This window comes from Phyllopteryx taeniolatus, chromosome 13 (assembly GCF_024500385.1).
Source record: "Phyllopteryx taeniolatus isolate TA_2022b chromosome 13, UOR_Ptae_1.2, whole genome shotgun sequence".
Taxonomy (NCBI): Eukaryota; Metazoa; Chordata; class Actinopteri; order Syngnathiformes; family Syngnathidae; genus Phyllopteryx; species Phyllopteryx taeniolatus.
The window spans coordinates 6,979,792-7,051,880 of record NC_084514.1 but is presented as its reverse complement, the minus strand read 5'-3'; the positions used below and the strand labels follow the sequence as shown (position 1 = coordinate 7,051,880).

The window sequence follows — 72,089 nt, the reverse complement described above, 5'->3', positions numbered from 1 at the left end:
GTTACAGCGCAATATAAACCGTTTTATGGGGGCTTCAATTTCTTGCTGATTTTCTCAATTCGCGGCAGGGCTCATTCCATATCCCCTGCGAATAGCACAATGATGATAATAGAATAACATAGCAACTAATAAATAAAAGAATAAGAGAAATAAAAAGTAACGAGTTGTTTCATAAAGTGTAATTACTATATGTACTGTAGTATCCGTGTGTCAGATGTGTGGCTTTGTAGGGTTCAATAAATGGGTGAAAGTGCATCGATGACTGTAGCTCCCCTTGCCCACATGTAAGGCCATGACAGTACCTTAAATGCTCCGTTTTTTTGTTTTGTAGCATATGTGGAGCTCGCTTCTACCTCAAATTTGTGCTTCCAACACAGAGCAAAGAAATTACCTTGTAATGGCTCATAACTTGGAAACTCATAAATTGGTGCACTCTTAAGTCAAGGTACCACTGTATAATAACCTGTTATGTTTTGCTTTTAGGATGTGGTGCAAATGCCATGCTAATTGCTAAGTACAGTATTAACCTAATTTCTACAGTCACTACCTTGGTCATCTTTGGCATGTGTCAAGCAGCGCTGCATATCAGACCATCAGGCTTGATAGTAGGCAACAATACTGAGTTGTTCTATCATGGCCCCAGTAGTAATCTGATAGCAACGCCACTCGACTGACTTGTTGAACAGCAATGACCGGGGTAGGCAGTGTCAATGGCTGTCACTCACTCTCTCTTGGTTGTTAGTCCTCTCCCACCTGCCCCCTTTCTACCTCCACTTTCTGTTCAAATGGAGCGGATATCAGACGAACGCTAGAGCGACATGTCACAAGCGCAAACGCTGCCAAGGTACTGTAAAAAAAAAAAAAGACCAGTTTTCTTTTCAGTCTCTTTATATCAACCCACAAGCTTCTATCCTCTCAAACCCCGTAGAGCCTTGGACTTTGTGAGACTAGATTCCTCTTTATTGAGCTAATATTTAGATCTAGTCCTAGGCTCAGTTATCCAGTGTAGCCATAACTGGGCCTAGTTGCTAGAACTTCCCCTTTTGTGCTGTGACCTAAAGTATGGTGCTCCTGCTCTTTCTGTCGCTTTCCTAGGTTTGATAGGTTTGCATAAATCATGGTGATACTGACTATCCCTCGTCTACATGACATGTAATATTTGCTTACATATCCTGTACATGACCTGTAGAACATACGCATAGGTACGGTAGAATTTGATGTTGAATTTGAATGTATAAGATAACAGTGTATGTATATCATATTCAGTAGAACACACATATGTGACATTTATAGCACGCTTGGATAAAACATGTCGTGTTTGAGACCACATTTACATGACATTTCATATAACACGCTTACTTAGACGTGACATATAGAACACTCAGACGTTTTACTAAACGTTCAATATACACTGTATTGCCAAAGGTATTAGCTCACCCATCCAGCTTCCATATATCACCAAGTGCAATGCAAAGAGTCTGCTGCAGTGGTGTAAAGCATGCCGCCACTGGACTCTAGAGCATTGGTGAGTGACGAATTACGCTTCTCCATCTGGCAATCTGATGGACGAGTCTGAATTTGGTGGTTGCCAGGAGAACGGTACTTGTCTGACTGCATAGTGCCAAGTGTAAAGTTTGGCTGAGGGGGGAATTATGGTGTGGTGTTGTATTTCAAGAGCTGGGATTGGCCCCTTAGTTCCAGTGAAAGCAACCCTGAATGTTTCAGCATACCAAGAAATTTTGGACAATTCCATGCTCCCAACTTTGTGGGAACAGTTTGAAGCTGGCCCCTTCCTCTTCCAACATGACTGTGAACCAGTGCACAAAGCAACGTCCATAAAGACATCGATGACAGAGTCTGGTGTGGACGAACTTGACTGGCTTGAACAGAGTCCTGACGTCAACCTGATAGAACACTTTTGGGATGAATTAGAGCTGAGTTTGAGAGCCAGGCCTTCTCGTCCTACATCAGCATGTGACCTCACAAATGTGCTTATGGAAGAATGATAAAAAATTCCCATAAACACACTCCTAAACCTTGTGGACAGCCTTACCCGAAGAGTTGAAGCTGTTATAGCTGCAAAGGGTGGACCGACATCATATTGAACCCTATGGATTAGGAATGGGATGTAACTTAAATTAATATGTGAGTCAAGCCAGGTGAGCAAATACTTTTGGCAATATAGTGTATATCTGACGTCAGGTAGAACACACACTTACATGAAACATGACATGTAGAACACATGCTTACAACACATGTTTACATATGTGACATCTAGTAGTACATGCTTACATGGAATGTGCCTGGTTTTGTCTAGCCAAATCAAATCTATTCAATCTCATTGCTACCTATACTTGCTCTCATCCATCCTACATTTAATGAACTGCTGTCACCAGCTCCCCTTCCACAGTAAAAGTGATGAACAAAGCTCTTGGTAGAGATCCAAATACATGGGATGAACTGAAGAGGGAAGCCATTGTGGCCCTTGATTACAGAGCCCCCCAATGTGTTGTACAGCCTACTGGGCTACTTCTGGACCACCTGACCCTCAACGAAAATGAGAGGTCTCTGGGCTATGTCCTCCTATCGGACTAATTCTTTAGGTTACTTGCATAACTCCAATTACACTGGTAGTTTAGTACTGCCTTTTATGGAACTGCCATGGGTTGGATTCCTGACTAGTGCCCCAACATCCATCCATGGAGGTCTCATATTCCAGTCCCAAGCCGAGAGGACGGAGTAGCTGCTGCTATCCGAGTCACCCAGAGAGTAGGATTCCTGCTTTCTTTCTACCGCTGGGATACCGAGGTCTTCCCAGGTCAGCGTCGAGGCATTGTCCCTCTTTTGTGTTCCAGGTCTGCCTCAAGGTCTCCTCTTGACTGGATCTGGCTCAACCGGGAGACATTCAGTGCAACACGAAATACAAGAGGTCCTCGGTTTCCAATCTATTGGTCACTATCCAAACTTTGTGACCATAGGTGAGGCTGGGACTGTCATAGAATAGTTAACAGTCTCTCACAGCCTATCTAACGTACACCCTGGCTACTTCTGAGGCGATTTTATTCCTCTGTTTGGAGCCATCAGTATGACCTCCTTGTTACTATTTAGCCTTTGAGAGCAGCAGGCTGGAATCTACTTCTTCTTCCACAAAGGACTTCCTCTCATTCACGGTCCTGCAATTTCACCAATGCCTTTATAATGCTGAGAGAATGTGAAAGTTACTCCTATGACCGTGGTGCTTCGACATCTGGTTCTCTTGTTCACACTTCCCCTTTTCTGCATGCCTATTCTTCAAAGAAAAGATAGCGGCATTTTTAACAAATTAAGTTTGAATGGTTTATGGTTGGTTGCCAGTCCAGTCAACACTTTTGTCTTCCCCTTTCCTTTTACACTCTATAACAAGGAAGTGCAAAACTCTATAGCAAACCATCAGTTTGTTGATTATGTCATCAATTGCATGTCAAATCAGCGTCTGACTGGGGAATTTTTGTCTTCCTTACTTCTGTCATCGCATTACAAGCACGTAAATACGGGACAGAAAAGCAAGAATTGACTGTCTTGTTCCTAATTTTCTTCCAAATACAAATCAGTCCCTCGGACTGCATTTGTCCTGTCAATACAATCACAACTCTTGTGTTTACCTCTCCTGTATTCACCTGTGTCTTTTCAGAATAAACCATGTTGATCCCGTTCTTAACATGCCTTCACTCCGCTGTCTCCCACCACCCCGATTCTGCAGCAATCCACAGCCTGAAGTTGAGTCGGACCCATGTGGACTGGCACAGTGTGGACGAGGTCTACCTCTACAGTGATGCCACCACGTCCAAAATCGCTCGCACTGTCACGCAGAAACTGGGCTTCTCCAAAGGTCTGTCTCTCTCGGGAAGTAGTTTCCGTAGTTAGGATGTCTTGATTTGTTTAATGGTTGTAATCTTGAGTCCTCAAACTCCTCCTTGAAATCCTTCCTAATGCAATCCAACCAACAGAAATTTTCACTGCCGCTTATCACCTTGTTCATAGCACATGACTGTAGATTAAATAGAGACTCCAGTGCGTCACTGTGTGAATTGCTGCCAAACAACAGGTCCACGGTCATAGCATAACAATGTAAATGTGAAAACACAACCCCAACCCTGCCGTATTCTCTCCCAGCCTCCAGCAGCGGAACCCGGCTGCACCGCGGTTACGTGGAGGAGGCCTCTCCAGAGGACAGACCCCCACAGACCACACACATTGTCTTTGTGGTACATGGGATCGGGCAGAAGATGGACCAGGGACGTATTATCAAAAACACTGCAATGTGAGTTTTAGTCCTCTTTTGCACTGCATGTAAAGCAGATATTTTTCTGCCTTGTTTCCGTGCCGGTGTTCTTTCATGGAATGTAGGGGAAGTCAACCTGGCAATATTTCACTATCAGAGCCGTAACAGAAGCCGGACAGCGTCATTTTGCTGGGACAGGGGTGTGAAGTTTCACACACTGTCACTTCCACTATTTTATCCATCGCCACACATCTACTTATCTGACTTCGGGATGCACTTAATTTAATTACACTAAATTTAATTACACTAAATTCCCAAATTTCTTCAAATGAAGATCCAAAATAAGGATCTAATTTAATTCCAGTTTGGATGCATATTTGGTTTCTATTTGGGTGCAAAATTGGTTCTTATTTCTACGCAAATGTAGTTCTAATTTGAACCGAAATTTAGTTCCAATTTGTATCAAATTTGGATACGTTTGGTTCCAATTTGGACCCTAATGTACAAATCTAACATGTATTACCACAGCATGTATATACGGTACATGATAACGAAATCCAACAGGCATTGCATTTATAACAAGAAAACCTGAAATCATGAGTCTGCGACCCTATTAAAATATTACGGGAGAACCATTTTGGCTCCTGTCCTATAGGAAACCCTGCTGTAGCCAAACCAAGACGTGTGTCTGTGTGTCACAAAGATAGTCAGGCCGTCGCCTGAGGCTTAGGCCGGCTAAGCAGGTAAAGTAGACCAAGTCGAGCCGCAGAGCACTTTAAGCCTTACTAGTGGTTACATCGGGATTATTCTCCAACACCTTCCTCAGCAAAGAGGAAACGTCGACGTGGCGGGTCAAACCACTTCCTGTTGTTTTCATACAGCCAAACCTCCAAAATAAAATGCAGTCTGTTCTGTGACACCCTACATCCCATTTGCTGTTGTTCAGGTTGAGGGAAGGTGTGAGGAAGATGGAGGAGAAGCACTTTTCAGAGCACAATGATGAGCATGTGGAGTTCCTTCCTGTGGAGTGGCGCTCCAAACTGGCTCTGGATGGAGGTTTGTCATTTCATTGTGCATTCAGAAGGTTAATATTAAACTAGCAATACTGAGTAAATGTTGCCCCTACCTTGCTTATACACGGTGGGTTGTCTCTATAGATACCGTGGACTCCATTACACCAGACAAGTTGAGAGGCCTGAGAGACCTTCTCAACAGCAGTGCCATGGACATTATGTACTACAACAGTCCTCTTTACCGTGATGAGGTAAGTGAAAGTCACATACATGCTTATAGACCAATTGAAAAAAGTCAAGAAAAGAGAAAAGTCAAGGAAATGGACTGACACACACAATACCAGCCAATCAAATGGTTTATTGGGAGCAACTTTTTATGCGAGTCGGTGTGTGCAAGGGAAACAAGCGGTGAAGAACCAAGTCCCGGAAATCCATATACCCATCGTGCAAGCACAGTAAGTCAAGTCTCAGGCAATATAATAGTTCATAGAGAGCAACGTTTTGCGAGTGGGTGTGTTCTCGGTGAGCAAGCAGTGAGGATAGAAGCCAAGGAAATATACAGACCAATTGCATGCATTCTAACTCCTCCCTCATGACACTACTCCAGCCAATCGAATCATTTATTCAAACTTGCGAGTGGGTCTCTGCAAGGCGAACAAGTGGTGGTCAAGGAAACACACCGATCCATTACGAGCACTGCAACCTATTGCATGTGGTACAGCTTCAGACAAAGGAATTGTTTATTCAGAGCAGCTTTTTGCAAGTGGGTGCATGTGAGGGGGGCAAACGGTGAGAAGTCCAAGGAAATAATCCAGTCGCGTGCATCACACCACTTCCATGTGAGCCAAGTACAGCCATTCAAATTGTTTATTCAGAGGAAGTTTTTAGCAAGTGGTTGTGCACAAGGCAGGAAAGCCGTGAGGCAAGAAGTCACGTGACTTTTTTGATCCTTTCCTTCAGATCACTAAGGGACTGACACAGGAGCTGAACAGACTGTACAGCCTGTTTTGCTCGCGCAACCCCGACTTTGAGGAGAGGGGAGGCAAAGTGTCCATCGTGTCGCACTCGCTGGGCTGCGTGATCACGTACGACATCATGACAGGCTGGGACCCCGTGCGCTTCTGCCTTCAGGAGCACCACGCCGTGGAGGAGGAGCTGCGCATGCACTGGATGTCGTACGAGGAGAGGCATCTGCTGGAACAACTGCGGCACACCAGGAACAGGTATGACTCACTTTCTAACGCTATGTATACGGGTTTATTATTATTATTATTATTATTATTATTATTATTATTATTATTATTAACAACCATCCATCCATTTTTTTAAAAAAATACTCAAAAATGAAAAGAAATGCACAAAATATTAAATGGAATATTCTACAAAAACAGACCCGAAAAATTGGACAAATATATTGGATGGAAAATGTAGTTTAAAAAACAAAAATTGATGGAACAATACACAATTAGAAAATGTTAGCCAGAAAAAAACTATTAGGAAAATCATTATAATTAAAAATTGAACAAAGTAATACAAAATATTAAACCCCAAAATACCACATTTATATGAAAAATACAAAAATACTACAATTAAATTAAAATGTTTTTACATAGAAATATAAAAATATTGAGAAAAATTTGTAAAAATATTACTAATACATACGAGACGAAAATACAATGAGAACTGTATATCAAATCTCAGTCTTGACGCTGGGCTGCGCATTTGCACATTGTAGCTGACTTGCACCACCACTTGTCCACTCTGTGTAATAACAGACTTCCTGTGACTCAGCAAGTCGGTGTATTTTATATTCCTTTACAGATTACAAGAGTTGGAGAATCAACTTTTAACACTGGAAGCCTCCAAACCGTCAGCGCCTCCTGCACTCAAATTTAAGGTTTGCACACGTCAATGATGTTACAGCTAAAATGTATTTTGTTAATTAAGTTATATCTCTTTCTTATTTTTTTTTAGGTGGAAAACTTCTTCTGCATGGGTTCTCCTCTGGCCGTCTTTCTGGCACTGAGGGGCATCCGGCCCGGTACCAGCTGCCACCAAGACCACATTCTTCCCACGTCCATCTGCAGTCACCTCTTCAATGTCTTCCACCCGACGGACCCTGTGGTCAGTTGGCTCAAATACTATAAATTAGCGCCTACTTTAAATAGGACATTAGAAAGAAAGAAGAAAAAAACGGGTAGTAGCTGTTATCACCGCTTATCATAGACGCTATCGTCACACATGGATTTGTGTTAAGAAACATAAGTGCAGAACCCATAATCTTGGATGCAAAACAATAAATACAAAAAAAATAAAAAATAAAAACTGGTATGACAAAATTTTAGACAAAAATAATAAAATATTATAAAGTAATTTTTAATTTTAAACAACTAGACCAAAGCATGTTGAAATAAAAACTACACAAATAAAAGAAATAATTAGGAAATTAAAAAAATATTATAAAAATAAATACATAAAATAAGGAAAAAAATAAATTTTTTACAAATATACAAAATATTTGGCAAAAATACAAAATAAAAAAAAATACACATTTTTTAAAAAATTGAGAAAAAATTCTAAACAATGAGATAAAAAACACTGAACTATGTATATACATTTTTTAAACATTGTAGTTGTGTAAATATACACTATAGCTTTCATCGATGATCATCAAAATGTCATAATTCTGTTCCAGAATTTCTTATGGTGGGATATTAACTCAAGTTTTCTGGTCTTTTTCAGGCCTACAGACTGGAGCCCCTCATCCTCAAACACTACAGCAACATTGCGCCAGTGCAAATACACTGGTAAGACTTATGTGGCAATAACACGAGATCAAGCCATTTCCGGGGGATATAAATAGTCTTCACACCCCTGTTCAAATGTCAAGTTTTTGTGAAATAAGAAAAATTAGTTAAATCATTTAAAAACTTATTCCACCATTAATCTGACCCGTCACCAGTAGAACTCAGTTGAAAAAAATAAAATATTTTAGAACAGGTAAGTAAAAATAAACAACTGAGATAATGTGGTTGCACAAGTGTGCACACGTTCTTATCACTGGCGATATGGCTGGCTGTGTTCAAAATGAATCAGTCACATTCAAACTCTTTTAGTATGCTTTTCCAAACATTTTTTGTAGTCGCATCTTACAGTGCCATTGTCCAGAGCCTTAGAGGCGACGGTGGATGCGTTTTGATTGGTCACTGCTCAAGTAGCACACACAGGGAGTTTTTTTTTTTTTTTTTTTACCTTACAGGGCGAAAACTATCAAACATGCTAGATATTCGCCTCAAGGCCTGGTAAGACACTGCCACATCCCAAGCAACATACCACATAATCTGGTATTTTTACTTCCCCTCTTTAAAAAAAAATGTTTTTTTTCCAATTAAGTTGCACATGTTATATGTCATATTCATTGTGGAAAAAGGTTTGAAATTATTTTGGTCCCCCCCTTTTTTATATCACAAAAACCTTGCATTTGAACAGGGGCTTGTAGACTTTTTAGATCCACTGTATAGTTGATGAAACCTTTGCAGGTGTAGTGCCACCAACCCGGCACCTTACGATGAGGTGCGGCCCACATTCCTCAACCTCACTAAGGAGCCGACGTCGGACACAGAGAGCATCCCCAGTCCGAGCACTTCTCCCGTCCTCCCCCGGAGACACTACGGAGAGTCTATTACCAATTTAGGCAAGGCCAGCATCCTGGGTAAATTATCAGCACCTAATCATCCGCTGCTATCCTGCGTATGAAGAACTAAGGCTAACTTTCCCCTCTTTCTCTCCTTTCCTCTTTAGGAGCAGCGAGTATCGGGAAGGGCATCGGTGGCATTCTCTTCTCCCGCTTCTCGCGCTCCAACAGCCAACCCTCTGTCTCTGTGGGACTGGAGGGTGGGTCCAACCCCGAAGACGACGAGCAACAGAAACGCACCGAGAGCCAGTCGGCATATGGCCTCTCCACCTTGGCCCGGCCCACCTCGCCCACCGCAGATGTCTCATGTGAGTATTTAGCATACGCCCCCATTCACTGTGCTACTGCCAAGGTCCATCACAGGCTCTTCTTCTTTCATGGCATTCGTTCATTCCATTTTCATTTGGCACTCGAAAATGAAAAAAAGACAGATTATATTGTTTTTTAATCTAAAATTTAAACAAAGAAGGATTTTTCATAATCCCAATTTTAGGATCGCATCAAAAATAGGGAATTAAAAACAAAAAAAAATGGATTCAATGTTTAATTTAATTTTAGTAACAACGGCCGTTTGGTGACGAGCATTAATAAAGATAGTTTGGCTTATTGTATTTTAAAAATACAGTAAAATGTATTTTACTCTTAAAAAAAGAAAACAAAATTTGTTTTAGATTAAAAGAATTAAAAAGCATTTCAAGTATTATGTAAAATTTTAATATAAAACGCATAGTGTGTGTGCGTGTATGTGTGTATTATATATATATATATATATATATATATATATATATATGTTTGAGTTTTCAATAAAATTCAAAAATTTAGTTAATCAAAAACAAAATAATAAACATGAATTGAGCACTATTATATACTATATACTATTATTGCTATGATTTCTATATAATTGAAATATAAAATTACATTTTAGTCCCAAAAAGTAAAAAAAAAAAACCTTTTAAAAAAATGTTTTAAAAAGCAATTCATAACAAATTAATACATTTAGTAAATCAAACATACAGTATAATAAATGGCAGATTGGTGGAATAGTGATTAACGTATCTGTGTCTGATAAATCCGTAAAACAAAAACATTTGTATTTTAGATAAAGATTTAAAAAAAATAAAAAGCAATGCCACTATAGTGTCAAATTTTAATTTAAATATGAATTAAATAATGCATATCATTGCTACTGATTTTACCCTCATAAATATTACAGATATCAATTTAGTTTTCATAAGAAATAAAAAAAAATTGTTTTGTATTTTTTTAAGTAAGGAATTGATTTTAAAAAGTTTTTAAAAATGTTATTAAATTAAAACATAATAAATTATATTAATGGCAACATCGTGGAATAGTGGTTAGCACGTCTGGTAGGTAGGTCGGTAGGCAGGTGCTTTATTTCACGTATACATAAAAAGACATTTCGCATACCTTAAAAACAACAAACAAAAACTTAACGCCATTTATGTTTGTGTACTTCCCCAGTGCAGCTGGAGCGCCGCATAGACTTTGAGCTGCGCGAGGGCCTGGTGGAAAGTCGCTACTGGTCAGCCGTCACGTCACACACGGGCTACTGGTGCTCGCACGACATCGCCCTCTTCCTGCTCACCTTCATATACGAGCACAGGAAGACCCCCTCCGTCCCAGGTGGAGACACCCCCGAACCTGACTGAACACGCCTCCCCCCACTCCCCTCACCTTCTCTATTGCTTTGTTGTTGTTGTTGTTGATTTTTAGACTGAAAAACTATTCTCTTGTTTTTTATGCACACAGATATTTTTCCTATGATCCAGTTCTGTGAACTAATAAGCTGATTTAGTTTCATTCCAGTACAGTGGAACTTCCAAAGTGGAACAGAACAATTTTTTCACCATGGGAAATCATATACAGTGTTCCAAACCCACCCGGGATAGGTGACAATCTGGGTTATAGAGAGATCATATATAATTTTGTTTTATATATAGTTTTACTGCTCTCACATACTTAAGACACATTTAAACTTAACAAATTTATTAAAACACACTCTTATGTATTCCTTAGCACCTGTTCTTAAATGGGAGACTACACATCACTTTGAGGAAACTAAATGAAGACACCCTCCAAATAAGATGCCAAGCGTGCTTGCGTCAAGATTTTTATTTGTCACGCCCACTTGGTTTCCTGTAAAACTGACACATAAAACAACATTGTATATTTAAACACCAAGGTGTTCGAATCATACAAATCATATAATTTCGTCTGACGAAAGCCTGCTAGCTCAATGCCAACGTAATGTGCAATGCCATAAATGGGCTAACGGAAATTCGAAAAGGAGGTTCACTGTAAAGAAAATTTGCAATATTTGATGTAACAGTTTACATTTTTCATTGTAATCACTAGAATGCAACAAAATAGAATTACAATAAAGTAAAACTAATTGCCTTGGAAGATAGGACATTTAAAGCTGGTGTATCGTAAACGCTAATGCTACCGTACACTGTAATATTGAATAGGTAATTGATTAAATGTTTTGCTTATGCAACTATTCCCCTCTATTTGTGGAGGATATCGACCGAGCCCTTCAATCAATAGCGAAAAAATTTGAATAATTGACACCCCCCCTAAAACATTTTGTAATTGCCTATATTTCACAAACCATTACGATAGGTCAGTCCCTACAGGGTCTGTTATTTAATAGTTAAAACTGTAAATATAACACAAACTCTGTTCACAAAACAGTTTAATACCGATCAACCTCATCTTACAACATTACACTTGGAGATAAATTGCTTCCAGATGAATTGATTAAAAATGCACCAGAAGTGCCGCGCAAACTACTAACTTCCGCTAAGAACCCAGGCTAAACTCTGCTCCTCCCCAAATTGTCACTCAGTTAAGATCACTTCAACTTACATCCTTGAGACCAGTTCTTATTTAGAAAGGGCTTTGGTGCCATCATGTGGCATCTTACAGTGTTATAAAGAGCACAAAAAAATGCGAATTGGTGGGTTTTTCAGTAAATAATGGAGGATAGGGTACCAAAAAAAAAACAATAATGAATAGGTGAGGGATTACTGTATTGTACTTAACAGCCAGGCCTCCATTTCCCTATGGTCCTATTTTTATCATCACTTTTTCATGATGAAACAGTCCACTTGAGAGGTTCCACTGTAAACGCATTTTTAGTGTAATAGCCAGTATGACCTGGGAACTACTGTAGCTAATTAGCATAGCACCAGTGCTTCAGTACATATCGCCCCGTACAAGCCGGTCTGGAGCCTTTGCAACACAGCTGCCTGTTGGAATACACTGGTTTGCCTTTTGAAACCAGCCAAACATGTTATATATTTCAAAGGACGTTACATACAATTGGGGCTTTATATGATTTTTAATCATGTAAAAGTACTAAGTATTACATTTCTGCCAATAGGGGCTCCGTATGAGTCATCAAGGGATGTTTGATCACGATCTTGTGGAGTTATTATAATTTCGTGTTTTATGGCGAGTCATCAAACCTCGCCGGCATGCTCCACCCACACGCAATGACAAAAACTCAAAACCCTAGCAATTTAGTGTCGCCCGGGTTTCAGTATGTGAAGTTCAAATTTAACCATTGGACTAAAGCTTGAGGATGGGGCCGTCTATAAAAGTGACTTTCAAAAATGATTGATGAACATTTCTAAACCAAAATGGCAGACTTCCTGTGTCTTTTGGGGCATAGCTTCTTGAGACTTTTTTGGGGTTTTACTCACCATAGACATATCTACTGAATTTCAGTGAGGAGGCTGAATTTGGCAATTTGAAAGTGACCGCTCCAAGCTAAAATAGGAGACTTTTTGTGAGTCCACTCCTGATAGACATGGCTACCAAATTTCATGAGGCTCAACTACACTGGGTTTGGGGGCTGGATTTTCAAAATATCTATGACAGGTCCGTCTTTTAAGGACCTTTGAAAATAGCCCATAGGACCCTAAAATGACAGTCTTGTGTCTGTTCAGGCACGAGTTCTTGAGGCTTTTTTTGAGAGTTTGGGGCTTTGTTGTGAGTACTACTGATAGAAATGTCGACCGAATTTCATGTTGCTAAACAAAAACTAATACAAGTCTGTCTTAAAAGGACAGCATAGATTCTGTGCTGTTTCTGCACAATCAAGGGCTGATGCACTATTGTCTACTAGTGTCATAGATCAGTCGTGTGTGTCCTGTTGACTGAAAGCCACACTGCCTTTCTTGATGTTAAATCAATGCACACCACTGGACTTTATTTTGACAATGATAGTGTATTTTTATTAACAAAGGCACATTAAACTATTATGTTCAGTATCGCGCAATAGGTGTCATTGGATGAGCTGGAAAGAAGGATGTGCATTAAAAGAGTGATTTATGACCTCTCCCTGCCCTGCTTTTTTGCAATAACAACAACAAATGTCTTGTCAATGGATCCTAACCTCCATCCAAACACTGTTACTATTTATCCCCTGTCATTAAAAGGGTGTTCCTTATTTTGGAACAAAGCCATTAACCTGTCATTTGGTCCTGTCAATGATGTGGTATGCTTTGGATGATGGATTGAAGGAAAAGTACTCCTTTCAGGCTTTCAACGTGGTTAAAAATGTGCCGTTGGCGTCACATTTCCCCAAACGTGCGTTTAGGTAATGTTCCATTCCCTGTTCTACTTTCCATGCTTTCTCCCTTCGGCCTTTCTTGTGTTCTTTCCAACCTTCCATCCTTCCTTCATTCCTTTGTTATTCCCACCTTCCACCCTCCCTTCCTTCATCCTTCCTTGCTACCTTACATTATCCCTCCTTCTTTCCTCTTCTGTCATTCTTTCCTTCCTTCCATCCATCCTCCCTCCCTCCCTGCCTACTTTCCATTCTTCCTTCCTTTCAACCTGCCTCCCTTTATTCCTTCCATCCATCCTTCTGGTCTACCCTCTTTGATTCCTCCCTTTATTCCTTAGTCCTTCATTCTTTCCTACTGTCTATCCTTCCTCCCTACCTTAATTTATTTCTTCCTTGGCTCCTTTTATACTATTCTTGTCTCCTTCTGTCCTTCTTTGAATTATTCCTTCATCCTTTCCTACTGTCACATGTCCTTGTGTCCTTCCTTCCAGCCTTCTACCTTCCTTCCCTTTGCCTGCCTACATTCCCTTTTCCCTTCCTTTTCATACCATCCTTTTTTCCATCCTTCTGTCACTCCCTTACCTTCATTCCTCCACATTCCCTTCCTTCCAACCTTCCATTATTTCTTCCTTCCATTCTTCCTGCTCCCTTATACCATCCTTCTCTACTTCCTTCCATCACTCTCCTCTCCCAACCTACCTACCTTCCATTCTTCCATCCTTCATTCCTTGCATCCTGTTTGATACTTCCTCCCTCCCTGCATCCAGTCGTCCTTTCTTTCCTCTTGCTAAAATGGTGTCAAATATACGGCCCGCGGGCCAGACCCGGCCGTCAGGGGATCCAATCCGGCCCATGGGGATGGAGAACACCTTCACTGCTATTTTTCAATAAAAGTACATTTTGTTGCTAATTTTGTCTTCTGGAGGGTGCACTGACAACACTTAAATGACGTTGATGCACTTGTGAAGGCCAAACGATGCCAAGTTTCAGGAGCACACTAATATAAATTGGTGTGCCATGTTCACACTACAATTCTGCGAAAATAAATACCTCCTGTAGAAATGTTCAAAGACATTGAATATTACAAAATTTCGGTCAAAATCTTCACTTCAAAAAAGGTTGGTTTGTTGGAACCTTTTTGTTTTCCATGCACTGCCACAACTTCAATTTCTATGTATACATTTACAAAGGATGCACAACTGAATGGTGCACGCTCACTGATTCATAATACTGTTGACTGCTCATATGATTTGCAACGACATTTGCAACAAGATAATAATGAATAAATGGGAATATGTTCTGAAAGTACTTGTAATTATTTGCGCCAAAACAATGGGGAAAATTTTGAATAGTTATTTCTGGATTTTTAAGCCACAAATATTGTGGTCCGGCCCGCTTGAGATCTAATTGGAGTGAATGTGGCCCATGAACAAAAATTAGTTTGACACCCCTGTTTTAGACCCTCTTTTTGCATTCTGATGTTGCGATGAATTTTCTGCACTATGGTTAACATCACACATTCCCAACACATGCCAGACCCTTGAAACCCGTGTGTGTGTGTGTGTGTGTTACCAGTTAGGGAAAAGAGATAAAGCGTGATTGATGATGGCAAAAAAACAACAAATAGAACTTTAGTTGCTCACTGAGTAGAAATCTCACACGATTTGTTTTGAAATTGTAATAGTTAAACTTCACCGAGGTGTAAAGTGACAAAAAAAGCTTGCCATTGTCCAAATGAAATACTGTCTTTGAAAGGCTTCATGCAAATGCGTAGGAAGTCTTGACTTTTTGAGGACAAAGGATGTGTTTGTGGGCTACTGTGATATTATGAGATTCTTTCCGAGCCCCAACCGCTCTCACCATGAGGGAAACAACAAAGCGGTGTTCTAAATGGTCAATGGGCTTCCTTGTGACTTTGAACGCAGGCTGTGAAACATCTGCACGGCACGGGCCCCGGAGGAAACTCATAAAACATTGAAACCGGGACTAGCTGTTCTGCGACGGGCCAGGAGAGGACGGTGAAGTATAATTAATACGGAGGGGGTGGGGAATGTTCTCCTATTGAGCCATCTGCTCAGGCTGCTTTCCCTGCTGTTTCCATTTATGGCCGCTGTGCTCACTCACATGAATTGTTGGTGAACCAAAAACGGTCAACGCAGCAGGAAACGAGTGACGATATCCATCTGTTTTCTACAGGCTATCAAACTTTTTACACCAAGTACAAAGAATACTGAGCTCTCTTAAGTGCCACCATCATGACCGACATTAAAATGCAGTGGCGTAGCGAAGTCAAAAGTTAAATACAACTGAACTGTATTAGGCGCTGATTCTTTCGTGTACCAATAGAGGGAGCCCACATACCACCGGTTGTTTTCGTTTGTCCCCATTAGGGTGGCGGGTGAGCTGGAGTTGATACCAGCTGACTTTGGGGCGAGAGGCGTGGCACACCCCGGACGGGTCGCCAACCAATTTATTTTTTTAAATGTAACATTCAGAGAAGGAAAATTGAACAGAATACATACTTACTGTCTACCTTCCTTTTCCCTTCCTTCCTAATCCATCCTTCTTCTGTTACTCTCCTTCCTTTTTAACTGCCATCCTTTCTTCCTCTTCTCTTTCATTCCCTTCCTTCCAACCTTCCATTATTTCTCCCTTCCTTTCTCTTTCCCCCTGCTACCTTCTGCACACCCTCCTCCTTCACATCCTTCCATCCCTCCTTCCTCTCTCCCTTCCTTCCTTCCCATCTTCCATTCTTCCTTCATTGACCTTCCTTCCATCACCCTTCCTTCTTTTTATAACATCCTTAGTTCCCAGACTCTGACCACTCTTCCTTCCTTCTTCCTCTCTCCCAAGTTTACCTCTTCCTAACTTTCTTCATACCTTCCATTATTTCTTCCTTCCCCTCCTCCCTCTCTTACTATAACCTTCTTTGGTTCCATACTTCCTCCCTCCCTTTCATACTTCCTCTCTTGCTTGCTACCTAGCTCTTCCTCCCTGCGTTCCTTCATTTCTCCGTCCTTTCTTGCGTACTTCCTCCCCTTTTCCATTCCCTTTTCATTGTCATTCCTTCCATTCTTCCCCTCCCTTCCTTCTTATAGCCCCTTCTCTGCTTCTAGTCTTCATTTCTCCCTCACTTCCTTCCATGCTTCCTTTCACCCTCCCTACATTCCTCTGTCCTCCTTTGCTTCCTTCCCTCTTCTTTTCACCATCCTCCTTCCACTTTTCCTTCCTTCCTATCGTCCATGTCCCTTCCTTCCTCATCCCTTCCTCCTACCCCCTTCTGTACTTTAATCTTTCCTCTCTCCCTTCCACCCTTTCTCCCTTGTTTCCCACCTTCCACTCTTCCCTCATTCTTCCTTTCACACATCTAAGATTCCCAACCTCCTCCTCCCTTCCTTCTTTTATCACGGTCTTCATTTCTACCTTCCTTTCTTCATCCTCTCTCCATTCCATCCTTTTATCATTCCTACCTGTCATCTTTCCTCCTTCCCCTCCCTACTTCTTTACTTTCTTCTGTCCATCACTTCATCCTACCTCCCATCCTCCCTCCCTCCATTCGTCTTTCCTTCCTTGTCTCTTCCCTCATACTTCCTTTCGTACCATCCTTGCCTTCCATCTTCCTTCCTTCAATTTAGAAAGTGTCTCGCTACTTTTATACTTTCTTATATTAAACCCGGTGGCAGTGATGGAGCGGAAAAGTGGGATTGGAGCAGTGACGTGATTTCATGCTGGAAAGAGGAGGAGGGGGGGTTAGAGGAGGGGGAAGAGGAGGAGGAAGAGGAGGAGGAAGAGGAGGAGGAGGAAGAGTGGACGGCTGGACTCCATTAAGACGAAGCCTGCTGGAAAAGTGCTTGGGAATACTCCACTTCTTCTAGGGCGACTCGTCGGGAATTTTTTCCTCTATTTTTGGACCGTCTTCCCCTCCCCAAAACCCATCCTATATGTTATAAAGCAGGACAAAGCAGTTGTGTATCGTGTCGTCGAGCGTTTGAGTGCCTTTATCGTGAAGGTGAGTGTTTTTCTTTTCTTTTTTTTTTTTTAATCTCGTTTACTTTAACCGTACAATGCCGCTTTTTAAACCCTAGCTTGTAGCCGTTAGCATCCAACTTTCCGACCCGTTCATTACAGCCATTTCGCTGCCGTTTTTGAATACTTATTGCGCGCTTGAGGTGCAGTACCAAGCTTACATAATGAAGCATACGTACGTGGAAGTGTGGTGTACAGCGTGAAACCGTTACTTTCCAACAGGTGAATCACTTCCCCAGGTAACAAGCTCCGGTCGGCAAAGGGGTCCGAGGTTCCACCCCCTCGACCCGGGCGAGAGGCTCCTTTTTCGGACACGTTTACCCCGGCGAAGCCCCCCTTCGCTCTCCTGGACCGGCTCGCTTTTAAGAGTGACAGATTGGCTCGTTTACTTTTTTTTCCCTCTATTTTCCCCACCACACTAGGGTGCGTCTTGCACCGCGATAAGTACGAAAAATAATCTTTTAAATCCGTATTAGTTCATTTTATGGTTTATTTTTTTGTTCGTTTAACTTTGTTTCGCGGCGACCTAGCATGGAGGCATTCGCAGCTGCTAATTAAAACAAACATTAACCGTGAAAAATGACATCCTATCAATCAAATTTGTACTCTAAATATATAAAAAACATGTTTGTTATCAAATTTCAGTTCTCTGCCGATGTTAGTAAGGGAACAATGCTAAATGTCATACTTTACCATTTCAAATATAAAAAGTATATTTAAAGGGCCATATTCCAACTGCCCCCATTCTAATGACGAGTAGAGTTTATATATATATATATATATATATATATATATATATATGGACTTTTTAAGCCTTACATACTGTTCATTTTCCATGTGCACATAGTACAGTATGTTCGTGGTCAATTTTGACCCAGGCCAAGAATTTCTTCATAATCATGGAAAGTATTTTTTGCAGGGACAGGAAAGGTGGTTAGGCACCGAATCCTGCCGCAAATTGCAAAAATCCATGAGAAACTGACACCCTCCTAAAAAGTTTTGTAACTACCTATGGATGCAAAAAAATAATGGCGGCAAACTTTTACGATTTATGGCTGAATGAAACGCCTCAACTCACTTCAACATACATCCTTGAAACCAAGATGCCACTAGATAGTATGAATAACGGAGGGTAGGTTCTCCTGAAAATCTATGAATGCCAACAGAATGTTAGAAGGTTCACTGTATTTGTTTTGGCGGGTTTAGGTCTCAGTCCGTGACTGCACGCCTGGGTCAGTTACTTCTGTTACTTACGATGATCATTCTTACGCTGTGTCGCGATTCCCCCATGACCCTCCAAAGAATAACAGGTGCAGGTTTCTGTGGGAAATGTGCAAATGTGGTGGAACACAGACAGTTTTCGGGACTGTTTCAAGCTACCTCTTGAACATTGATACCACTGTCCCATAAAAAATACACACATCACCACCATTTTCCTTCAGTTAAGACACACTGGTAAAGCTAAAACCCACTTTAGTTGATGCGAGTCAAATTTTACCTGGAACACCCTCAGTGTACACAAACTTTGTAGTATCTATAGAAAACAATGACCTTATTAAATATTTTCTTTTTTGTGTGTGTATTTTGGGTCACTTTAGGGACAGTCATCAATTTCAAGGTGAAATAATGACATTTACCGTATTTTTATTGCTGTACAATGTCAAACCGGGTCAACTTTGACTCATGCAATGTGTAAGGGTTAAAATGTTACTATTACATAAAGGTGATAATTTCACGATGTCTATTAGTGTTGTCTGTGGAGATTCTCAGTCATCCACGTTGTAGGAATCTGCAAAATTTGAATCAAAGCAACTGGACTTCTCTTGTTTGTTGGAGATGTTTAACCTTTAATCCAAACCAGTTCTTGAGTTCAAAATCTGAAGTCTCTTACTGTAGTTTGTGTGTTTCTTTTTTCGGGGGGTGTTGACAGGAATGGCGCTGGACGGGATCCGGATGCCTGATGGCTGCTATGCCGACGGGACGTGGGAGCTGAAGATGCACGTCACTGACCTCCACCGTGACGTGTCGCTGCGGGTCACCGGCGAGATCCACATAGGTGGTGTCATGCTAAAGCTGGTGGAGAAATTAGGTGAGCTACGTCTAAGTGTCATAAAAAAAAACTCAAGCAGTCTTGTGCTATACTATTTTTACGCCATTCAAACTTGCTTGGACCTAACTGACACCTTCAATTGGGTGAGTTTGTGCTGTGACGCGTTATCAAGTTTTGTACAGGTTCCCCCTTGCCAGTTATTCATGATCATCACCACCTTGCACAATAAAAATAAACAGAATGACTAGAAATGATCCAATCAAGAGTTTAAAATAAAAACAGTCAAACAGAGGCACAAACAGTGTACTATCATGTGATTAATGCATGGCTTCTCTGCCTGTTATTCATGATAACCGTCATCTTGCAGAATAGTAATGAACAAAATGATTAAAAAATAAATGTCAAAAAGTAGTCCACAGACTGCTCAGTCCTGCGTGCTCAGTGTATTATCACATAACATAGCTCCTCTCGCCAATAATTTATAAAATGAAACATGCACTGTAGAAATAAACATGCGGTATGCAACTTGAAATAATCCACAAAAAAGACCAATAATGATTCAGTCCCAAAAATTGTTCTGTGCACTTGAAATGTACATGATCTATAATTATGTGGTGACTCCTCATGCCAGTAATTCATGATAACCACCAACATGCACAATAGAAATAAACACAAGGACTAGAAATTGTCCAAAACGTCCATGGCACGTGGTCACGCATGTGCACATGTGCACGCTCAATGTAACTGCTACACAGTAATCCCGCATCCTCCATCGCTGGGGTTAAGATTCCAGACCCACATAATACCTGCCACCTTACACAATAGAAATAAATAACGATAAAGTAATAAGAAATAATCCACAAAAGTCATTGGCTCAAGCTCTAAAGAAAGGATGCAGTTGTGCAACTGCAGTCTTAACAAATGATGCTAGCAACGAGAATTAAGTGTGGTTCTGTGTTGCAGCCACTTGAACAGTGCCTTGTTTCACAGAGGCCACGGAGAAAGGAGCTGTGATATATTTTTATTTTTTTTGGGTTGGGGGTGACAGTGTGTTGTGTGTGGAAGGCTGCCTGTCCGAATGCCCGACATTCCTGCAGTGCTGCACAAGGCTTTTATTTCCAGCCCACGCTCCCTTTTTTAGCTCTCCTGTCCACCTCATGATTGAGGCCTTTGTCCACTGTGCTCGTCTTTAGCCAATGAATTGTGTTGTTGAGCTTGTTTGTTTTCCACTCACCATTTAGCCTGTGCTAACGCCCTTAGCATTCAAGCACTCATGAAACAAAAGCTAACATGTCTTCGGTTTAGCATGCGTGAAGTAGTATTATATTCCACAGATAACTTGAGTCTCCTTATGTGGAGAATTAATAACAGAAAACCTTCGTTCTCCTCCATTGTTGTTGGAGTATTATACTCTTCAGTCTCCACTTTTCTGCGACACGCCATTTTCTCCCTGCCCTTAATCTCCTCTCGGATACCATTAGCCTCCTTATGCAGAGAAGGCAAACCCCATTCATTGGGCATGTATATTTTTAAAACTAATCTCCCGATACTCTGTCCATGCTGTGAACATTCCCATCCATGTGTCGTACATGTTCACCACATCCACGCGGCAATGTGTTGACAATGGCAGCTGTCCATATAAAATGCATTTCTCGCCACTACTCGTGCACGTGTTAGCGCACGTGAGCACGGCCACGCGATTGGACAGATGCTCGCCTGCTTCAGTCAGTCAACTCATCTTCTCCAGCCGTCCCGCGCGCACTATCCCAGGCTCAGATGGCCTTCGATAATGGATTAAATAGACAAATGCCAGGAAGGCACTCAGCTATTGATCACAGCAGTACTTCAGCCCCCACTGTAACCCTTATTTAAAGCCACCCTCTCGTAATGCTTTCACCTTTCTGTCAGTTCACTTGTTCTCTGACCAGGTGCTGCCCGTGCCTGGAAAAGATAATACAAATATTGCACAAACAAACAACACCTGTGGGCGGGAGGTTCTAGTAAAGTTACTGCTATTGTCATTAAAGGGCCAGGTTCAGGCGTCAAGACCGGGGATATTGGCTCGTATCAAGTGCGTTTAGTCGGCAAAATTACAGTACAAACCAAGTGATTACCGAGTATATAAAATGTCTACACACCCCTGTTCAAATGCCAGGTTTTTGTGATGTAAACAAAATGTAACCAAGATAATTTCAAACCTTTTTCTGCATTTACTGTGGCTTAAAAGGTGTACAACTTAATTGAAAAAAAATCTTTACGAGAGGGGAAGTAAAAATAAACAGCTGAGGTCATGTGGTTCCACAAGTGTGCCCACACTCTTATAGTTGGGGATGTGGCTGTGTTGAGAATTATCACATTCAAACTCATGTCGATTGGGAGTCAGCACACGCCTGCCACCATTTAAAGTGCCTCTGATCAACCCCATGATGTTCTAGTATGCTTTTCCTGACATTTTTTGTTGTTACATCTTACAGCACATTACAACATAAGTTTGAATGTCATTTTTTTGTATCACAAAAAAAACCCAACTAGCATTTGAACAGGGGTGTGTAGACTTTTTATATCCAATGTACATAAGGTCCCATATATGGCCAGTCAATAAATACTTTGTGACCTGTCATTTTCGCTGTAGCGAGGATAACCATTGATTTTTCGGGGTCAAGACCAAGTTTATTGGTTAGTATCACAAACCGCAAAGAGAAGTAAACGAAGCCCTATTTGCTAATGAATGCCCAGTGGGATACATCGGCATCATCTATGACCATCTACGATATTTGGTTTGAGACTCCGTAGTTTTGTAAACGAAGCAAGACAAGCTTACGCTATTGAAAACGCCTTGCTTGAATCAGCTGTGTATGCAAATGTTGCAGCTGAGTGTAGGGTGGTGGTGGTGGGCTGTGACGCATGAAGTAACAATGGGGAGGGGTCAGAGAGAGGAACTTGTCAGCCACACTACTACTAGAATTCCATAAAAGTCTTGGATGCAGCAGGAAATGACTTCCAGGGTCTGGCATGTTGTTTCCCCCCTGTTACTGCCGTCACTGCTGCATTTTCAGCCCCCTCCCTCTGTAGACTTCTCCCCTCCTTATACTACTTTTTCTAACTCTATTTACTGTCTTGTGTGGATGGAATAAGTAGTTGGGATCAGAATTCCAAAGAATCACCCATATACACACTAAGCTTTTTGTTATTATAGACTTTATCATCACTGTCCCCCCCCCCCAAAAAAAAGCATGCGTCTCAAAATTGTGTTTTTGTTTTTCTTTCTTTTTTTGGGGGGGGTGTGAGGAGGGGGACATTACAAATAGGATGCATTTTGGCGTTACAGTACAAAAAAACAAAAAGAAATGCAAAATTTGGGCCTACATGCTTTTTAATGGACAGCAACAAAAGTGTCCATTGTGGAAAAAAATAAATAAAATAGCACTGTAAAATATTGTACTTTATGAAAATGTACAGAAATAACAAACAGAATGTAAACAATTAAAACAGTTTGTATATAATAATTTCATGTAGGAATTCAATACGCATTGATTCTGGTGTGTGTGCCTTGGCGAGCAGGAGGCAGTATAGTACATAGACATAGTACACGTGCATTTGACGATGAAACGGAAGAAGACGGTTGCAATTAAGCTGCAGTAATAGTAGTCTGCGAGTATTGTTGTATGCACTGCCTGCATGTCTTGCTACCCTTTATGTTCAAATATAGGTTGCTGAAACGCTCAAGGCAATAAAATTGTATCGCGAAAAAAAACTTGTCACAAGTCGAGGTATATAATTCTCTAAAGTACCTTTACCTGCAATGAAGGATCAGTTTTGGCGTGTTCAATGAATTAAAGGTGGATCCTTCGATTATTTAAAAAAATTTTTTTTTTAAATTAATGTATTTATTTATTTTCAGGTGTGGTCCTTTTTAGAAGAAAAAGTTTAAACACCCCTGTACTAGATGGTTGTTGCAGAAATAGACCATCAGTATTCTGTCTGCTTACTCTTGGCATACTTACGGGTTCTTTGCGAGAGTGACGACCAACCATCCATCTGTCCATTTCCCGTGCCGCTTATCCTCACTAGGGTCGCAGGCATGCTGGAGGCTATCCCAGCTATGTTTGGGCAAGAGGCGGGATACACCTTGAACTGGTCTCCAGCCAATCACAGGGCACATATAACTACTTCGCACTCACATTCACACCTCTGGGCAATTTAGAGTCTTCGATCAACCTACTATGCGTGTTTTTGGAATGTGGGAGGAAACCGGCGTAGTCGGAGAAAATCCACTCGGGCACGGGGAGAACATGGCGAGGCCGGATTTGAACCCAGGTCCTCAGAACTGTGAGGCAGATGTGCTAACCAGTCGTCACCCGTGCCGCCCCAGGACCAACCATGTCAGTGATTAAAAAAATAATGACAAATTCATAGAGCGTTAGACTCCATTTTGAGGCGATATCTAGGTTGCGGTGCTGGCTTCTCAGCTCTTCCATAAATAGAAATTGAGCAAACATAAAATGTTGTACTGTGACTGATCCTTAGTGTAGTACTTTCCAGTGGTGGGTGGTCCTTGAAAATTAGCCGACCGGTCAACCACCGAGACCTTTCCTCACATATCAAGGGTGGGTTCAAACATATAGATTAGTCGTCAGTCTTCTCTGTTTCTTTTCAAACACAAGTATGAAAAAATGCCATGTGCGCTCCAAAGTGTCAGCAACCTAAAAACGGCAAGCATCTCCTGAATCAGGTCCCGACTTCCCAAAAAGGCAACGTAGCTGGTTCAGTTAGGTGCTTGTTTATTTTGCTCATCCACACATCTCATAATGTTCTTGTGGACTCGCTCAGAAGGAGACTTTCCTCAATTCTCTGTCCTGCTAGGAACTTTAAATTTTTTTCTTTTACCAACAATTGGAGCACAAGTTTTGCGAGGAAACAGATGTGACATACAACAGGAAGCCTAACTTCCTCTGGGCTTATACGCACCTTCTTCTCGCCCTCTGCAGCTTGGTCAATTCCCACTATTCTGTTTTTTATTTTTATTTTTATTTATTTTTTTAAATGACAATCCTTTACATTTGAATACCTCTTGGGGAAACATAACCTTGACCACTTTTTAAACTATGTTGCCGTTCTCAAATTGTCAAGTCATGTCGATGGGAGATAGCAAGGATCTGGCTTTTATGAATCAAAAAGCAGCCCTCGGGATCATCCTGCTCCCTAATCTCCTTGACAGGAAGTAGTTAGCCTAAATAGCAGTCCTGCCCAGGCCAGCGCTTTCCTGTTTCACTTGCAAGATGTTGCAGGGCAGTGATTGTGCTGTTCTCTGCTCATATGCTGACTAGGGACAACTTTCAGCATACAATAAATCTGCCTGGAGGTGCGGCAAAATATCGATACCTTGACGTATAGTTTTCACTTGTAATATAGTACTGTATCAGTACTTCATGACAAATTTAACCTGTCATTTTATGTGAATCTCTGCATTCCCCTCATTGCGGAGCTAAACGACCCATAGAGACATAATGCATACAGTATTTGATATCGTGAGGTATTATAGATGGTTGTCTTCCAATATATCAGTGACTGCCCAGTCACTGATATTACTGGTATTATTGCAAAAGTATAATTTAAATATACTGTGGCGTTGTGCATTTCGATTAGCCACGTTGCTATAGTGATGTTTTACATGTTTTCTACCAATATGTAATGGTTATCGCTGTATCGCGATATTATTTGTATTGTTGGCTAAATATTGGGATGTGATATACAGTATTGTGAGTTTTTTATTAGTTGTATATATATTGTGATGTATCGTACATGGTACACGCACTGTATGTAAATTACTGGCATCCTTAATTGCCTTGGAGGGATACATAGTTTTGTGAATCTGAATTGTTGCCAAAGTATTGTGATATCATATTGTGTTCATTAGTTGCATACTAGATATTGTAACGTATCGTAGGTTTTCCTCTGTACTGTATATAATGATTAGCGTACGAATTCTGTATCTTAATATTGGATAAATTGGAAAACTTTGATTTATTGGATGCATAGGTATTGCGATGTATCCTAAATGTTTTTCTTCCAATATATAACAATTATCACACAGTTGCTGTATCTGTATATTAGTGGCATAGTTTGCCAAATATCACAATATCAAATCGTGAGTTTTCACTAGTGACTTGGATTGAGTGAGTCATTTATCGAATATGGTTTTCTCTTTATTGTGATATTATTGGTATCCTTGGCAAAATATCATGTTATCGTATAGTCCAATTCCCACCCCTAATATTAACTCTTCCAATCATTCTCTTCCATAGAACTTTAGCCTCCTGTGCTTTTTTCCCCTTCCCTTTTCCTTCAGTGGTTTATGCGACACAAGGACATTTTAGAGCCTCTGGCATTGTTGTCGCAGCACCGCACACCTGCGTCTCAATGCGTAAACCAATACGCCGCTTTTTTGTTAAGGTTCTATAGTCATTTCACAATGAAGGCCCAAATGGAAGGTGTTGTTTTTCCACAGCCGAGGCGTAACCTTTAACCAGAGAGTGATTTAATGTGTCGTTTATAGTCGCAGAGTGTACGGAGAGTAGTTTCATTTAAACCCTGAAATTCTTTATGTACTTTTGCTCCCCAATTCCAATAAAAAACATGAAAGGTGTTCTCGTTCTTCGATGATGAGTCACTGATGAAATGTTGCTATTCTTAAGTGTCATATTAGTAAAAAAAAATAAAAGAATAAAAAGTAGAGACAAAAAAATACATTCTCACACTTAAATGACATAGTCTTAAATCTCATACAAGAGGTAAAAAAAAAAAAAAAGACACTAAAAACAAAACGTGATCTCAATCTTTGAGTCGAGTATGGGCAGTTGGCATTCTAAAGTGTCATCCAAGTGTAAAAAGAAGTTGGCCACTGTTCACACGAAGATTTCATGTAATGGTAGTTCGATCTCTGAATAGAGATAATTAATAAATAAAGATAAAGATTAATAGGGGAAGATAAATAAATTGTAATACGGTTTAAAATAAGAAAAATGGCACTGTACATTATTGTATGAAAAATGTATGGTCATAACATGATCAACTAGAATCGAAAGAAATAGTTTTTCCTTTATTGCTGCATTTTATTAATTTCACGTTCACAGTACTTAATCTTTCTAACAATGTCTAACATCTTGCACATTGCATATCTTCTATATTGATCTGAGTCCCCTCTCAGCTTTCTTGGTAATGTTGTTATTCCACAACGTCTCTAATTTTATCAAACTGCGTCAGGGTGATGTGAAGCACTAGACTGTACCACTTTCTTGCCCCTGTTTGGATGATGACACAAAATACCTGTCTCTCAGGTTTACGCTAATAGCCATCTGGCTGCTAATGCTGCAATGCAAGCATACTCATGTGCCTGTACTTATCTTGAACTCCAAACTTGCATTCTGCCTACGCCTTCTAAAGTGTTCCATGCTCGGATAGGTCTAGTATTTACAATAGCCCCAGTTAGTTCAGATACTGTAGCTACTCTGTGTGTCGTTAATTTAGACTGGCTAGTGTCCCTGAGGGTGTAACTGCTATTGGCAGTACAATCAATATCAAACCGTTGTGATGTCCCCTGACACTTTCTCGTCCAGTCGTGACCTTCTGAGATCATTGACTTGAGTATGAAGTTATTGTCAAAGATCACAAGCCTAATTGTCCCTTTTGAATATATTTTAGGCTGGCTAAAAAGCCTTAATTATAGGTGGATTTTGCCCAGTAATGTTTGTGCTGTGTGCTATAATTAATTCTTGAGCAAACATAAAAATGCTACTCATTCTACTATACTATTAAAAACCTCCAATTTAATTTATTCACTGTAAAATTTATAAAAAATAGTCAAGACTTTACCCTGACCATTGTTTTCAGCCACCCCATTTCATGAGAATTTTGTAGAAAATTGTACAGAAAAAAACTATCAAGCATACCTACTTGCTGTTTAGTACTACAGATACAGTCGGAGACGTCACGACACGGCAATCTTGTGATCATCAATATATTGGAAGAAAACAATCTACGAAACATGGTCTCTATCAATGCTAATGTTAACAGACTCAAGCGACAGCCTTGTAACGTGGAATATTGTGTGAATTTTGCCCTGAAATTTGTGGTCAAATTCCAAATTGTTGGACTCAAGGGGCATTAAATTTTAGAGCTATCACAAAGTTTAAGCAACAATTGCACTTTACTACAATGTATTCATTTAGATTTATGGAAAATGTGGACAACTCTAAATTGTAAGACCCAACCAGCACTTATTTTGTGAACAACCATCTGATCTTGAAAGAATGTAGCCCTAAATTGTACAAAAAGGCAATGGTAAATCACAATTCGATACGAACACACAATTTTTAATATCACTTTGTGATATATTGGCATTCGGATGTCTAGATCTTATTTTTATGATCCTTTTGGTCTAATTTTGAATTGTACAACTCTAGGGACATTAAGTCCATGATAACTTAATGCTCAAGCACACCTAGAACCAAGGACACAGCTAAAAAGTCATTTTTATTCATTTAGATTGATTGCAAATAGCCACAGCTCGACCACCCCTCAGCATTTATTTTGTGTGTAGTCACACTTACGAAATGGTACCAAAAAAAAAAAAAAAGCCAAGCATGGATGCTGGTTAATACTAGGGACACAAATCGGAGTAACTCATGATACAATGCTATTGAGATATATTTATTTGAATGTCTCGCATAAGGATGGTTCTACCTCTGGATTTTTGTGAGACTTGAGCGCTGTACTTTCCGCAGAAATCGTGGTCAAAAATTGCTCTACAGCTGAACACGTAAACATGGTTTGGTAACTTTAATTGCTTGAGTACCGAGTAGAAGCAGGGACACAGGTTAAAAATCAACAGATTTGATCTGGTATGAATACATGACTAAAATGTTCTCAACTAGCCTTGTCAATGGCAAACACTTTATAGATATAGGTTAGGTTGTACTATACCTCGGAGACATTGAATTTTTGCTGTAAAAATGATGAGTCAGGTGAACCAGTTTCGCTGCTTTTGTCATGAGCTCGTGTTTTGTATCACATCAATCAGCCACACTAATCCTCTGTGTTTGTATGTGTTGTACAGATATTGTCATCACCTGGCTTTATCGCGGCTGTTGTATTCATGCTGACTGTCTGGTGTTGATGGTATCTCGCTTGACTGTGTGAAATGGAGACCTAGAACATTGGCATTATATTTTAAATGTTAACCAACACTGCCTTTTTACAAACTGGATGCTTGATTTAGACAAACAAACCTGCAGATGTCTGTTGTGTATGGAAACGAAGTTGTCGTCTAGCGGCTTCAAACTGGAGTCACCATAAAAACGACAGGGCGAGCCTCTTCCCCTTGTTGTGGTATTATCATCTGAAAATGCTTAACTTTGCCATCATGCCCTTCCAAAACCCCTGCCGCCATAACCAGCGTACCTTTGGAAAAACAGACCAAAAGATTACACTGTGTGTGCGTGTGTGTGTGTGTGTGTGTGTGTGTGTGTGCACACGCATGGAATCACACTGACTGGCAACGTCTGTCTTGTTTTAACTCTTATCTGTCAATGTCATGAGTCTTGTGTTTTGCTTGTGGACTCAGCTGATTGTCACTGCTGTTTCTTTATTCTCTCAGTTGAATTACACTAGGCATTTATTATCAACAATATATGTATTATGTTGTTGCAAGACAGTTTAGATGGGAGAAATTACCCAATAATATCATTTTTCTTTTTTAAAAATAGTTCAACCAAGGAATTTTTCCCCATAGGAAATGATACGAAACATAAATAATCCACGGTCAAATGACTGAATCCTTTCATATTCGTGTTTCGGCATTTGCCTGTTTGTTTTGTTTATTTATTTATTTATTTATTTTATTTATTTATTTTACCTGTCCTCAGTTATTTTAAAAACTTACCCATTTGCAGTTTTGTGGTCCGGTTAAAACACACAGTATTGGTTTGGTGCCATCTGGTGGTACCTTGCTAAGGAACTGTTGAAGTGAGTTGAGGAGCTTCATTTTGACAAAGGTAGTCTTTTGCTGCCATCTTGTGGGATCTATAGGCAATTACAAACCCTTTTAGGGGGGTATCAGTCACTTAACACCCCGTTGTAGAAGAACAAGCATAACCTACATTCAGAATTGATCGTTTCTAGATATGAGCCACTAAATCGACGCGTTTTTAGAACCTTAGTAATGATTTAATACCTGTTTTTCCCAAGAAAATTGAAAATTGTTAGTTTTTGTTTTGGCCTGCTCAGTCACTTATCACAGTGACTCCTTATTGAGCTTCCTCCATTTTCCAAGTCCTTTTCATTTTCTTCTCCATCCATCTCCAGTGTCCCCTCCCCCAAGGCTTACATTAGCAACAGTGCGAACATGAACATGCGTATGAAGAATGCTCAAAGGAAACAATGTTTTATGCATTATTTTTATGAACAAAGTATGCCTTTACTGGTTTGATGCCCTTGAATCTTCTTGATAAATGGTGTAAAGCAGTGTTGCTGACTGTGGTAGCAAGGAAAGCGGTCCTGGTTGGAGAGTGTTGAATAAAAACGAATCACTTAAACAGAATTTATGGATTAATTTAGTTCGTTAAAGCATACCCACGTAGAAACACACACGCGTCTCATGCCGTTAATGGCCAAATAAGAACACGGCACACACACATTCAATCTTTGGATCATCTTTCCCGTCCTTTAGAGGTCATAAAACAGTGCCTGTGCTTTCCCTATCCTTGTCTTTCAAGACACACACGCATCACGGCGAGGGGCTCGCGGGACCACGTTTCATGCACCCAATTACTTAAGCAAACCCCCCCCCCCCCCCCCACCCTCACCATTCCTCCACCCCCACCAGCCCTCTCCTGCTTCTTCTCCGGTCTGCCGCATTACGTCAGGTTTGGGAGGCTGTATTTTTAGTCGGGACATGCCGTTTGCCCTCCCTGTTCACTGCGTGTGGATTAAGTTACCTCTTCGTTGGCGAAAGAACCCATCCAACGTCCACCCCCAAGCCCCACGTGGAATTGCAGACAGGAAGGTATTTGTCCTGTTGGCGGTGAGTTAGGACAGACGGGAGCTAAAAGGAACATTGAACTGAAACCTCTTTCACACAGAGAGCCTGCAAAAGTGGTTGCATCAGACGCAAGTGAAGCTTTCACACAGTATGACGCAGCATCACTTAATCGGGAGGAAAATGTCTTTCGGGCAGAGAGATCCACAACAGCCAACATTGTCACATTGGAGCCGTAACAGATCGAAAATACATAAAGTGATCCCCCACATATTTGCGATTCTGCATTAACCAATTTTCAGTTTTGTTTTTGTTTTTTTGGGAACCTATGCTCCGTTATTTGCTGAAAACTTTGCCTGTTTGCTCTTCTTGTGCTCAAGCAATAACAGTATTGCTTTGGCGCCAACTGATGGCATCTTGGTACTAGAGTTGAGGAGCTTCATTTAGACAATAGTTCTTCGCCGTCATCTTGTTGCATCTAATGGCAATTTCAGTACATTCAAAAGTTTTTGAGGGGTAGGCAACAATTACAAAATTGTTGTTAGTTTCAGACTGGCTTGGCCTCAATCCCCCGTGAACCAGCTTCTCGTCATTTGAACATGACATGGACGAGAGACTGGAATCAGGACTGGAAATCATATGGTTGTTAGGGGTGAGATGGAACAGACTGGAATTATGATTGTTGAGGTAAAGCAACCCCCTTTCACACAGAGATCATCAAAATTGCATCCCGCGATCAGGTAATTTCATGGTGTAACATAAAAAAAAAAAAAAAAAAAAAACAGGAAGGTTTTGTCCCGTTAGGTTCAGCGGGTGAGTTGGAACAGGCAGGAGTCAAGAAGAGCGGTGCGTGAAGCCTCTTTCACACAGAGATCCCGCAAAATTGTTTGCTCAAAGTTCAGCAGATATTTCCCCAAATGTGTGCAGTTTCACAACACGACACTGCTGCATCCCAAAATCAGATAATTAGATGATGCCTGGTATGTAGAAAATAGTTTATTTCGACACAAAAGGGCCAGCGAAGTGAACCTTGCAGATGGGAAGGATTGTCCCTTTCGGCTCTGGGTGTGCGTTGGGACAGGTGGGAGGTCGTGTCCTACCTCTGTTACAGATCTGATTCTACTTCAGATGGTAGAAACGTCCTTGGTGGACTTCAGTAAACGGCACGGACAAAAAGAGCAATTTAACATGCAGTGTGAAAGGGGCTTAATGTGCATTCATAGCGCCCTACAGTCACTGTGGTGGTTTAGGTAGGCTGACTATATGAGGGCTGAGATTTCCTGATTTCTATAGAATTTGGTTTGTGGTGCAGAGTGAGTGGATAAGTGCTAGCGTTGCTGTCAGACATGAGAAATTACATGCTTGTGACAGAAAAAAATCTTATGAAAATACATTTGACTATTTTTCGAACCTTCATCCTAATTTGTCTTTTTTGCCTTTTTTATATCGGCTCTAGTGTTAAGACAGCTGTTGTAAAGCTGTAATTTTTCCATGTTAGTCCCGTTTATACAGAAAAGCAACGTGGAATTGAGGTACAAAGTTGACCCTGCAATTTTCCACCTGTCAGATTCCTAATAGAGGCAGGTTGCTCCCTGTGTGTAAGGATATTCTGCTGGGACAGGAGTGTTAAATTTAATACTCTGCATTCATGTCTCCCAGCATGTTGTGCTGAAATCATAATGCCTCTTTCCTATGTATTGTTTGTCTTCAAGTCCTCATAGTCAGGACATGAACCCACATCTTAAGCCCCTTTTACGCTGCTGGCATTTTTCCTGTGAAAGAGGCTTCCGTTAACTGGTTCCTTCTGGTTCCCATAAGTCCCAATTCACCCCAGGAAGTTGACAAAACCTTCCTGTCTCGGTAGATTTACTGTTATGGCTCCATTGCAACAATTTAGCTGGATCTCTGTGTGAAAGCAACTCATTATGATAGCAATGAAGAGGTGTTGCACAGCTGAGGCATCAGGAAGTGGTGATGACAGCTAGACCCAATGCCGCTAGTAATGCACGCAATGTCCCCCCTCAAAGAAAACTTTGGAATGTTTTCACTCTGCTACGAAGTGTTTGCAGCGTAAACGGTGTGGAAGCGGCAAACTGCTTCACCCCCTTGCGTCCCTCCCTCAGTTGGGCCCCACAATAATGACATCTGCATTGAGAGGCTGCTGGTCACTCTTGTTGAACTTTCTTCCCAGTTCTAATCACCTTTGTAATCTCTTCCTAGACCCGGTTTGCTGTGCTTGGCATCACAGCAGTCTTGTTTCCTGATTCTAAGCAGCCAATGTGTTGATTTACGTCAAATCCCTTTCATTCAGCTCTTTTAGATGGGATCTGCAGGGGGGTGTCAACACTTCTTACGGATGCCCCTTTCAAGGGTTGAGGTTTCCATGGCATCCAGTCACTTTCGAGATCAGCGTAATATTTTCCTTTTTAGACAAGACGGAAGCAATGAGTCAGTCATTGCTATTTATGATGAAAAAACAACTTACTGTCAATGAGAGCTCTCCATTTTGTCCTTATTCTGCAGTCATGTTGACTTTCGGTTCCACATTTGGCTAATGTGTTGAATGATAATGAGTAACTCTTGTCTGGTTCTCATCGAGCTGGCGCGCCAAGCCACTCTGCATAAATAGTTGCTTTGGTGTCGTTTTTTTAAGCCATCATTGATGAATTACATATTTTGGTCCTGGAGGCTTTTTTAAATGCGTCGTCCCGTCATTTTATAATGACAGACAGACTGGCACATTGTTTTTATATAAACCCTAGTACATTGACCCCTTTTGTGCGATTCATCTGGTCAGACATGAACACTGTAATTAAACTCTGATGCAGAACAAATCGAGTGGTTTCCGTTCCAAACAAACTCTGGCCCATTTCATTGTTGTACTTACAATATGATTCAACCTTAATTTAACATAATGGTGACTTAACTGTCGGTAAACATAGATAGCCTTACCAAAATTGTCTTCTGGTTATCATGTATACGGTTCTCTAAGAGCAGCTTTTTGGCCAGGAGGTTGGGAAAACCTTCCACACCCACAACAGGGTCCCGGCCGGACCCAGAAGTGGCACAAAAAAACGGCGGCTCGATTTATGTCCATTTTGGTAGGGACCTGACCCACCTTTTGTTCTACGAGCTCCGGGAAATGTTCCACGACCACATCACTAGCTCAAGCTGGCCACATCCAAAAATTAAGATGTCATTATTGGCAATTTCGTCAAATCTGGAACTGTCACAAAATCACGTTTTTCAATTCAATGGACTTATGGGTTTACGCATTACTTTAGCTACTGTACATCACCATTACGTGGTTAAGGATCTTACACGGTTTGATTGTTTTCTTACCATAATTAAATCATGCTGTAGTTCATACCGCGACTGTTTGGTTTGGTCTGTAGAGTTCAATTACCTGGCAAAACAAGGTTGTTTGAAGCCGACTATTGTGTTGAAAAAAAAATAATTAAATGAAAAAGGAATTAAGCTGTGCTTTCTGTTAAAACCAGTGACACATTTTGGGTACAAACCAATCAACTGGAAACATCAGTAACATTTTGTGGGGCACTGTGATCTGACCAATTAAGTAATTTATTTCAGTAATGGTGACCCTGAAATCACAGTAATTTAGTTTTTTGGTGTCTGTAAAAGTGTCATTGCCTCAAATAGTCATTTTCCTTGTTTTCTGTATGGGTGTATTATTTTGCCATTACCACGTCTCCGTTCGGAGCCTCTTAAGACACATGCGCTGTCTCAATATAGTATGTCGACTGAACTGATAAAAGGAAGATTTAATAAACGGATGTCTGCATCTGAGCAGTGACTCAGCGAGCAAAGGGAAAGACCCGCGGGGAGACTGTATGGGCTGGACAGTGTCTCAAGAGTACGAGGGCGTAGGAAATTAGGCACCACTCCTTGAATAAGGCTAGAGTAATGACATCACCACTCCAAGGGAGATCTGAAAGTATAATTATGAAACAATTCTTTTGCCAATGTGTGTTTAAAGTAGGGGTGTTAAAGCAATTCTCCGTGCAATAGTGTGGAGTTTAAATCTGAAACTGAATCTCGAGCGTGGTGAGCCAGCAAAACAGCTGCTTTGAATTTCCTCCAATCCCTGGGGTCCTTACCTTCCATAGCATCGTACACAATGAGAGCAGGGCTACGTTGTCGTCATGTTGAGTGGCTCTCGAGCAACAGCCTGGAAGCAATGCAGGGTTTTGGGTGGCTTGTCTCTGCTTTCCAGCGATCACAGCGTGACTTTGCAACAAAGCGGCAGGTATGAATCCCGATATCTTTCACACAGTCGACGCCCTCACACTTTGTCTTCATAAATACTCTTCGGAAGACCCCACATATGATCTTCTGCCCAAAAGGGACATTAGGTTGACATGTTGGACCAATGCCAGCTGTGTCCTTGATTTATGCATCCAATTGGATGTAAGGAATTACAATGGAACCTTCAAAGGCCAACACAATTCATTCCGTGATGCTGGGCCACCCCTTATTTGTTTGTAATTCACAGCAAAATTTCATATTTTAAAATGTTTGCATTAATTAGTTCTTAAGTCTAAACCTGTTTTAACTGCACAGGCCATGTTTTAGGTTATATTTTAAAGTGGCTCTATACAGACCCCCCAAAAATGGCATGTAAATTCAGAACACCACAGAGAAGAATAATGTTAACAAGCCTAGCAAGTTTGAATGACTTAAAAAAAAAAAAAAAAAAAAAAAAAAAAAAAAAAAACTTGAATAAGGGCTACCTCTCAGCTCTCAGACACTGTAGGCGTGTCGGATGAATGTGGCAAAAGGAATCAACCATACTGTGAGGGTGATAGCTTATATGACGTAACATATAGCAGGCTCAACTTAAAAATTGAATGGCTATTGTGGTTTATAATCATAAAAATAAGCACACAAGTCAACTTACTCTTGTTGTTGCTGACAATGTCACACGGCACCTGACAACAGTGGGATGGTAAGCGGAAGCCCAGGTAGTTAGGCAGTCGGCACTGCCCCATTCACTAGTATCAAGTTACCCACGAAGCCATGTTGTCGCTGGCGAAAGTTTACAAAACTTAGTTGTAAAATGTGCACTGCAGAGTAGGCTGGTGGTGTTGATGTTCAGCTCGCCATCTTGCGTGTCTTTAAAAAGTCAATCCATCGCTTTTTTATTTCCTTGTTTTTTGGGAGCTTAAAAAACGTCACCGAGCTATTCTGTAATTTGAGGAATCCAGCGAAGACCCATTTTTGGGGTGTAGCCATCGTTAGCTTGCTAACTGAACGCGGGAGTGGTAAACGGGCCTTGTTGCACAGCTTCCTCTCATAACTGAGGTATATAACAAATGAAATGATGTCACTTCGTACTTATATAGTGGGGGAGGGAACTCTCACTACAAAGTATACGCCCCAGTGATGTCACCACAAAATCAGAAAAATTTAAACGGTGAAAAAGATGCTTCAGCTATAGCGCAACAATTCAGCACTGTATTGTTATGTCTTCGCATATGTTTTCAGCACTTATCCTCACAAGGGTCGTGGGAGTGCTGAAGCCTATCCCAGCTATCAACATGCAGGAGGCGGGGTACACCCTGAACTGGTTGCCAGCCAATCGCAGGGCACATTTAAACAAACAACCATTCGCGCTCACATTCACACCTTCGGCCAATTTAGAGTCTTCAATCAACCTATCACGCATGTTTTTGGGATGTGGGAGGAAACCGGAGTGCCCGGAGAAAACCCACGCAGGTACGGGGAGAACATGCGAACTCCACACAGGCGGGGCCGGGGATTGAACCCCGGTCCTCAGAACTGTGAGGCAGACGCTCTAACCAGTCGCTCACCGTGCCGTATACATATTTAATGTATTTACAAACAAAACAGATATCTGCGTTGAGCCTCTTACACATCGCTAAGTGTCAGACAAGTAAAAAGAGATGTTTACCACTGTAATGACTGTTCAAAACAACAGAACGTTCTTTAAACACTCTTAACTGATGCAACTCGCACCTCATTTCTTACATTAACAAGAACACAAGTATCACCTGAAATTAACCGCTACTGTAAAACGTTCAATTCTCATTCTTGTCAAAAATCACAAACGGACTCAAATGAGAGTCATGCAAGTCCTTTGTTTTCTCAAAGTTGGACAGGAATGGTCATAAAAGCAACCAGTAAAAAACATGCAAATTAAAAGCAGTGCTAGTGATTAAGCTTCAGGCCTTGTTCAATTTTACTACTTTTCAGCTTATTTGTCTATTTATGATTTTTAATCTTAAAGATTTATTTTTTGCTTGGCACGGTTACTAACTAATTAGCACATCCACCTCACTGTAGCAGTGTGACAAGTGACTGCAATTTTTGTGGAATTAAAAAAAAGAAAAAATGGAATGAGCACTTCATGTGCCTCCAAAATCCTCCATGACAAATAATAACAAAAACCTATTGATTACTAAAGTACATGGCCATCTTGAATGAGTCTTCCATTTATATATTAGTATGTTTTCATGTTAACATCTCTCTTTCGCCACCAGATGTGAAGAAGGACTGGTCAGACCACGCGCTATGGTGGGAGAAGAAGAAGACGTGGCTGCTGAAGACCCACTGGACGCTCGACAAGTACGGCATCCAGGCCGACGCCCGGCTGCTGTTCACGCCGCAGCACAAGCTCCTGCGTCTGCAGCTGCCCAACATGAAGCACATGAAAGTAAAAGTCAACTTTTCCGACCGTGTCTTCAAAGCAGTCTCCGACATCTGCAAGACCTTCAGTAAGTGGAGCGGTATTATTATTATTTTTTTTAGGGCTGAATCTAATGACTATTTTAATAATCAAAGAATGGGAAGAAATATATTTTTTAATTCCCATCCCGTTATTCAAAAACAGGACATTATTTCAAATTGGCAGTGCAGAAAATTGCATGAAGAAGTTGCTGCAAGACCATCATAGCGCTCTTAAAGTAATAAATCAGTTGTCCCCAACCAAAGGCCCCACTACCGGCGAGCCATTTGGTACCGGACAACTCAACACATTGTCTAGCATTGTGTAGCATGAAAAATGCTAAAACACGTTAGATGACTTTCTCTGCCTCAGCTATATTTAAAAAAAGATTAAAAGACCAGCTAGATTTTTAAATCAATATCGATTCGCTGTTGCAGTCCTAATTTTTCTCCAATACAGTATATTCATATAGTATATAGTATAGTGTTTACTCAACATGCTCAGTCAGCTCTGCCAACTGGTAGGTAGTGCACTGTTTGCTCTGGTCTCATGTTCTTGGGACCCGGGCTCCATCTTGTCTTGTGCTTATGTTTGGTAAACAGACATTATCATTTTTGGCTTGGAACACAGCAAAGTACGAATCATTCATAAATATCAAACGGCTGCTCACTGGATTACTCCCAAAGACAAGGGAGATAAGAGGGTGGATGATATCAAGGTTGTATGTCTGGGTAGCTTCCCTTGGACAAACATGTCGCTTTTGACACAAAAGGGCGAGAGAAGTGACTGTCTGGTGTTAAACTTCACACCCTGATCATGTTATTGCGGAATACCCTTACGCACGACTCTGTCACAACTGATACTTCCTTGGAAGCCACAGAATTCACAGGTTGACCTCGACCCCCCCCCCCCCCCCCCCCACCTTTCATATAAATACGTTTCAAACAGAACAGTTCTTGTAGCAGCATGAAATGGGCTGACATACCTGGCACCACCTGACTTAGCTAAATGGCAGCTAGCCTGGGTGAACATCCGCCAAATAGATAAACCGCAGTCTCCAGCCTCCAGTGGCCCTTATGGATCTGTCCATCATGGAGGGTCATGGCACACCCTTTGCGTCCTTCTTACTGGATGGCGTTCAGGAGTCAGACAAGATGTCGCAGCGTTCCCGTTTTTCCTGGCCTTTTCCATGTATTTTTGAAATTTGCGGGAATGGAGCATTTTTATATAACCGGAGAGTTTCTCTAGGTTATGGCACAAAAAGATTACAACTTTTATGGAGTGTAGTGATACAAAGACGTTGTTTTGGAAGGCAAGGAAGGGTAGAGAAACACGCCAGTAACTTTGGCTGGGGCCGTCCCGGTCGGGAATGCATCTGTAATGTTATCTATTCTAGCCGCTAGAAATTCAGGACAAATTGTCTTTGGCAGACTTGGTGCATGCCGAGTCACTGCAAGTTTTGGCTGTTAAGGCGGCACTTGATTGTTTGTTGCAAAACGCAGAGTCAAATGTGCTCTTTATAAGAGTGGAAGTAAAAAATAGTAAACACACTGGCAAAAAGTTGCGAGCTAGACCTTATTCCTTTTAACTTTTACTTGAAGGTGCTCACAAACCTGTTCCCGTTGAGTTTAATCCTGGAGTTTTTTTTTGTTTTTTTTAACTGACTTCAAATTGGCACCAATCTACAAACCCTAACTAACTGTAATTTGCCTTCCAGCTGGGTTATCATCAGCCAAGACTCCTTAACATGGAGACTCCCATTCATAAGCACGGTGTCGGAAGTCCAAAAAACACTCCCATCATAAAACCAGCTTCTCCCACGTTCATGGGCAGTCTGACAAGGACGGGTTCGATCAGGCTTGGACGAGGGCGCCACGCTTTTAATACGCACTGTAAAAAATGTGTTGGTTCTGCCCCCGTTTTGACCTTTTTGCATTTGGCACGTGAATGTCAAGTCACAAGACAATAACACTTGTAACACTTAACATTTTTGCAGCCTTTTGCGTAAATTGGGGACAGATAGCTCGATCGATAGTCACAGTATGCGCACCTGTTCCAGTCTTAACAGTATCTCAACAACAGTGTTTTTATGTAAAAGTGTCAGTTTAAGTGCTGTTAAAGGGCCCAGCCATCCATCCTATGTGAACCACTACACTACCAATGACAAACGTGGGTTATAACGTTTTATGATACCGTTCCTCAACACTGTTTGTTTTCCACATAAACCACCCATCTGACACTAATTAAAACCAGCTCCTCGTCCGTTTGTCCAGTCAGACATGGGCTCGTCTTGTTTAGACATCCCAAGTGATGTCGCATCGCCAGCTAGTGCTAGGGGTTTATTTGAGGTGGGGCGTTTTCTCAAGTTTTGGTAATCTTGTGTCGGACTGAAAAAAAACACCACCAATGACGTCTACCCTATACATGGTAATATCAGATTATCTTCCCTACTGAGCGGAATAAAGAGCAGTTTATTTGCGGTGTGGCATTCATTAGTTTTGGTTATCATGAATCTGACTGAATGAAGCAACACCATCTACTGCACACGTGGTGATATCAGATTTGGGTGACATGACATGTTCCTAATAAATGTGGTCAGTTGCTGAATCATTTAATCATTTAATTTAGTCATATTGTAATGAAAGTGTAGTCTCCACCTATTTCATAACCTCTAGGTGGCATACTAGAATGAAAGTGTACAACTTTTTCATGACCTCTAGGGGGCGGTGGAATAGTAGTAGTATAATGCGCACTATTGACTTTTGACCATTTTTGGCGGTAATAAATGCGCATTATACACGAGCAATTACGGTACAGGTTATTCATTCTATGGCTTCAAATAAGTATTTCCGTACTAGATTCAATTGGTTATTTTTTTCCCATTAATTGATTATTGTGGGTGACTGGTTTGTTCTGTAACATTCAAAAAATAAGGAAAAATGTTGATCGTTGGTTTCCAAAGCAAAATCAGATGTTTGCGAATGTCTTATTTTGATTAAACACAAAAGATAATCAGCCTGCTTTCATGGAGGACTACAGAAATGGGAGAATATTTACTGTTCCGAGACTAAAATCAGAGGATTTGGACAATGTTAAGTTAAAAAGGTCTCTAAACGATTAATTGATTATCAATATAGTTGTTTATCAATTTGATAATCGATTAGTTGTCAATTAATCATTGCACATTTAGAAGTAAGCTATTTGACGTTTATGCTCTGATTAATAAAAAAAAAAAAAAATCACGTTACTCTCTACTTGTAGTTTTTTTCGTGGAGTACTTCTGTAATTATTCAGAGGGTTACTTTTTACTGAAGTCATATTTTCCTAATGTATCAGTACTGCTGCTTAAGTATGGTACTTTTGGTTGATTGGTGATTTGCAGACGACATATTGTTCCTGAAAATATTGGTCAGTTTTTAAATCCTCTGATTTGTATTTATATATATATATACACGCACGCACACACACATACAGTGTGTGTATGTGGCCATTCAAGTGTTAGGACTGACCTTTTTTAGCATTCTATGATGCATGTCCGGTATTCTGACGGATTTACGGCCTGTTAACCGACGTCTGCTTGGGATGCCTGCCCTCTGTTGTCATAACAATGTTCCAAGTGAGTCGCTCTCTTTGCATCTGAGCTACATGAGTGAAATGTCAGCAAAGATGCAGTCACTCCTTTTTTTTTTAGTCCATCTAGGGTCTTTTTTTTTTTTTTTTAATAATTAATAATCTGTGATTGCGCTCGAGCTCTGTAAATTTAGAATGTGACGGTGTAGTGATTGGCCTTAGTCACTGCAGTGAATCATGTGTTCCAGGGAGCTCACATCTCCAGCACAGCTTATTTTTTTTATTCATTGCTGGAACTAAGTCAAGCCTTCAGCTCTGGCTCTAGGCCTGCTCACTGCCGCATGTCTCCTGGATGGAAGATTGACTCTCCTTTTGGCGGTGTCAATTCCGCTAATGGAACTTGTTTTTTTTTTGTAAACGTCAACACTCTAGGCCCACAAGTATGTGGCAAGTGTTGGTAAACTTTTTTTTCCCGCCAGCTCGTGAAATATTATGAACCTATAATTCAACATACGCTTACTCGGTCGGTCAGCAATAAATTTGAGAAATACTGTATTAGCAGGGAGCAGTGTATCTCTATTGTTCCTCTTTCCAGTAAATTCTGCTTCTGCCGGCGTTTTGTTTGTCTGTCTGAATTTTCCCAGCAACGAAAACCCTCAACCCTTTTTTTTTTTCCACCAAAGTTAGTGAAGTTGTTGCAAAGGGAGACTTTGCATCAGATTTGCTTCTCAGTCACAAACATATCGTCATTCATATAATTTTGGTATTGAGATTAGTTGTGCTACTCAGTCAGCGGTAGAACTGCTATCATATAACCTTTTAATAACTATACAATATATTTTATCAATATACAATCATTTTTCTGACAAGACGCCTAAAAACAAGTCATTTGAATTTCTTGAGCTTATCTACATTACTAGCGAAGATCTCCGCCTACCACTCGGCCCCTGAGCCAGCACTCTCAACATAACACACGTGTGCTCTCACAAGTGGGTCTCCTACACGGAGGCAACCAATCAGAGGAAAGGGGGCGGTCTTAGCCTAATATGAACACAGCGGATAAAAAACTGGATGCTCTTATGACAAAAACAAAGGTATTGTTCTGAAATAAAATTGACACTTTCATACTGAGTCCATGTTAGAGAGTCACTATATGGAGGTCTAAATAGCCAAAATATGGGACTGTCATGAGAGTGTAAAAAGACTTTGACTTCTTTTAATAGGAAACTAAAAACATTGAACTGTGCAGCTCAATTTCCAGATAATTTGGTTCTTGTACACGTTCCATTTCCTGTTCTATGGTTTTTGTTTCCATCACTGGTAAACGTATGTGATGTCGTCATAGGTCACCCCAAAAAAGAAAACCGAGAAAGCAAAAACTCTCACAATTTAAGCCATTTTTACAGGCACTTCCTGTTCTATGGTCACCATATCAATTCAAGTTGTACCGTTTTGTGGTGGCATCACAATAAAACACAAAAAAAGCCTAAGAAAAATACCTTTTAGACGCTAACAGAGCTGAAGTCATGAGCTAGATATAAGCTCGCAGGAATTCAGTCTTGCAAGATAAAGTAAAGATCTTGCACATGTCTGTGGGAAATTTATCTATCATTTGGTTTGTGGTGAATAAAAAAAAAAAATAGGGTGTACAATTACTTAATTCCCATTATTCCTCAGTAGTAAGTTAAATGCCACGCGTCACTTAAAACACACACACACACACACACGTGTGTGTGTGTGTGCGTGTGCTGAAGCCCAGCTAAGTGAGCCTGAAGCTCGGTAGCACGCCTGCAGCTCACATGGCTGTATAAGGGCACAGGGATTTTGTCTTAACGCAACAGCGAGGCCAAAGGAGGAGGAGAAGAGTGAGATTGAGCGAACTCCCATCTGGTAGTTTTTAATACCCCTGGAATGCTTTTGCTTTAGTTACACAAAGCAAACAAGGAGCCTTCTTGCTACCATGTTCTCCCTCGGCTCACGCTTCCCTGGACAGACTCTTAAATCACACACCCCCATCCATTATCCTAATATAACACAAATTACAGTGGACTCAGTGTTTCAAAACAATTTTGAGTTTTACTGAAGATTACACCAAAAAACAGACATTTTAAAACATCATGTTGGCTAGTTTGTGCGATGTGATGGCAAAGAGGACAAGTTTGATGGTAACCATAGAACAGAATATATTTTTGCGATAAAGGAAGGCGATGGTAGTGTGTTTGTCATGGCTGCTCAGAACACGTTGCAAAACTGGAACAGGGGCAGGAATTTTTTTAGGTCCTGGGTTTGAGTCTCAGCTCTGGCCTTCCTGTGTGAAGTTTGCATGTTCTCCCCATGCTTGGGTGGGTTTTCTCCAGGTACTCTGGCTTCCTCCCATATTCCAAGAACATGCATGTTAGCTTCATTGAAGACTAAATTGTTCGTTGTGAATGTGGGAAGTCAGTGGTTTGTCCATAAGTGAGTAGTAGTTTTTTATTTTTATTTTTTAAACCAAGCAGATGCTGATAGCAATAGCATAATGGCTAACAGCTGAATTCGGGGACTGCGGAATTGACCGGAGGAGAACATTTTTGTGTTGTGTTGGGCATCTTCAAAGGATGACCAATTTTACTTTAGTTTTATTATAAAGTGGTTAACATATGCTTATACTTGTATGACTTGACATTTTCTATGGGCGAATACTGTAAGTGGAACTGGCATTTGCAAATTTGCCTATTCGTTGATTTTTGGGGAACCTATCCTCAAATACTGAAATACTCATCTATTTGCTGTTTTTTTTCCTCAAGGTATGATTAATATAAAAATACTACTTTTCTGCCATCTGGTGGCATCTTGGTGCCAAGCAACTATTTAACTGATAGCAAGAGGTTTATTTAGTCAGGCCATAGCCTTGTCTGATAGAAACAAGTGTTTTGGGTGGGTGTCTCTAGGATATTCATTATCCGCAGCAGCACTCTGTTCACCATAGTCTAAATTCAAATGGGTGTACAGTGGTACCTCGACTTACGGGTACAGTTGTCCTGATCAGATCACGTGACTGGATCGATCACGTAATTTTCAGCTGATCTGTATGACTGAAAAAAATCCACCTTTTTTTCAGAGGCGGCTTCACTCTGTAAAATATCTACAGTATTTGTAGATGCAAATAAAGATAGTCGAGCAAATACGTTGCTGCAGACTGTAATGTTACTTTATTAAGCCACTTACTGGGACCCAGCACACTTACAGTACGGAAAGTCAGATGGACACAACCTGCCAGAAGCAGCTGCTAAAACCAAAAGGCAAATTCACAACACATTTAAGTTACCACAGTAAATACATTTGTGAGGGTGTAAAAGTGCTTTGCCTTTGCCATATCCGCTCTCTGGCCCTGACACATTTAGGACCAACTCACCGCTCCCACTCAAGCCCACCATCATGTGACATGTCTGTCTATGGTGAGTGATGCTTCCCTGGCCTCCGAGGCCTGAGAAGGGGGGTAAAGCATAGAAAGCTGCTGCTCTGTTTTAGTCATTATATCAAATTGTAAACTCCTCTTCAAATACACACACGCACACACAGTTAAGATGCGTTTAAAGTTCTACTGTTCTACAGGAACCCAATAGCACTTTTGCGTGTGTGCATGAGTTTGAGAAATGGCTGTTGAAAGTGGGGGTGGGATGGTTGAGGTTGTGTCTGGCCTGTCTCACTTGGGGATTAGGTATACTCCAAGGAAAGATTTGTAGGGGCCTTGAGAAAAGAGATTTGCAATTTTTCCAGTGCTCATGTGCCGCAGCTGTCTCTGCATTTCTTACCTTCTCTCGTGTCCCTGTGCTGACTCTTTCCATAGACCTCTTTTTTTTAAGACACATTTTTAAAATACATGTGGTGTGTTGTCATTTTAAATTTTGCATGTAACGCTTAAAGAGCACTGAAGCATGTTCAACATTTAGTGAGAACCTTTAAGTTCCAACTCTACATTCAAACACAATGGCCAACGTTTTCTGATTGGAAATAATATAACTTTAAATTAATCAGTACCTGGGTTTAAGCTGACATCAATGTAAAAAGTAACATTAACTTTTTTAACTGCTATATGATACGCAAGTGCGGTTACTAATTAATCGTAAAATCTATTGACAATAACAGAGCTGCCAACCTATAAAAATTCACTTCAGAGCAATTTGCCTAAATTTGTCAATTTTCAAAATTTTGTCAAGAACATTCCCGTGCGACAGTCCTAATCATAAATAATAAATTATGGCTTCAATAGTTGTCATTTTGTTTTTATCACATCAACTTTGTAATGGTGGACGCAGTTGCAGCCTGACTCAATCTGCCAGTATATGAGATTTTGATCTCCCATCATCAAAAATATCTGTGCGTATGGATTAATTCGAGAGAACTCTCGCCTCCGCGGCTTGGCAGCCGGGCGGCGTACTAAAAAGTGGTTCAATGTGGATGTGACGATAATGTCAGACGCTGTATTTTTTTTATTTTTTTTTCCCCCCTCATTGTCCGGAACAATCAGTTATACGGCCGTAATGAGTCAATATTCAGTGATTTCTGTAACAATATACGGAAATTCCGTAACATTTTGCAGCTCTGCAATCAATTTCCTTAACTTTCATTTTCTGTTGTATGGTTATCATTTAATATGCCCTCGTTGTCATGTCATTCTGGCCATTTTTGTGGCAGAGCTTAAAAAAAAAAAAAAAAAAAAAAAAAAGCACGATTGTTGATGTACTGACTTTTTACTTTAGGTTCAACCAATCAACCTGCTGTTCACCCGTTTAACCTGTCTCTCTCTGCAGATATTCGTCACCCAGAGGAGTTATCTCTACTGCGCAAGCCGCGTGATCCCAAAAAGAAGAAGAAAAAGTTGGAGGAGGCCGAGGAGGATGATCTGGAGGTAGAGGGTCCGCTGTTAACCCCTGGATCAGGTCAGTCACTGACTTCCCGTGGTGCATCTATTTTGAATTTTGGTCCGAAAGCCACCGAGATGTGCTGGTCCAAATATTCGAGCCCTGCGTGGCCTCTGCAGCCCAGGCTTCCTTGGCGGGCAGGATGGCGGATGGTTGAGATTCCACACATAGTTGGTCACGCTACCATTTTAAACCCCTGACAGTGCTGTGCAAAACCACCCCCCTGCTTTAGCCTAGCAAGGGCTGAGTTATGACTCAAGTGGGCAGGGAGGAGCGGAACACAACAGGGTCAGCGCCACTTTCACTGTTAAACCAAGTACACAGCAAAAGATCCTACATTTGCATGTACAATGAACATCCCAAAAACACAATTTAAGTTCTTTTAATGGCGGACGGCGCCAACGCCCAAAAACCTTCGTCATTACATTTCCTCCAGGGTGTCTTTTTCTCTCGATGGACAGATATATTATTTTTGTTTGATGTTGCCAGGGAGCACTTAACGACAAGAATGTGTACAATCCGTTCCCCATCCCCATCAGATCACATGCTATAGCTAGCCAAATTGCTTGACGTTATTCCGTCCCATGTGTGAGGGCCTTGATGGCAAGCCTGTGTCTCCTGATTGAAATCACGATGAGGGAGGAAGCGATGCAATCACTACCAAAACTGACTTGGTCGCTCACTACTACTCCTGCACACTTAACGTACTCAGTGTAGTAATGCACAGAGCTGGGATGGTCATTTTTCCTTAATTTCCTTCATCTGTCATGGGGAGAATTGAACAGTCAAGGGTTTAAAGGCCCAGTAAACTGACCCCCAAAATGTCAAAATTAAATTTGACTTTTTTAAAATTTATTTATTTATTTTTAATATATTTTTTTTAAGAGCGTGGCTGTAACTCAGTTTCCCATAGCTGACGTTGTGGACTCTTTTTGACAACAAAATAATTAGGACTGAGTCTAAAGTGCCTCTGCTGGTCACTACTCAGCAGTTCGCTCCATTTTTATGTAATTAACCGATCAATTCCAAAGTTGCATTTTTTTCCCCCCGCTTATTGACTTCATTTTAAAGAGCATTTTGGTTTAATACCCTTGTTTGAAAATTATGCTTAAACGCATAAATAATAGCGTACCCGCACCGTATGGTAGAAGCCACAAATAACAGTCTGTTAATAGCAGTGATGTTATATGACCAATTATTTCCACTTGGAGACTGGAGACCTCACCCTCTATCTTTTAAATATTCCGTTTAGAAAATGTCTAGTGCCAAGACCATTAAAGCATATAGAATGAGTCAATTTTAAAACTTAAGTGAAGTGTCTCCACGGTCATGCCCGTGGTTTGTGTTAGACTTGGGTCAGCATTGACACTTGGGACTATCACAGCAATGCCTTGCCTGTTTTGACACTTCAATAAGTGTCTCAGAATGGGCAGGCCTTCCATGCCTCTACAGAGGCAAACTTGAGTCATTCTCGCTATCAAATCTGAAAATGACCACCATCTATTCATACTTTTTTCCTTTCACCTCTGTTTCCTTCCCTCCTTAAAAAAAGTATCCTGAATATTCCCATTGATGTTTCCTCCGCTGTCCTCCATTTTCCCTGCTTTTTTTTTCTTCATCCTAGCCTCAGAGATTATATACATCGGACCTGTCAAAGGTAAGCTTTCCCCTCTGTCCTCTCCTGTTTCTGCAGCACTGCTTCCTCACCATCGCCTTTCCTTTTCTTCATCCCCACCCATACCACAGCTGCCGCGTGGAGCTCACATGGCATCCATAACCTCCGCAGTAGTCTGGCTCATCTGACACTTCTGAGGGGAAGTCAGCTGAGTCAGAGGGCCACCTTATGAGAGCTTGGGCCTACCTTATGAGAGCTTAGGCCTACCTTGAGCTAAGCATACACAGTAGTTGTTACAAATAATGAAAAAGCACTGTATGAGTTAATCGTAAATTGAACAGAGATCCTGTAGTTGTTTTTCGTGCATTTCAAATTGTTGCAAATAGGGCTGCCAAGATTAGTTGACTAGTCAGGATCAAAATCGTTGACAATTAATTTCATAATCGTTGTTTATTTGGTTTTTTGGGGGGGTTTTTTTTACCCAAAAATGCCTGTACCCTTCTGGCTGTGATGCACATGCACAGTAGTGGTAATCTGGGTCTTCCATGATGACACGCATGCGCAGTATTGGTCATCCGGGTCAGCCGGTGATGTACCCGGAAGAACTACGGCGAACAAGCGTTAGCAACGGAGCCTGAAACTTTAAGCATTTCAGCAAAAATACTATAGAGGAATGTGATGCAAAATGTGCAAGACAGAACTGTCCTATCATGGGAGCACGACAGTGATGCAAGCACGATGTGGCTGATTCAATTTCTGAGGAAGAGGGATAGTCATCTCGGGAAGCTATTTGGCTAGTTAGCTGGTAATATTGCCTAGGCCAATGTGGGGCCAATTTTACATTACTCGTGCACTCACTGTAGTAGTCTCGCCACGCTGCACTATTTGCATATCTGTTGTTGACCAATACTGGCCACTCATGCCAGAGTAGCATCTGCTCCATTTGCACACTGATTGAGGAGTATCTGCAACATTTGCACAATCAACATTGTCCCAGATTATCGCACAACTCGCTTGAAGTCTCGGCGCCCTTTGCACAATGGTCATTGCGTCGGACTATTGCAATATTAGTCTTTCGAACTGCTCTATGTACATATGAAAGGTTACTGTATTTCCAGGTTCCCCTTTTGTGATTGTACATGATTGTGCAGTTTTTGGTTCGTTTTTAAAGGCCAGAGTTGTCGCCTTTTAATTTATTGCACTTTAATTAGCACTTCATATATAAACATGTCAGGAATGCTGGTACAAGCTTCAAAATCTATTAAAAGTTGAATGTACTATTATCTAATTGTCTTTATTTCTAATTTGCACATACCTTGAACACTTCAAGATGGAAGCTAATGATGCTAAAATAAAAGCAACTGCTTGCTGGTGCAGGGTTACAATTTACATAACCGATTAGTCGACTAATTGCAAAAAGGGAAATGGCACAAAGCCGGATTGGTGTGTGAAGTTTAACACCAGAAACCACAAAGCCCGATTGGGGGAGTGAAGTTCAACACCTGGGACTACCGCCCAGATGTGTTGAAAGCAAATATGGCTATCTGACATTTATTATGTATCGGCAGGATTCCATCTGTGTGACATTACACACAGTTGTGGTAATATCCTGCCTTGATTGGTTCTGTGTGAAAGGCAAAGGAGGATATGACCACCAAATTTCTGGCTGACGGCAACCCAGCAATTTAACAACTTTGGAGGAAGTATCAGCGACGTAACAGAAGCGGGATAGTGCCTGTGTGAAAGGGGGTAGGGGAAAAGCCAAATGTTAACACCTGACACTGACATCATTGTGTTTGAAAGCATTTGCGGTTGGCAGACATTCATTATATGAAAGCACGATTCCGTGTGGCAGTGTGAAAGCACACACACACTTGCGGTAATATTCTGCCTCGCTTTGTTCTGTGTGAAAGGTACAGGAAGAGAAATGCTGGGTCGATTTATGTGGCTTGGTATCTGCGTACTGTTCTGGCTGATGGCAATTTCCCATCGTCAGAGGTAGTATCAGAAGTGGTATGACGCCTGTATGAAAGACACTGGCGGCACGCCTAAATAGAGGTGTGAAGTTTAACACCTGACACTTCCTTCTCCCGCCTTGCTGTCTTGAAAGCGTTTGCCGCTGTCCAACTTGTAATTAATGTCACACCAGACACTGGCACAGACGACGTCACGCATATTGTTATCTTATTCCAGAGTCTGTGTACGAAAGCGGACAAAATTTTGGTAATATTCCGCCCTGGTTCTGTGTGATTGGCAAAGGAGGACAAATGCTGTACTTATACGGACGACTTGGATGTGCCAAATTTGTAGAAACTGTGTAAAAGAGGCTTCTGCATCACTTGTTCGAGATGAATGTGATGACCAAATTTCTGGCTGAAGGCAACCCATCTGTATGAAAAGGAATAGTGGAAAGCCGAAAAGGGGTTGTGAACACGTTTTCCCCCTTATTGTCTTAAAAAAAAAAAAAAATATGTCACTGTCCGACAAGTAACATGACAAGTGACATGATGTAAGGTACTATTCTGCCTTGCTTGGTTCTGTGTGAAAGGTAGAGGAGGATAAATTCTACTTAATATATGTCTCAGATGCATCAATTTCTCTGAAATTCTGCCAGATCACTGACAAAATTTATCCAATTGTCCAGACTTGAAATTTAAAATTCAGGCCTCATTGAACAGTCTATGCCCAGCTTTTAAATATAGTAGCTTTCTGAGCGAGATCATCACTGCCAAAACAGTTTTGAGAGGGAATTGCACCATTTAAAGGAGTGACAATGTTTACGTCTCAATCTTAACAACCTTTAGTGGTCTATCTATGAATCCCATGTGTGGGAGTCTCAGGGAGTTGGCGCATGTAAGCATTCAATGTGACTTTTACTCTCCTATCAGATAGTCTGTAAACAGGATGGAGGAGTTGTGTTTTTAAAGGAGGTTTTTTTTCTTCTTGTACATGGTCCTCCACTGTTGGATTCCTGAAGAGACCCTTGTGGGAGAGACCGATAGGGCTCTTCCTGACCCGCTGAACTCGGGGATTAGAGGAAATCCGTCAAGGAGCGCATGAATAACCCCCGTCTCTGCTGAGGATGGGTCCCCCCCTAGCTTGTACCCTGTTCTCATGACCTCTGTTTGAAACACAAACCAAGCCCACGTCCTGATTTCAGAAGGGATTCAAGTACAGTGTTGCTTGTAGACACTAAAAGAGGGGACCGGGAATGGAAGGGTAATGGTCTTTGATGGAAACAACAGGAAATATTTGTCAGACTCCTCAATATTAAAGTACTTTGGCTTATATCCATGGAAAGCTTTCCGCTTCCCCTCTATGCCAACTTGTGTGATGTAGTTTTCTGCGTGGAGTGCACTCCTGCCCCGCTTTACTCACAAGGGGGGTACACACATAAAGGTAATATGGCAGATTTACAGCCTGATATTCCCCCATACCGACCAAAGCCGGCAAAGGCCCGATTATCCCATGGCCCTGAAGCAGCCTTTCCCAAACGTTTGCCACGCGCACCTCACAAAGACGAAAAAACCCGAAGACTAACTTTATTTAAAATATATTCTCCAAGTCTACCCGCACTAGAAATGACAAGAAGACTGTGCAATGGATTTACCAGATAAGCCAACAGCTGGTGTAGTTTATTTTTTTGAGGGGCTCTCCATCTTTTGTGTGTACTCCCTTAAGTGGGTAAAACCTGATCATCTCGTGCATCATGTGCATGCTGATCCACATCAGTCCCACCAGGACGACGTTATTGAAGCCACTCATCTGCAACGTGTGGGGCTGGTTCATGGCTGGGCTGCTAAGTGTGAGAGAGTGTTCACCTTCATTTTTTGTCAATGTGTACTTACAGTGGAGCAGCTAAATGTGATTCAGGTGATGATAAAAGCATGAAAATTGGTATGAATATAGTCATTATATATACTGTATATTACGTATTCAATATATGTCATTATTTGGGGAGATTAGTGCTAGCCATCAAAAATGGCCTCCATTTTTCTTTAAAATTGGCCACCAGCGTACTGAAAACTGTCAGAAACCTCTTTAACACTATCCAGATAATCTACAGATTGCACAGCATTTAAATGATGAGCCATCGGGTTATGATATTGATACATTATGTAAGGTGACTCCCGTTTATCGTGGGGATAGGTTTCAGACCCACCCGCAAGAGGTGACAATCTGCCACAGACAATGTAAATAATTGTATCTTCAGCTTTTAATATTTTTCCCTCTTCCACACGCTTTTAACACTTTTAAACGTCTGTGTGCAAGTGTATAGGTGTGAGCCATGGCTGACAGCAGCTTTCTGTGTGAGTGTGCTCACTGTGTTTTACTATTCTCCCGGTACTAAATGAAGGGCTGAAAAGTGCATCGGCGAATGTGGCGCTTCTTTCCCACATGCTAGGGCATTGCAGTTAGTATACTATTAAAAAAAAGTAAAAAACAATCAATGAAAAAATTTGCAAAATAGCGGGGGCAAAAACAAAGAAACCATGTACAGTAGTTTCTCAACTTCAGACAGTTAATACCTGTAATAAGTTCATGACTATCATAACTGTTTTTTCAGTACTTCTATGAACATGACTATAGCAAGAGATAAAAATCAAATATGGACAAATATGTAGCAATACTGTGGAACTTTCCGTATTAGGCAGTTACAGTATTTGGTGACCATTTTGCCAAGCCAACGTTTATTTCAATAACCTCACTTTGGCTATTCATGAAACAATATGTTGACATTTTTTCACAATAAGCATTGTATGGGGCCATCTTGGAATTTTTGGTGGCGAAAACTTTTTCTCTTAGGCTACACCATGAATGAGTGTTTCTGCTTAATTTCATGCTTGTATCATCAAATAAACTTTTTTCTTTTTCTTTTTTTTTTTTTTTTTTTTTTTTTTAGCTGTCTGCTCCACTTTTAGTTTGTTGGTTACCCGAGTTTCTAATGTGAGCCCCTGAATGGATGACTTTCAGGAAGCATCTACTCCAGCCCTGGTTTGTACAGTAAGACCATGACGCCCACGTACGACTCAAGGGACGGCAGCCCGCTGTCACCCACGTCCGCCTGGTTCGGCGACAGCCCCCTTTCGGAGGGCAACCCCGGCATCCTCGCTGTCAGCCAGCCTATCGCCTCCCCGGACATCCTGGTCAAGATCTACAAACCGCAGTCACTGCTGGACAAGGCTAAGATCAACCAGGGGTGAGGGGAACGTCACTTAGTCGCTCTGTGGACTGTGTTTCGTCTGTATTACAAATATGTTGACCGTGTATGTACAGGTGGTTGGACTCCTCCAGGTCTCTGATGGAACAAGATGTCAAAGAGAATGAGGTGTTGCTGCTAAGGTTTAAATACCACAGTTTCTTTGACCTCAACCCAAAGGTAATTTTCCATAAATCATAGTCAATACAGTTTTTTCAGGATGCTCCCATCAAGTTAAACTGTTGCAGTATTTACATGATGGTGGAAACTCTTAACACAACACAATCCATTCAGGGATGTTTGTCGAACTTTGACTCATTCCTATTTCGAGATCGTCTCATAATTTTAAATATCCATTCATTCATTAATTTTCCGTACCGCTTATCCTCACTAGGGTCGTAATTCTCTGCTTTGTTTAGTTTGACACTAAACTTCAATTGGGAGTGGCATTAAATAGCTTGAAGCCTCTTTTTTTGATTAAATGTTCACTATTTGCCAAACAGCTGCTTATTGTGAAGTGAGTCTACTAAGGTTTACTGCCACCATACACTTGTGTCCCAGGTTTGCACTCACAGTCAAAGCAAAAAATAGTCCAGATAATAGCTGGCATCTAAAAAAACTCTTAAGTCGGGTCACTTGTATCTCAAGTCACTACTGCATAATAAAACCTAAATTATAAACTAATCACCCTATGAAAATGCTTGACAGACACGTGACTGGGTGGGAAAAAGCAGGACGCTAGCGATTAGCTATTAGGCTATTTGAATTAGCAACCGTAGGGCAATTAGATGTTATCAATTAATATTTATGTAATGAGTCTTGTTGGTTGTGTTGTACTGATCAGACGAGGTCTGCAATTTATGTCGACACTGTTGGATTTACTTCCATGTTCGGTTCTTTCGTTATTGTCGCACTGCTTTTTTCATTAGCATCTTTGTGTAAGTAATTTATACTGAACAGCTAGACCCTTTCCAATGCTGCAGTAAGGTCCATGCCAGGTTAATACGGTTAATATTAAGACATCAAAACAAGAAAACACTCAGGATTAACTAACTTTAATGGCAAAGGCGTAATCCAAAAGGAATTCACTTGAGTCTTGCTCTCTAAGACCACTTGATTCCCCATGTTGAAGCGGGGCCATCTTTTAAAATGAGTGTTGCAAAAACAACAAAACAAAGTGAATGTTTGTCCTTTGATGCTCGCTAAACTGTGCGTCTCGTGTGACGTAATCCTTCGTGGTGGTCCGTCTTTTTGAATAAATATTGAGGAGGAAGAATATTTGGGTTCGTTTACAAATTGTACAACAAGGTTTGACTTTATTGTTTCCACTGTAGTATGTAGTTTTCAAGGTTTACGCGCATCTATTATTGTACTGTACAGCCTGCTTTGGGTGCATTTACTACCATGAACAACCTCTCCCTCCCCAGTATGACGCCATAAGGGTGAACCAGCTCTACGAGCAGTCAAAGTGGGCCATCCTGCTGGAGGAAATCGAGTGCACGGAGGAGGAAATGATGATGTTTGCCGCCTTGCAGGTAAAGCCGACTTTTCACTCAGTCTTTGATGCTTTGTCAGCATTTGAAATCAAACATTCAGTCATCCATGGTGCCCTACAGATGTGAGCCCACTCCCCCGCCGGGTACACAGATACCGATGATCGGTCCAAATTTTAGCATTTTCTCTCCCTTGCGATCAAAGCCAGCACATTTTCTATGGCGATTAATGGGAATTAACTGGGAATTTAGGCTAATTTAATAGAAAGGTATCATATTCAAGCGATAAATCTAAACATTTTGTTTTTGTCATTATCAGACATCCTAGCAAGATCAATAACTCTCCTTGCCTACATGCAAGGGCATTACATTACATTTATTGCTCAACCTTCAGTTTTGGTTCCAGTTTATTCCCATTAATTTCCATGGAAAGTTCCCAACTTTTAAAGTTCCTGGCGTTTTGTAACTCTAGGCCAGATACTGTAAGATCAGTAAGCACATACATGACAATTTTTGTGTAGAATTATTTTATTTTTTTTATCGTCGTCATTTTAAAAATCAGTTAAGCTGTTAAGAATCGGGTATGTGTGTACCCCACTTTAGTCTTTGGGGTGGTACCTTTACTATTTCAGACCGTCATAAAAAAGTGTAGGTGCCATGATCCTGAGGACGCAACCCTGTCCTCACCCTTGGGGTTAATTATAGACGATCCTCGGGTCACAGGATGCTGTGCGTTTGGCCCCCCGGACCAACCAGCGCCCAGCGGGACACTGTTCTCGCTCATGAGTTTCATCTTCACGGTTATAATTAGCTGGTTTCCTGTTACTCCTCACTCGAGAGAGACGCTAATCTAACTTGGGTGTTTGGACACTCCTTACTGTTTGATATTAATTTTCATCAAGGGTAGTGTGATCTCACGGTGTTGGCTGAGGTTTCACGAGAGGGGAAGGCGGATACTAGAGCCTAAAAAAAGACCCCGGATTGCCCGCATTCACTATGTCGCCAGCTACCGTTGGCGGCACATTGAGATGAGATAATCAGGTGTTAGAAAATAGACTCTGGGGTTGTTTTGAACTTTGCAGCTAACAGGAAACAACCTCGCCAGGCCTCGCAAATGTTTAAAAGACAGCAGTAGAGGAGTGATGAGTCACATTTGCGCCCTTTGTCCCACATTGGCTAACATTAACTATGAGAATGTGTCTGTGGGTGTCTCACTGGTCGACAGCTGTTCATTCAAATAACAGAAGAGGATTGGAATTAGTAATAGCATTTGTCAACAACTTGTATTCCGTGTTGTTGTGGCTAATGTTGACGCTTATTCTTTTACTTCTCACCTCCTAGCCTTTTGGGCTCTATGCTGGCCATTTGTGTCCACCTGGCTTATTTTTTTCCAATCATTTTAGCTGGGTTAATGCAAATGTAATGAAACTTCCCAAGGGTGTGGATTTTTGTCTGTTTTTTAAATTTCCTACTTCAGCTACCTGTTGGCTCTACCGTGGCCACTTTTGGTTAAGTGAAAACTATGAAAAGTATTTTTTTAATTTCCTTATTTACTGGATTGAGTCATAAATTTGTGTAAAATGGGTTTCATTCCAGTCTAGATGCAAAACTGAAGTTTTATTTTTTTTTATGTTTTCTAACCGATTACATCAACTATCAATTTTCGGACAAGGAAGCAATTTCTTGTCGTAATCATCATTCATGTGAGTTCCCAAAAGAGGTGTTTTAATGGCTTAAAGCACTCCAATGGCGCAAATGACTGACATAATTTTGACTTTATAAAGTGGAGATACCCTCAACTAATGATGGAGGAGAATAACATTTTATTTAAGAAGTGGAAGCGCCCTGTGCTGGTTGTCGATAGACTGTATTATTAGCAAAATAAAGAACAAAAAGGTTACTTAAGAATTAGTGGTTGAATGGAAGGGATTGTTGCAAAGCACTTTAAACGTCTACAATGTCTTTTTTTAAAACAAGATGTTACCACAAAGCCACCGAAGATGACAATATCTGATATTTAGGTTTCGTTCATGTTTAGATATGTAATATATGTTTACGGGTAAATCAATGATACACTGTGCATGTATTTCACTTTGTCTGAAAACACCAGCTATAATTTTTTTTAGCAAGTTCGGGTTCAAACAATAATTTCATCAACCTATTGTTTTGCTTGTTGTTGTGGCATACACAGGAAGTCTGCTTGCTTGTTTTCTGGGTTTGGTCACGTGGTGTTCCGCATGTAGCGGATTGGCCAATTTCCAGAGGACTTTCAACTCGTCTCTCTGGTGCCGTCGCCAGACTATAAGGCCATGTGGAGCAGTGCAATGGCCGGCCAACAAGGCGACAGTCTTTGTCTGCGCAGGTCAGAGAGTAGGAAAACAAGATGGTCGTGGATGAAAATAGTGGTTAGCCTCACTAGCTCTGGCTATTCCGATTGGCACTAGTCTTTAAAATATTCATACCACCCAGATCACAGGACTTTTTGTGAAACGAGCGCAGCGGTTCGAAGAGAAGCTCCATGTTCGTTGCCAAAATGTTATGCCAAATAATGCACAGACGACAACTGTGTGCTAATGAGAACTTTATTCATCATAAGTTGTACGATCCAACATGCACCAGCCTTGCGACACTTTACAACATTGACTTCAAATGTCTTCCTTATACATTATACTTCATTATAGTCAACTACAAAAAAAAAACTTCAGTCATTCAGTCATTTATAATAATAAAAAAAAAAAAAAAAAAATCACCAAGGTAGTCATACAACCTGTGCATTTTGCAGGCAAACTGGTACTTGAAGGGTCAAAAAATGTCTAAATCATTTCAATGGGGAAAGTTGATTTTGAGATCCAAGTGATTTGAGTCACGAGTGTGGTCACAAAATGAATTGAACTCCGTGTTCATGATTCCCTGTCATGGAGTGTAACACGTCCTTCCATGCTCTCTCTCCCTCCCGCCAGTACCACATCAACAAGCTGTCCGTCATGTCGTCGGACAACCACATGAACAACAGCGAGAAGGAGGTGGACGAGGTGGACGCGGCCCTCTCCGACCTGGAGATCACGCTGGAGGGAGGCAAGACGTCCAATGCCCTGGTAGGAAAACACCCGCCGAATGAGCCTCCCCAAAAGTGGAACCATATGGAGTTCCACAAACATTTTCGGGCCAAAAAAATGCATCAAATGTAATTTGAAACTGGTTACGGGCCGGCGGATAGGGACACAGCCCTACCGCAAATCACAAAAATCCAGAAGTTTAAGGCAGGGGTGTCAAACTCATTTTTGTCAAGGGCCACATTGTAGTTACGACTTTCCTCGGAGGGCCGCTACAACTGTGAACCCATATAAATCAAAGATTACCTCATATACTGTAATTACATACAGTATACATAACACATTGATAAATAACCATTTTTGAAATCAGAAGCCTTTAAAAACATGTTTTTAGACCATTATATTTCTTTTCAAAGTGGGATTGGTAACACAAAAATGCTTGCAAATATCTCAATGGTATTATACCAGAACACAAAGAGCAATTTTGATTTGCTTTCGCGGGCCACATAAAATGGAGGGCCGGATCTGGCCACCAGTTTGACACCTGTGGTTTAAGGTCAAAGGTTTATACTATAATTGCCTAATGATGACACTAGATGGTAGAAAATGACTACTTTTTTTCTCAATAAAGCTGCTCAACTCACTTCAATAGTTCTTTGTCACAAAAATGCTACCAGATGGTAACAAAAAAACAACCTGAAAATACGTAAATTTACGAATGCCCAACCACAAATGCTGGAACTCACTATACAGTTGAAATGGGTTTTATGATGGCAGTTTGTGCCTGGAACTAATTAATCGTCATTTTTTCAGATGGGAAATATTGTATAGTTCCACTTTTAATAGGTTCCACTCTGGTCTGCATTCCTTGTTGTGTAATGAACGTTGAAACCAAATGAAACTGCTCGATACTCAGCTGAGCATGGCATTGTTTAACCTTGTTAATTGTTAGGCTTTTCCTCAGCTTCAGCTAACAACAATGATTGGATTTGGTCTTTTTTTGGTCAATGGTCTTTTTTTTTTTTTTTTCCCTCCCCCACCTTTCCTCGCAGGGTGACATCACGTCTATTCCCGAGCTGGCGGACTACGTCAAGGTCTTCAAGTAAGTCCACCTCGAGCTGATAACACAAGACAGCTTGTTCATTCAGAAAACCTTGCTAAAGTGGGGGTAGGGTGGCGCATTTATCCAAAAAGCAGGAAGCAGGAAATGGCCTTAAATAACTGCGAACACTGAGGCCTGTTTAATATCCATATTAGATTGTTTGCCATAGGCCTTTCTGTTTAGCTTTGAAGTTTAAGACTAAGCACGTTTTAAAGTGTATTCAGTCTTTGGCTTTGTGCCTTTGCTGACAGACTAATTGAAGGGCGGAGAGGGGGTCACATTGAGGTTGATTTGAAAATGCATTTCCTCATTAATGCTATTGCATCCCACCTTGGCTTGGCATCACTGCAAGGCTGAATTTACACAACATCGTGACAAATTTCAGATCAAACGTAGATACGAATCGGATATCTCCCAATGCGACTGCAGTGTAAACCGAGAGATTGAATCTACCCAGTTGATGCAAGGATGACATCAGAATACACCGATTTGTCATATACATTCACACACGATTTTTAACAAAATCTTGCCAATAATATTAGAAGAAAAATACCTATGCTACATCCCGATAGCTATTGAACTGACGGCAAAACATAATGAAGCGGCATGCACAGAAAATGTCAAATAAATTAAATCAGTTTTGCATTGTTTTGCTATAAAAATATAGTCTGAAGCTTTTTCTTTTTTTTTTTTTTTTTTTACAGACAAGAATTTAATAAAAACTGTCAATGAAACCTCTTTTTATTTGATATGCAGTGTTAAGAGGACATGCAGGGCAGATTATAGATGGCGACAGTGTCAATATTTGTATCACATTTATCAGTACTGCTTTGTAAATGACAGCGATACAGTACGTTGCAACATCAGTATTTTCCCCACCCTTATACACATGCATGACTACCCCAGAGAAGACCCACTGTGAATGAAAGAAGATCAATCAAAACTATATGAAATATGGTGTAAATAAGACATAAGAAACATTACAGATGTGCCAAAGATATAAGCAAAATTGTTGTGGCCAGTGGAATATAATGAAGCCCTGCTCTTTGTGGGGCATGGAGACCAAGCCCTGCCGCGAATAATGAATATCCACGAGGAAAACACTCAATGAAGCTAGTCCCCTCTGTTTAATATTGTTGTTTGGTAATAAGATGGCACCACAGCAATATTTTGATATTACATATGACTTTGGCCTGAGCAAAAAAAAATTGAGAATAAAGGAGTATAGGTTCCTCAAAAAATCCGCAAATAGATGAATGGCGCCCTGTGAAAGTGTGGGCGTTCACTGTAATGGTGAGTTTGCCTTCATTTTAACCAATGGGTGTATGTAATTTTTAAGAAATGTTCAAGAAATGCGGAGAGATTGTGGAAGATAGTCCACACTCAGCTCAACACAGATGTGAAGCAGCTCTTGTACAGTGCGTGTACAAATAATTATTAGTTAAGTGATTTACAGGAAAGCAAATTCTTTCAGCATGTTTGAATTTCTAAAGAAAAATCCATCATATTTCCTTTCATGTAAAGGAATAACCCATTTGACACATTTTCCCCTTGTGAATAGGATAATGTAGTGTTCCCACTAGATTTAGCTTGTATGGAAAAATAAAGCTATTGTTTTTTTTTTTTAACACCACTACTGTAATTCTGAAACTAACTGCATTAACTTCTATGTATGATGTATTTTCCAGACCCAAGAAACTGACACTGAAGGGCTACAAGCAGTACTGGTGCACGTTCAAAGACATCACAATTTCCTGTTACAAGAGTAAAGAGGAGGCGCACGGGACGCCCGCTCACCAAATGAACCTCAGAGGTGCATAAAAAAACACTGTCCTTTTCACACACGTATCTCATATGTCCTCTGTCTAACAAACGCCATGCTGTCATTGTAGGCTGCGAGGTGACCCCGGATGTGAACATATCAGGTCAGAAATTCAACATCAAGCTGCTAATCCCCGTGGCGGATGGAATGAACGAGATCTGGCTGCGGTGCGATACGGTGAGCCCGCCACTGTGGTTGTCAATAGTGCTGAATTTTTGAACACTTGGATTTGAGTTCAGTGTCAGGATTGTGGTGCCTTTTCCCCTAGGAGAAGCAGTATGCCCACTGGATGGCCGCGTGTCGTTTGGCATCCAAGGGGAAGACCATGGCGGACAGCTCCTACAACCTGGAGGTGCAGAACATCCTGTCCTTCCTAAAGATGCAGCACATGAACCCTGACCCACAATTCATCGAGCCCATCACCACAGACATCAACCCCGAGTGCCTTGTGTCACCGCGCTACCTAAAGAAGTACAAGAACAAGCAGGTGAGTCGGAAGTTGTAGTGTGTGTGTGTGATTGCCACTGGACAGTGCACGGTTGAGTGGGTACAGAAAGAGAACGAGAGACAACTAACAGCAATAGCAAAAGAAAACCATAGAAATAATAACACCCCTGGTACTCAGTTTGAGAGGGCATCCAGAGGAGAGAAACAAAAAAACAGTTTGTTTGAGAAAGGATGGAGAAGAAAAATGACGACAAAAAAGAAATAAAACCATAATATAACCTTTTAGTAGGTGGTTTGAGAGGGGGCAGACAAAAAAAAGAAAGCAGATGACAACAGAAACACCAGTGGTCCTTGGTTTGAGAAGGAACAGACGGAGAAGAGAGCAGCAACCGAAATTAAGAACAAAAGCTAATGTGTCGTTTGAGCAAAAAATGGGAAACAGCAATAGCAAGACATCTGCTGCTTCTTGAATTGAAGGGACAGACAGATATGGAAACATCCATCCATTTTCTGAGCCGCTTCTCCTCACTAGGGTCGCGGGCGTGCCGGAGCTTATCCCAGCTGTCATCGGGCAGGAGGCGGGGTACACCCTGAACTGGTTGCCAGCCAATTGCAGGGCACATACAAACAAACAACCATTCGCACTCACATTCACACCTACGGGCAATTTAGAGTCTCCAATTAATGCATGTTTTTGGGATGTGGGAGGAAACCGGAGTGCCCGGAGAAAACCCACGCAGGTACGGGGAGAACATGCAAACTCAACACAGGCGGGACCGGGGATAGAACCCGGGTCCTCAGAAGTGTGAGGCTGACGCTCTAACAAGTCGTCCACCGTGCCGCCTGATATGGAAACAATAAAAAGTAATAACAGAAGATAACAATAGTAATGTCATCTACTAGTGTGTAGTTTGAAAGGGGACGGCGAGAACAGGGAACAAATAGCAACAACATTGCTAATTCTGGGTTTTAGAAAGATTAAAAAAAAAATAAAAATAAAAAAAGACTGAACAAAAAAGCAATAGCAAAAGACCACAATACCAACCTGGACTTCGGGGCAGAAATCAATAACAGTACATTCTGGTAACCTGTAAGTAACTTGCGAGTGTGTCTTAAAGTAAGCAGTGTGCTCTCAGTGAGACACCATATGGTTTGCGTTGTGGCTGTGTGATTGTTTAGTGGGAGCTTGTTGACTTGTTGATGACTCTCTGCTGGGGGAGTGGGTTGGGACAGAGTGGCGTCTGATGCTTCCCAGATGGGCGCCTCCTGGCATCGGCCTTGTCTTACCCTGGAATGCTCTCCCCTCCTGTCCTACCAAGTAACACGTACTTCGGTAGACTTGAGGGTCCCTGGACCCCCCCGGCCCGTCCCTCATTGCCAGGTATGGCAATAAAAAAAAAAGTACGAAAGTAAAAAGTAGAAGTGAATTTTTACATATTTATTTTTACAACAGAGGAAAAAAATGCCATCCATCCATCCATTTTCTGTACCGCTTATCCTCTCTAGGGTTGCGGGCATGCTGGAGCCTATCCCAGTTATCTCTACACAAAATATTTTCCGTCTTTTATTACCTTACATAGTGCTCGTACTGAGAAGAGGGGGAAAAATAATAATAATGATAATATATTATGGTTACAGACATACTACGCAGAGGATAAAGTATATAGGATTTTTGGGGCTGATCGCCGATCAGCATAAAATTATCGACCGATACTGATCAAGCCGATCAGATCAGCGTAAAGTCTAGTGTGTGTATGTGTGTGTGTGTGTGTGTGTATATATATATATACACACACACACACACACATACATACACCTGTGAGTGTTATTTCATCTGTCTGCGTGTGTTGCTAAGGTTTGTGTTCAAATGTAAGTTGTTCAACGGTTTATAACTGCAGGAATCTCGGGACTAGTTTTGTTAGCTCTTCTATGACGTTTTCCATTATGTGTTGTAGCCTTCAACTTGTGGACTTGTGTAAGGCAAAGTTATATGGTTTGATTAAACACACAACGTGGAATTATCTTGGTTTTATGTTAGGTTTGACAGTAAACTTCAACTGCCAATGAAAAATGTTTCCCTTCGCCTTTTTGGAAGAATTTTTCACTATCTGTAAGTTCGCTGCCACAATCTAGCTCTTGTATCTCAAGTTTCTGCTTGCAAGTCAAAGCAAAAAAAATTTCCAAGTGACGGTGCGCATTTTACACAAAAACTCATACAAACTCATATTTTAGATAACTCGTTAATTTGGGGCAGCACTGTATGTTTTTTTCAGATTAGACAAGAATTTTTGAACGCCAAAAGCTTGTGATTTTTTTAGGCTCCCACAAGACAATGCATTTGCCACAAATTATTAGTGTACAGTAAAGGCCATAGATTGGTACAAGCAAGTTATTCCCAATCTGTTGCAGTCGTCTTTAATGCTCCCTGGTTCACGTTTCCCCATGTTGCTGCTGTCCCTTTTTTCCTCTTTTAAAAACCCCAAGATCTTAATCAAGATCTCAACCTCAGTTGACTTCTGTCTTTTTTACGTCGAGTTTTCATTTGCACAGCCTATTTGGACGAAGTAAGGGGCAGAAACTACAGATACCCGTTTTCAAATGTAGGGAGTAAAGGTAAAAAGTCTTCAGGAAAAATAAATAAGTACAGATACCTGCAAAATCTACTGAGAGTAACGAAGTATTTGAACTTGGTTACTTCCCATTGCTGCTTGTTGTTACCCGCATGCAGACGTGTCACATGTAAGTCAGGATGAATTGTGCTTTAACGTAATAATCAGCTGTGTGTGTGTGTGTGTGTGTGTGTGTGTGTGTGTGTGTGCGCGCGCGCGCGTGTGCATTGGAACAGCTGAGTACACTGCTGCCATCAGTGTGTTAGGAGGAGGGTGAGGTGGTCTCCATAGCTTACTCACGCCATGTGGTTACATTTCAATACAAATGTGCACTACAGTATTCAAAAGAACTGGTATCCTGTAAAAAGCGAACAGGACAAATAATACTGTGGGGGTCATACTGCCTGGGAAAATCAATGTCAGCTTTGATTCCCCCACCTCAAAGAGGACTTCCTGTTAACAGAAAGTCCCAGTGGAGACACACACACAGGAATTCCCCGTCCAAATCGCACACGTTAAGAGAAGAGAAAACAACACAATAACAATCAACTTCCTGGGTGTGTGTGGTCAGGAAAAACAAATGGCCAACAGAAATTACAACCTCTTGTGGGTCTAAGAGGAATTGCAGGATATTGTCATACACGAGCAACTTTTCGTGAATGGGTAAGAAACTGATATTTAGCGTTGATGGTCATTGAATAAGATTGAGAATTTGAGAGTAAAATTGAAAACTAGAGTCATGTGAAGAAAGCTTTCTAATCACAAGGGCTTGGCTAAAATGAAAAATGTGTTGTATATAAATACTGTATAGCCTACAGTGTATATATACTTTTTGTTCAATATTAATTATATCAAAATCACCACCCTCACAAATAGAAACCCCGTAGAAACAAATATATTAAAATATTAAGTATTATTAAAACTTATTTTAACACCCCCCCCCCCCCCCCCTTCCTTTTTTTGAACTATGGACCATACGAGTGTCCTGATTGTAGTTGGAGATACAGTAAATTAACTTTGTGGGAAAATACAAATAAAATAATATAAATAAATGTAACTTAAAATAATACAATAATACAAATAATTTTGTCAAAATGTAAAATGGATATAAAATGTACTATTTTGTGCCTTTTTTTTGTTGTTTTTGTGCATGCTGTGGAATAAAGTATTTGGTATTATGCACACACAAAAAAGTGAATGTAAAATATTTCAAAGAATGTGAGTAATCTCAATTAAAGTTTTGGATTAATTTATATCCCTAACACAATGCCTTCCTCATTCACAAATTAAAGTTTAATTTGGCAAAGATATGAATAATTTGGGATCAAATGTAGAATAAGCCGACATCTCAATGACTCACCACTAAATGTTCTTTTCTTTCCTACCTACTACATCCTTGTGGACATGATTTTACTTCCTGAGTCCAGTCGGTTTGATTCTTTCTCCTGCGTTTCTCATCCCTTCTGTCCTCCCTCTCCAGCAAGGCTTAATCAGGGATTTGGTAAGTTGATCCTGAGTGTCCACTGGGTGCATGTTTGATAACCTGACCACTTGTAGGTAGTAGCCTCCTCTCATGTAACCACATCTTAGTGTCAAATAGCAGTGAGCGTGCTAGATTTAGCTTCTAACCTGTTTAACACTTAACCCATCTCTGTGTTAAAGGACCACATATGTAATGCACGAGATGATCCGCTTCAATGATTAAGTCCCCACACTGGTGTTGTCTGCATTTATTTGGCTTTTATGTGACCGCTTAATGCCTTAGGAATGGGAAGTCATCAGCATCTGGAGTTCAACTTTCGACTCAAAGAAACAGTGTCTTCTTTTTGATTTAGCCACAGCTCAAATTCGTTAAAAGGCATAGAAGACTCTTTCATGCGGAGATCCTCCAAAAAATGGCCAAATAGGCAATAACAGGAGATCTGCCATTTGTGCCTTTTACACAGAACCCATTGAAAGTGGGATTTTGCAAAACTGTGCACGCTGTCATACAGTGACAGGGCATCACTCAATCTGATCAGTAGATGACGCCAGCATCTGGTGTCATGTGTAATGTAACATACTTGGCGGACAGCAACAGTTGCTGTCAACACAACAAGAGGGGTTGGCAAAACTTCACACATCTGTCCCGGCCTGTTTGAAATAGGGTTTCAAACCTGCACTAGGGTCTCAAACTAGGGTGGTGTTTCAAGCCTGGGTTGGGATTTTGAATAATGGCTTACAACCTGGGTAACGGTAGTAAACGAGGGTATGGGTTCAAACTAGGGTTAAGGTTTCAAGACCGGGTTAAGCTTTCAAACTAGTTTGTATTTAAAATTGGGGTTTTAATACAGCGTTTTGAAATAGGGTTTGAAGCCTGGGTTTCACTTTTGAACTAAATTGGGTTTTCAAAGTAGGGTTTCAAACTGGGTTTGGGAGTTTCAAATTAGGGTTACAAGACAGGTGTAGGGTTTCAAGCCTGGGTTCTAATTTTAAACTAGGATAGGGTTTAAAATTAGGCTTTTGGGTATCAAATTAGGCTTTAAAGACAAGTTTAGTTTCCAATTAGAGTTTCAACTAAGGGTGAAGGTCTCAAAATAGTGGTCGAGTCTTGGTTAGTGTTTCAAGTTGAGGTTTCAAATTTGAGTTTAAAGTAGGGTTTCAAAGGAGGGCTTCAAATCTAGGTTCAGGGTTGAAAGTAGGGTTTCTAGCCTGGATTAGGGCTGTCGCTTGCCTCTCTTACAGCTCTGATATACAGTACCACAGAAGGGAGGGAGAAAATTGCTTACTTGATCCCCCATTGTGGGTTGGTGACAGGAAAAGGTGGTGAGAAAACGGGTGTACATACATTCAATGCATGCAGTGTTGCATGGGTTGGAGTTCTCCTTTAGCCCTTGGTTGGGACATCAGCTCCTCTGTCCAACTTGGTGACACTATGTGGGGGTCTTGGTGATGGGTCATCAAACATACACAAGTAGCGTATAACGCGTGCATGCGTATCTGTATTTCAGATCTCAGCCCGCATCCTTGAAGCCCACCAGAACGTGGCCCAGATGAGTCTAATTGAGGCCAAGATGCGCTTCATCCAGGCGTGGCAGTCGCTGCCAGAGTTCGGAATCACTCACTTCCTGGCCAAGTACGATTTAGCCTTAGACGATAACATACAGTAGTAGTTCACTAAAACGTTGACTCAAAATGCCTATACAGTGAACCCTCGCTACTTCGCGGTTCGACTATCGCGGATTCACGACTTCGCAGGGTTTTTCAGATATGGACATTATTACAGTACCCATCTTATTTTTTTAATTTAATTTCAATTGTTATTGCTAAGTAGTGTGCAATAATGTGAAATGATTATCCTATAAATAATATGATAGAGAGGGTTTTAAAAGGTCAAAATACACTTTAAATAATTAAATCAATACGGTGTCTCTACTTCGCGGAAGTAGAGTCCTGGAACCTAACTCCTGCGATAAATGAGGGTTCACTGTACATTGTAGTGATTAGGGACTATGGAATGAGTGAATTATTCCGAACGCAGTGAATCGTTCATTCATTCCCTACACCCTAATCACTGTTGTAGGGATTTTTAAATGGTGAACCACATGGCTCACTGAAAGGTCCACTAAAAATTCCTATGCTGTCCAGTGATTAGGGAATGAGTGAATGATTCCGAATGCAGTCGGTGCGTTTGGAATCCTTCACTCATTCCCTACTCCCTAATCGTTACGATTTTGATATAGTGGATCGATAGGGATTTGGAAATTTGGAAGCGGGCCCTTCCGTCACGGTACCCGCTCACACACATCTGCGATCAGGTTCCAGGGCGGCAAGCGTGACGAGCTGATTGGCATCACGTACAACCGTCTGATCCGCATGGACGCCGGCACCGGGGACGCCATCAAGACCTGGCGCTTCAGCAACATGAAACAGTGGAACGTCAACTGGGAGATCAAGATGGTACAAAACACCTTAGCTTAGCTTTAGCTGTTTCAAATAAAGGTTTGTAGCCTTGGCTAGGATTTCAAGGTAGGCTTTCAAATTGTGATTTCTAGCCAAGGTTTGAGTTTCAAATTAGGGTTTGAAGCCATGGTTAGGCTTTTAAATTAGGATTTAGTGCCTTGGTTGGGGTTTCAAAGTATGATTTCAAACCAATGTTTGGGTTCAGGGCCTATGTTAGAGTTTCAAGCCATGGTGGTTTTCATCTAATGAATTTGGGACTTAAGATTTAAAAGTAGGCTTGCAACTAAGGGCTTCAAACTTGGGTTAGAGTTTCAAATTTCAAATCTTGGGTTCGGGCTTCAAATTATGGTTTCAAATAGGTGTTAAAGTAAGGTTTCAAAGCACAGTTACAATTTAAAATGGATTCAAACCGGGGCTTGGATTTCAAATTAAGGTTTTTGGCAGTGGTTACGGTTTCAAGACTGTGTTAAAGTATGTTCTCAAATTAGGGTTTTAAGCATGGGTCAGGATTTAAAGTTAATGTTTCAAAGTAGGGTTTCAAACAAGTGTTCAAATTTCAAACTAGAAACCAGGTTTCAAATTCAGCTTTCAAGCATTGGTCTGGATTTAATGTAGGGCTTCAAGCATACACAATGACGTCACACACAGATGCTAACGGCAATAGCATGGAGCCTCAATATGCATCTGTTATCCGTCTTCTTTTTGTTTGTTTGTCTGGCGCCCTCTGCAGGTGACCGTGGAGTTTGCGGACGAGCCCAGCCTGTCGTTCATCTGCGCCGAGGTAGACTGCAAGGTGGTCCACGAGTTCATCGGGGGTTACATCTTCCTGTCCACGCGGGCCAAGGACCAGAACGAGACCCTGGACGACGACATGTTCTACAAGCTCACCAGCGGGTGGGTCTGAGCGGACCTAATGAGTAGGACCACCACCCGCTCACTTTATCAGAACCGAGTCCATGGATTGCCACGCTCTTGGTTCCCACTAGTAAAGCGCGCGCTACATGGTGGCTAGTTGAATTTTATGGCACTCGTAGTGTGCACTTTTGCCTCACTAGTAACATGTAGTTGACCTACTAGAGAGGACAAAGAACGTACTAGGAGATGGACCTCAAGCTAGATATCGAATAAATAATAGTATCCTATTTATTCAATATTCTTGGTATCTACATATAATTGACAGTTCAGCATACTAGTAGAATGACCGACCGTCTTACCAGTAATGTTTTTGTACACTACTGTAACATTTTTGCATGCTTGTAGTACAACTCTGGCATACTAGTAGGACAACTACCAATTACTAGTGAGGCAGAACTACCAGGGGGTACTTTGGTGCTATGAGTAAGAGCCAGGAGGTTACTAGTGTCTGACACATCCCTATATGCGAAGTCATTTGCGCATTTATTGGATTTCCTACTAGTGCCCTGGTGTCCATGTACAAATGTGGTCTTTGTCCTCACTAGTAAGTCAATTCAGCACAGTAGTAGAACAACGAGGTCGCACTAATAGGACAACTACATGTTACTAATGGAAATTAATCTTAGTCCTCACTAGTAAGACAATTTGGTGCACTAGTAGCATGATGAGAGATCAATAGTAGAATGATGAGAGTGGACTAGTACGATGACCTGGGCTCACTAGTAGGATGACCGGAGTCCACTAAGAGGACAGCTACTACTGAGGCAAAACTACTAGTTGGCACTTTGGCACTACTATTAGGGTCCATGAGGCTACTAGTTTGGGACACATGCCTCTATGGAAAGCGGTACTTTTCCTCACTATTAAGACAATACAGTGCACTAGTAGACTGAGTGGGGCAAAATAGCAGTAATAAAAGCATGCAGTTTTCAATGAGTGCACTGTTTTGCCTCACTAGTAACACATAGTTCTTCTACTAGTGTGAAAAATGTCATGCCGTTGAAGAAGGCAGTAGTGGAAACCGCATTACCAGTTAGAAACGACACTCATTCTACTAGTGTCATGAATTGCCTTACCAGTGAGGACAGCGCGTACTAGTACCTGGACACGTCGGCGATCTAGTATGATATCGAATAACTGCTCAAAGGGCTTTCCCCAGCCTCTCCCCTAGGTCCTAAAAGCCACCCGCTCCCCTGTAAGCACTTGGACACCATAACATTGAATTTGGGCTACTTGGACTATCTTCCACTAAGACACCACACCCACTTTGCATGAAGTGTTAAGTCACTTTTAATATTGAGCAAAATTATGAAATATTACTATCCGCATTGTTTTTTTTGTTTTTGTTTTAATACACTCGGTCTAACAAAACGGATGTGTAAAATAATCCTCATATTACCTCTACCCGTCTCTCACGCCACATAGTATTATTCGTCTTCTCAATAGGATTTGTATGAGAACGCACCAGCAAAGGCCACACACCACCCCACAATGAATTATGCAAGCAACATGAAGTATTATTATTTTTTTTGTAACTAATGTAAAAACACAGCTTTTATAGAATTGTACAGTCTTTTTCTCTCTGCTTTGAGGGGTAAATGTTTGTGTGCGTTTGTGCACGCGTGTTTGTGCGCAAGTGTGTGTGCGTGTGTTCTTAACGTGACGAATGACAGCGCGTATGCCATTGTCAGTCATAACGTTAAGATGAAAATATCCTAAACTTACGGAAATGCATAAGTTTCTTTTACTCAAACACTACTTTGCAGCTTTTTGTTGTCGTCCAAAAAGTATTTTACGAAATATGAAGTTGTCTTCGTTTTTTTGTTTTGTTTGCCATTCTCATGTCAGGAGTGACGTTGCATGTCCTGTTCTTGTTGTTTTTGACTGTAAAAATACATGCATTTATTTTAAAAAAAATAAAATTAATTTTTATTTAATGCCTCACTTGATTTCTTTCGGTTTAATTCAAAATGTTTCAAAGTTCAATATTTTTTCTCCAAATTCGGACTGTTCTAAGATTAGAAGTTAAAAAAAAAAAAAAAAAAACATCCTGGGGGATAAAAAATCTGATTGTCAGAAAATTACTTTTTTTAAAGAAACAAATTTGACTTTAATCAGATGAATGCACTATACAATAGTTAAAGAATTTTCTTGAAAAGGTATGACCTTGGGGGGGGGGGGGGAATGCGACTTTGTTCTTAGAAACAAGACTTCTCCTATTACAGCTCGGTTGTAACATTACTTCTCATGTGAGTGGCAGTAAAATTCTAAATACTGTAAAGTGATTTGAACCTTGCACCTTGTATTGTTTTTCCAGTTTAAAATAAATAAATAAATAATAATGGTACAAAAGGAGTTTGCAACAAAAAAAATACACATCACACTTGCACTAACTACATTTTCCCACCAGAGGGGAGTGCAGTAACTTGGATTTGGCTTCCCAAAGTTGACCCCCTCTGAAGGATTCTTACTTCTCTCCATTGTCAACACCAATCAAACCGCACACAGAGGAGAGATGATAGTAGAGTGGTTGCCTTGTCTTTCCATTTGCACATTTAGATGAGCGGGCATCGTATCGGGCACCTGCTACAACTCACTCGGACAGAAAAAAATGACGGAAGAAAGTTTTAGTTTTGAAGTGTTTTTATTTTTATCTCAGTAAAAAGTGAATGTAAATTAAAAAAAAGTTAACCCATTTTGTGGGGAAATTTTAAAAAAATATAAAAATTTGCTCAGAGATTTTTGTAAAAAAAACAAAAACATTTTCCCTCAAAAAATAGAGCATCCTTAAAAATGATTTTTAAACTAAATTCTCTAAGCAGAGTTGATTGTTTTCCATGTGACCATAATTTTCTTTCACCTAGATTCAACTTCAGTCATTACCTGACACTTTTGCTATGCTTCGTCAAATTGCCTGGTGGAATACATTGTGGTCATCCAGGGAAGTCTTTGTCCCCCCCCCCCCCCAAAAAAAAATCCTTGAAAAATCAGGAAAAACAACACACCAACCCGAGTATTGACACCAAATAATGCTTAATCTCCTTGTATCCTAGCCAGATGCACTACATCATTACTCAGAGTCAGTGTGGCCACTTGAGAGCCACATCAAACCAAAAGTGACTTGTTTCCATGGAAAACTACTAAACATGACATGATGCCAAGACTCTAATGATAATATCATCAGTTCTGTGTCGCAGTGTTCTCATCTAGTCTTGTCGAATAACAAGACTTTTTTTTTTTTTCCTCTTCCTCCTCAAACAATTTGTCTGGACTGATGTCATCCGTAAAGAACACCATTACACATTGAGACTTTTGGATGCTAATGTGCCGGTATAGAGCCGGTCTACCCTTGACGACATGTCACGTGACTACAGGGCCAACCAACATGGAGCCTCGTGCTGCTGCTGTTGATGATGATGGTGACGTTCCCTTTCATCACTTCTTCACTCAAAAGAATAAAAACAAGTGACGTTAAGAAAAAAGTCACATTGGGGAAAATGGCTTTGCGATGATGTGACAATGTGGTGACGTTCATGGCTGGTGAGGCACTGACAGAGTCAGATTTATAAATTTATGAGACCGCGTGGCAGCCTGACATATAAAACTGGCCAAAAATGTTTATAGATGACATTTTTACATAATTGGCCATAAGGAGCATTGCATTCACAGTGTTTTAGAGAGAATGTATTTTACCATAGCAATTTCTTAGGTGTTAAATTACTTAGTGGTCGGGGTTGAACGACTAAAGATCTTTTGTAGTCGAATACAATGTGACGAAAGTCGAATTGAAGTCGATTAATTGGTGACATCACTGATGTTTTTATTTGCACAGTACAGCGGTCCCCAACTTTTTTCGTGTCACGGAGCAGTTGCATGTAAAGACACATTTCGACAATCCGGAAAAGAAACAAATAAAAACAAATGATTAAAAATACAACTCATCATGACGCTGAACGTAATTAGTGGATTAGAGTCGTGTGCGTGTTTCCCTTTAACAATCCAGTTGCTCTCATCTTGTATTTCTAAGCGTAGCAT

The 72,089-nt window shown here is 40.9% G+C and overlaps 2 protein-coding genes across 8 annotated transcripts in view; both read left to right on the top strand.

Moving 5' to 3' along the window:
• Positions 1 to 13,470, top strand: part of ddhd1a (DDHD domain containing 1a) — a 19,106-nt gene extending 5,636 nt beyond the window's left edge. For 2 of the 4 annotated variants that reach the window (XM_061795458.1, XM_061795457.1), the window contains exons 3-13: positions 3,740 to 3,868; positions 4,153 to 4,300; positions 5,208 to 5,317; positions 5,419 to 5,525; positions 6,235 to 6,497; positions 7,096 to 7,171; positions 7,249 to 7,398; positions 8,017 to 8,081; positions 8,814 to 8,986; positions 9,076 to 9,276; positions 10,451 to 13,470. In XM_061795458.1, coding sequence (XP_061651442.1) covers positions 3,740 to 3,868; positions 4,153 to 4,300; positions 5,208 to 5,317; positions 5,419 to 5,525; positions 6,235 to 6,497; positions 7,096 to 7,171; positions 7,249 to 7,398; positions 8,017 to 8,081; positions 8,814 to 8,986; positions 9,076 to 9,276; positions 10,451 to 10,638 — 1,610 coding nt within the window. In that variant the 3' untranslated portion in view covers positions 10,639 to 13,470. Of the gene's footprint in view, positions 1 to 742; positions 845 to 3,739; positions 3,869 to 4,152; positions 4,301 to 5,207; positions 5,318 to 5,418; positions 5,526 to 6,234; positions 6,498 to 7,095; positions 7,172 to 7,248; positions 7,399 to 8,016; positions 8,082 to 8,813; positions 8,987 to 9,075; positions 9,277 to 10,450 lie in introns of all 4 variants that reach the window. The other 2 variants (XM_061795456.1, XM_061795459.1) reach the window with 2 other exon arrangements.
• A 3,871-nt stretch (positions 13,471 to 17,341) lies between these two features.
• On the top strand, positions 17,342 to 69,991 carry fermt2 (FERM domain containing kindlin 2). Of its 4 annotated transcripts, XM_061794568.1 has the most exons (17): positions 17,342 to 17,574; positions 19,522 to 19,680; positions 37,198 to 37,431; positions 45,746 to 45,874; positions 47,481 to 47,513; positions 52,446 to 52,671; positions 52,749 to 52,851; positions 54,099 to 54,206; positions 57,125 to 57,259; positions 58,270 to 58,319; positions 60,008 to 60,132; positions 60,212 to 60,318; positions 60,410 to 60,628; positions 64,678 to 64,698; positions 66,188 to 66,312; positions 66,995 to 67,136; positions 67,870 to 69,991. In XM_061794568.1, exons 2-17 carry the CDS (start codon positions 19,524 to 19,526, stop codon positions 68,041 to 68,043), a joined length of 2,088 nt encoding a protein of 695 aa, XP_061650552.1. In that variant the 5' UTR covers positions 17,342 to 17,574; positions 19,522 to 19,523; the 3' UTR covers positions 68,044 to 69,991. The 4 variants fall into 4 exon arrangements, with proteins under 4 accessions (XP_061650552.1, XP_061650554.1, XP_061650553.1 ...); XM_061794570.1 differs by lacking the exon at positions 47,481 to 47,513 and having other exon boundaries at positions 17,343 to 17,574; XM_061794569.1 differs by lacking the exon at positions 64,678 to 64,698 and having other exon boundaries at positions 17,343 to 17,574.
• Positions 69,992 to 72,089: the final 2,098 nt, after the last annotated feature.

Excerpts from the sequence above, each read along its gene's own strand:
- fermt2 (XM_061794568.1), top strand. The coding sequence starts at position 19,524 with ATGGCGCTGGACGGGATCCGGATGCCTGATGGCTGCTATGCCGACGGG. Across the intron at positions 54,207-57,124 it reads TGATGTTTGCCGCCTTGCAG|TACCACATCAACAAGCTGTC; the intron begins GTAAAGCCGACT and ends CCCTCCCGCCAG. Across the intron at positions 60,319-60,409 it reads TCTGGCTGCGGTGCGATACG|GAGAAGCAGTATGCCCACTG; the intron begins GTGAGCCCGCCA and ends CTTTTCCCCTAG.